This window comes from Mytilus trossulus, chromosome 4 (genome assembly GCF_036588685.1).
Source record: "Mytilus trossulus isolate FHL-02 chromosome 4, PNRI_Mtr1.1.1.hap1, whole genome shotgun sequence".
NCBI lineage: Eukaryota > Metazoa > Mollusca > Bivalvia > Mytilida > Mytilidae > Mytilus > Mytilus trossulus.
The window spans coordinates 67461624-67517235 of record NC_086376.1 but is presented as its reverse complement, the minus strand read 5'-3'; the positions used below and the strand labels follow the sequence as shown (position 1 = coordinate 67517235).

The 55612-nt window shown below is 32.5% G+C and overlaps 6 protein-coding genes and 1 long non-coding RNA gene across 7 annotated transcripts in view; 1 reads left to right on the top strand and 6 right to left on the bottom strand.

The window, feature by feature from the left end:
• Positions 1–1355: 1355 nt before the first annotated feature.
• On the bottom strand, positions 1356–7091 carry LOC134716765 (myb-like protein V). The gene is made up of 8 exons (XM_063579772.1): positions 7037–7091; positions 5994–6208; positions 5500–5595; positions 4971–5096; positions 4353–4427; positions 2946–3959; positions 1898–1977; positions 1356–1593 (listed from the first exon to the last, which is right to left on the bottom strand). The coding sequence occupies exons 1-8, from the start codon at positions 7089–7091 to the stop codon at positions 1524–1526; spliced, it is 1731 nt and encodes a 576-aa protein (XP_063435842.1). The 3' UTR covers positions 1356–1523.
• A 578-nt stretch (positions 7092–7669) lies between these two features.
• On the bottom strand, positions 7670–9243 carry LOC134714130 (uncharacterized). The gene is made up of 3 exons (XR_010106493.1): positions 9127–9243; positions 8477–8550; positions 7670–7743 (listed from the first exon to the last, which is right to left on the bottom strand). It is a non-coding gene; the product is annotated as an uncharacterized LOC134714130 (long non-coding RNA).
• Positions 9244–14649: 5406 nt separating this feature from the next.
• On the bottom strand, positions 14650–23136 carry LOC134714129 (galactose-specific lectin nattectin-like). Its single transcript, XM_063575375.1, has 4 exons — positions 23015–23136; positions 22337–22437; positions 21678–21771; positions 14650–14877 (listed from the first exon to the last, which is right to left on the bottom strand). The coding sequence occupies exons 1-4, from the start codon at positions 23094–23096 to the stop codon at positions 14804–14806; spliced, it is 351 nt and encodes a 116-aa protein (XP_063431445.1). The 5' UTR covers positions 23097–23136; the 3' UTR covers positions 14650–14803.
• On the bottom strand, positions 16038–20488 carry LOC134714128 (uncharacterized). Its single transcript, XM_063575374.1, has 4 exons — positions 20350–20488; positions 18937–19004; positions 18612–18681; positions 16038–18272 (listed from the first exon to the last, which is right to left on the bottom strand). Exons 1-4 carry the CDS (start codon positions 20361–20363, stop codon positions 16499–16501), a joined length of 1926 nt encoding a protein of 641 aa, XP_063431444.1. The 5' UTR covers positions 20364–20488; the 3' UTR covers positions 16038–16498.
• A 4286-nt stretch (positions 23137–27422) lies between the features above and the next one.
• LOC134714127 (uncharacterized) lies at positions 27423–31016 on the top strand. Its single transcript, XM_063575373.1, has 3 exons — positions 27423–27495; positions 28169–28504; positions 30593–31016. Exons 2-3 carry the CDS (start codon positions 28172–28174, stop codon positions 30734–30736), a joined length of 477 nt encoding a protein of 158 aa, XP_063431443.1. The 5' UTR covers positions 27423–27495; positions 28169–28171; the 3' UTR covers positions 30737–31016.
• A 14222-nt stretch (positions 31017–45238) lies between these two features.
• On the bottom strand, positions 45239–47942 carry LOC134716764 (perlucin-like protein). Its single transcript, XM_063579770.1, has 4 exons — positions 47906–47942; positions 47235–47332; positions 45802–45892; positions 45239–45462 (listed from the first exon to the last, which is right to left on the bottom strand). The coding sequence occupies exons 1-4, from the start codon at positions 47940–47942 to the stop codon at positions 45239–45241; spliced, it is 450 nt and encodes a 149-aa protein (XP_063435840.1).
• A 5892-nt stretch (positions 47943–53834) lies between these two features.
• LOC134716763 (uncharacterized) overlaps positions 53835–55612 on the bottom strand; it is an 11204-nt gene continuing 9426 nt past the window's right edge. Inside the window, exon 4 of the mRNA XM_063579769.1 lies at positions 53835–53977. Coding sequence (XP_063435839.1) covers positions 53835–53977 — 143 coding nt within the window. The remainder of the gene's footprint in view (positions 53978–55612) is intronic.

Genomic DNA, 55612 nt, shown 5'->3' with positions numbered 1-55612 from the left:
TTTCTCGTTGGAATTTTTACGTTTGACTGTCATTTCGGGCTTTTTTATACCTGACTATTCAGTATGGGCTTTGTTCATTGTTGGAGGCCGTATGTTGACCTATAAATGTTATTTTCTATGTCATTTTAATCTCTCATGGAGAGTTGTCTCATTGGAAATCATACCACATCTTCTTTTTTTTTTTTTTTTTTTTTTTTTTTTTATAAAACTTACATTTTATAAACGTTCATTTGTATATATTGTTGTTTGTCAAATCGTATAAATCACATTTACAGTGATGTTAACCTTAGCCTTATTTAGCTCAACTTTTTGGGAATTTGGGTCCTCAAGGCTCTTCAACTTTGTACTTGTTTGGCTTTTTAACTGATTTGATATGAACGTCACTGATGAGTCTTATGTAGACAAACCGTGCGTCTGGCATATTGAATTATAATCCTGGTTCCTTTGATAACTATTTAACAATATAATGTAAGCATAGACAATCTGGATTGAGACGTCCATACACATGGTGTGTTAATTAAACTGATGAACGATTCGTTTCATTGTTAGTTATATTATATGAAATTTAATTCAAATTCTATTGTCAATGGGAATTAAATGGGGCGGATGTGTGTGTGTGTGTGTGTCAGTTTTGATTGATGTATATCTTTTGTGGGCAGGGGGGGTATTAAGTAGAATATTATTTTATTACATATCATTTCTCTGACTCTTTACTGCTGTCCAGAAGTTAAGTATTCCTTTTTTTTAATTATTGACTTTAAAAACAAAAGTAGCAAGAAATGAAGTTTAAAAGTAAAAAATCCCCTCCATTTTGTTCTTAAGACCAGTTTATGAAGGATCCAGTAATTTCTACTTTAATACGTAGAACGTTTTAGGAACAGAAAACTTACATTTATATGTTTCGGTCATATGTTGGGAAAACATGATATTGTCCTGCGCTTAATTACAGTTATAAACTAGAAAAGGTCATTTTTAGTGTCAAGAATTCCTTTTTTCTTATTAAAATTTTCTTAAAAATCCTGACAGTTTCACTGTTGCTCTCAAAAAAACGCCCAGACATTTACATACACTGAACTAAGTGGTTAAATGCATGGAAATTGTGCTTCAAAATAAGATGGGTAGGTTGGTAAAAAAATTATTATACATAATTACAAAATAGCAGTTGTTGTATCACTCGAAAAGAAAAAGACAGATTCACTCGGAAAAAAAAAACCGATCCTAGCCAGACACTATATATATATATCTTCTATGGTTAATCCCAACGACTTAAAATACATTTGTCCTTGAAGCTAAGATTGTCACATGTATCTGAAAATTCTGTGTGAAAAGTTATAGTATAAGCCAGAAAAAAGACGTAAATAAAAAAACTTTATTATACAAATATCATAATTATACATAGTAAAAATTCATGGGACCTTGTGACATGAAAAGACCACAATTCATTCATACATCTTGATTTGCTTAGTATGTCCGGAAACTATTCTGTATCGAGAATATTACTGATTTTCTCTTATCTTGAGACTTTAATTCATTTTCATCTGTAATTCTAACTTTTTGAAGCTTTTTGTGAGATAGCGGACTTCATTTTTCACCCTGAAATATACCAAAAGATGTAGCATAATTGTATTGTCCGGTAAGCATAAAAACAGGAAGTAATTTTCATTATGACGAATATATAAACATAAGAATTTAATATAAGGTGAACAGGTGCTTTTGCCTTTAGTCTTGTTAGGGTTTAGATTTTGATATAAAAGCGTGCTAAGTGATTGTTCCTAATAGCCTTCTAGTTGCAGCGGTTTAGAATTTTATGTTATGATGCAATAAAGAATACGTAACATTTTTATAATAATTAGTAAATCAATCGCTGACTTTGTTTAACACTTTGTAAAACACTCACTTTGGTTTAAATTTCTGGTCAATGATTTTATCAATTTTAACTCTTTTTGAAGGAGCACCGTCTTTAGATATTCTTCTGACCTGTTTAAAAAATATAAATGAATAGAGTAAAACCATGTCAGAAGACAACAGTTGGACATTGAAAAAGCTAACGCCTTCATTACTATACAAAGATAAAGAGGATTTCATTAAACAACAATAGTAAAAAAACATCAAATTCTGTTGCTGTTTGTCTGTCGGGTCGAGCTCTAGAACGCAACATCCGGGCCATTCGTCAATCCTCGGTAGAATCCGCTACTCTCCTTCTATCTTTAGATGAGGGTACGGAATCGGCCGAGTTGAGACGAATGCATCCGAGCGCCAAATCAACACGATGGAAATGATACATCTTGTCTTAACTTATTTAATTGTCAAAAAAATGGAATCGATCTACTTCGACAAAGAATACATTAAGATGTTTTGACTGTTTTGTTCAGACCCTGTTATTTTAAATACTTTCAAAAGTTCATATTTTTCTTTATTTTTAAGGGTTTTCCCACTTCGATAGATATCTGACATGTTTATAATGACTATCTGTTTCTGAATGTTTGCTTGTGTGTATGGGTGTGTGTAAGAGTGTGTGTGTGCATGTATGTGCTTCTTTCGTGCCTTGGACGTTTGGGAAAGGAAAGTTTCAGGTTGAAAGAAATCGACATTAAATGTCAAGAGTAAAATGGAACAAGCTTATTATAATACGAAGCACCGAGGAAAACTCTGTATATCAGATAAAAATACGATATGTATGCATTGAGATTTAGTGAAATTAATAGCGTATAACAATAACTGCACGGTAGGAAACTGAGATGAATCATTATATTTTTTTAAATAAGGTGTATGGAATATGTAAAACAATCTTTACTATATTGCAAAATGTGTGAAATTTTATATTGAAAAGCAAAACGATAAAGTTTGAATAAAAGTGTAAATTACATACTATTACAAACAATGCGATTTCTGTAAGAGAAACAAAAGTTCAAGAAAGCCGTTGTAACGTGTAATTGTAAACCAACCTTCCTTTTTGTTGTCTGAAACACGTCTTCTGTTTTTGTTGTCTGAAACACGTCTTCTGTTTTTGTTGTCTGTAAGACGTCTCCTGTTTTTGTTGTCTGTAAGACGTCTTCAGTGTTTGTTGTCATAAAGACGTCTTCTGTTTCTGTTGTCTGGAAGACGTTTTCTGTTTCTGTCGTATGTAAGACGTCTTCTGTCTTTACTGTCTGGAAGACGTTTTCGGTGTTTGTTGTCTGAAAGACGTCTCCTGTTTTTGTTGTCCGAAAGACGTCTTCTGTTTCTGTTGTCTGAAAGACGTCTTCTGTTTCTGTAGTCTGTAAGACGTCTTCTGTGTTTGTAATTGGTGTCTGGGAGACGTCTTCTGTGTTTGCAATTGGTGTCTGGGAGACGACTTCTGTGTTTGCAATTTGTGTCTGGGAGACGACTTCTGTGTTTGCAATTGGTGTCTGGGAGACGACTTCTGTGTTTGCAATTGATGTCTGGGAGACGACTTCTGTGTTTGCAATTGGTGTCTGGGAGACGACTTCTGTGTTTGCAATTGGTGTCTGGATGACGTCTTCTGTGTTTGCAATTGGTGTCTGGGAGACGACTTCTGTGTTTGCAATTGATGTCTGGGAGACAACTTCTGTGTTTGCAATTGGTGTCTGGGTGACGACTTCTGTGTTTGCAATTGGTGTCTGGGTGACGTCTTCTGTGTTTGTAATTGGTTTCTGGGAGACGACTTCTGTGTTTACAATTGGTGTCTGCGAGACGTCTTCTGTGTTTGCAATTGGTGTCTGCGAGACGTCTTCTGTGTTTGCAATTGGTGTCTGCGAGACGACTTCTGTGTTTGCAATTGGTGTCTGCGAGACGACTTCTGTGTTTGCAATTGGTGTTTGCGAGACGTGTTCTGTTTGAGTTTTTTGTGAGACGCCTTCAGTTTTAGTTGTCTGTGAGACGTGTTCTGTTTTAGTTGTCTGTGAGACGTCTTCTCTGTCCTTATTGTCTACCTCCTGACTGTTTGATACAGTTAAGCGCTATGGTAAAAAAAAACGTAAAATTTTAATAGGCAATTATTTTTAACATATTAATATCAATACATTTTAGAAACTGTTATTTCACTCAGTTTCTCTTTACAGCTGTGATCTCCGAGAAGTATGAAATGAAAAACATAAGCTATGCTGAATTATATTAAAAGCAAGATAATAAAATTTGAAGACAACATTTAATTGTTTACTGTAACGTACTAAAATACGATTTTGGTTTTTGTATAAATTATAACACCATATAGGAAAAACATGGAACTCCTTTTGTCATAAGATACTGTCAAACATCCAAACATACTATCCACACCTATCTGTGTCCACACTTGTTTTTGTATAAAAAAAGAAGTACAAGAAAGCCGTTGTAACTTATAAATTGAAACCAACCTTCCTTTTCGCTTGGTGTGAGACTTCTTCTGTGTCTTTATCATCTACTGTCTGGCTGAATGACACAGTTAAACTCTATGGCAAAACAAAAACATAAAATTTAAAAGATGATCAATCATCATATTAGAAACTTATACATCATTCGGTCCAATTGGATTTCGTGCAATTCACTAAGTTGTTTTTTAATATAAAAAAGATGTGGTATGATTGCCAATAAAACAACTGTCCACAAAAATGACACAGAAATTAACAACTATAGGTCACCGTACGGCCTTCAACAATGAACAAAGCTCATACCGCATAGTCTGCTATAAATGGCTCCTAAGTGGCAATCATTATTTGTACAGCAAAACTGATGTTGCCGACATTTTTCATTCATCAAAGCATACAAAAACTATTTTTTTATTATATATTCTTGTTTCGTTTTATAAGTAACATATAATTATCCAAGATAGTCGGGAAAAGTACACTTCAAGATTAACAATTAGGTTTGCATCTTGCAGATATACTATACTACATGTATAAACAGACGTCATGACAAATTTGCCAGGTATGAATATAAAAATGGCAGGGAAATTAGAACATACCATTTTGATTTACAAGAAGTTGTTAAGTTACCTTTCGTTTCTTAGTTCTATCAACTTTGGGTTCTTTACTGTTTGATAAAATACTTTGCTGCTGGGATGTTCCAGGCATTTCTCTTTCTTTCCTCCACTCACGCTTAACTTTCTGTCTTATTGGACGCTGTACAATTACATTGAGAATGTTAAATGAAAAAAATAATAAGTATATCTAGTCGTTTTCGAACTCGAATCTATTTGAGTCAGCTTTTCTATAAACAATATAATACTTTTGAATTATTTAGTACAATTTTATAAGAAAACAAAAATTAAATACCGACTAACATCAAGTATCCAATGTAAAGGTTGTGACGTTGTCTTTGGAAGCACGTTTAGACCTGAATGTGGAATTTTATTGAAAAAGTAAAACCTATTTTGGAATGCCTTACGTTTTTTTTTTTTATGAAACATAAATGAAATTTTATAATTATATAAACATATTAGTAAGAATTGTATCGTAATCAAGAATCTAAAAAAGAAAAAGAACAGCTGACTAGATTGCCAAAACGGTTTGGAAAATAACCTACCTGTTTTTGTTTTAGTTCTTTCACTTCTTTTATCTCGTTGTCATATAGATCTTTTATGGACAGTCTTTTTAAGCTATCAGTTAATACACCGATTGGCTGAAGCAAAAAAATGTAATCAAAATAATGTTATAACATATAAATAATATTTAACATTATCTGGTGTCTGCTTTTTGACATTCATGTAATATTCAATTACCCCCCCCCCCCCCCCCCACCCCCCCACCCCACCCAAACCACCCAAGTATTCAAGGGAGCAACCATATAATTTTAAGGTTGTTTTTTTTGGTATATTGTATATTTTGTTTGATTCAGAATTCTTAATCGATAATAATGAACTGCTATCTAGAATCGAATTAAGAATAGTTACTAAGATTGGTTTAGAATGTGTGTGATGAAAGAGACTTCATGTGCAAAAGACCTCAGACTAATTCTCAAGAGATAATGTATAAGCTATCAACAGGTCGATCTTGCTCTATTTTGATATATCTATTTACCGTGGTGGTGACAACTGGTATCTTCGTAGTATTTACATCCTGGTCTTCCGTCATCACAATGTCACTTGTGTCTGACTTTTTAATTTGATCCATGTGTTCCATCACATCTTTATTGGTTTGCTGCTGAACTGTTCCATTATTAGGTAGATCTTGCTGCTGAACTGTTCCATTAATAGGTAGATATTGCTGCTGAACTGTTCCATTATTAGGTAGATCTACAATCGAGAAGCCGTGAATCATGATAGCTCTTGCAATAAAGTTGGGATAAAGAATTTAAACTTGAAAGAAACTTAGAAAAAATAGAACGACAACGTCAATGGAACAACGCTACTTTTTGAATGAAAATAAACACTAATAGATTGGGGCCAAACTTCATTATTCAGAGCGAAATGAAATATCAGTTCATCTATATCTTTTGACTAACCTTTGTAACCCTTAAACAATACATAGATATCCAAATATTATTTTCATCTTTTGAACGAATGTCTCACAATTTGATTTTTCCGTTCTCATAGCTTAAAATGGAAATGTAACTTCAGTAAAACATATTTTTCGTCTGACATAGCCAAAGAATTTTCTTCTTTTAAGACTATTCTACCTGAAAACCTTATCATCATGACATGAGATGTTTTTACTTTATTTGTGCTTGGTCTCTGAATCGAAAAAAGTAGAATTGTCTATATGTTTCTGCAACAAACAGTCGAGCATGTCAGTAACCGCTAGTAGTCTGTCGTTTTTATGTATTATTGTCATTTTGTTTATCTTCTTTTGTTTCATATTCTAACATCGATCGGACTCGGACTTCTCTTAACTGTGCGTAGTGTTGCGCGTTTGTTTTTCCGACATTGGCTAGAGGTATAGGGGTGGGTTGAGGTCTCAAAAATACATGTTTAACCCCGCCGCATTTTGCGCTTGTCCCATGTCAGGAGCCTCTGACCCTCGTAAGTCTTGTATATGATTTTAATTTTAGTTTCTTATGTAAAATTGAACTAGACGTCCGATAATTCTACCCAGTTAAACCTCAATGCAACATTTTGTCTTACCATTCATTTTCTGGATGGACATGACATCTATAAACTGTGATAGTTCATCTTTCATATCGGTTTTGACTGGTGTATCGACCTAGGAACAATAAATGAATGTATGACAAAAAAACATTAACAGATAATTCTCAATAAAAGGGAAAACCTAACTAAGTTGTTTTCCTGAGGCTAGGGAATAGTTCGATTTAAAAAGATATACATTTACCCATTTGAAAAAAAATAAGCATTTGGGATATAAATGTTTTAAATTATTTTTTTAATAAATTATTTACAAATATTATAAATCTACTTATCGATATAGACATCTTTTTTCTCCTATATCAAAACAATCATCAGTTTCATGCAAAATATAGCATATTGTTTTTAAGATTTAATCAACTTTTAAATGCGAATTAAATTTTGACTACACAGTCATATTTTTCAGTAACTATATAGAAAGGAGACTACTGCTGTCTCTGCAATGATGCCAAGTATATAAGCTACCAAAACGTTTTACAAAACAACGAGGACTTTTCATTTACACTGAAAAATCCCAACACTGAAGTATAATAATTGAATGAACTTTTGGAAGGTATATATATAGCAAGCTTTATATAAACCAACATGTTAACAGGAAAAGCACAGCAATAACTTACTTTAGGAGTGTGCCGGTATGGTGTTGAGCTGCGATTACGATACCGTCTAACACGAGAAACGCTTTGATTTCTCTGAAAAAGGAGAAAACATTCTAGATTCTAGCTTTAAAAACATGAACACTTTATTTAAAAGCTACATATTGTTTTATCCTATGGTAAGTAATAGAAACATCTGATATTTAGAAAATGAATTAAACCATGATCAACAAGAATGTGTCCATAGAACACGGATGCCCCAATCGCACTATCATTTGCTATGTTCAGTGGCCCCTGAAATTGGGGTCAAAACTCTAATTTGGCTTTATAAAAAACTACCTTGACCAAAAACTTTAGCGTGAGCGGGATGGACGAACGAACGGACGTATAAACCAGGAAACATAATGCCCAAAAATGGGACATATACAATTCCTATAGTTTGCAATTTGGAGCTATGTTTTTGTAAGAAGACAATTTCTATAATCATCTTTCATGCTATTTTTGATCACAAATGTAGATGACAAGACTTTTAAAAATATCTCTGTTAAAAACGTCGGTATTGTAACAATACACTGAAAATTTCTATTGTTTAGAATTCACACAATTTCAATATATTCATATAAAAACCAGCGATATAAAAGAAAAAGTAAGCAGGGTTTGTGCAGTATTGCTTTGTCTATAAATAAGACAAAACATAAGTAAAACATTGTCTATTCGTATATTCATAATATAAAATTAAAAGATGTGGTTTTATTGTCAATGGAGCAACTCTCCACAAGAGACCAAATGACTTGGAAGTTAAATAGATTATTCTGTATTTTTTTCTCACCTTACGTCCATCGGGCAGCTCTGGACCTAATGATTTTTCTCGATAATGAAATACGTTGAGATCTATATTGTCTCCTGAAAAGTAAAGTTAAATTATAGGCAAACAAATATCTAAAATATACGTAAGAAAGACAACTAAACATTTTAACTTTCACAAAAACAGTGCTATCATTGCGGTTCTTTATCTCAAAAGATGTCAGCTATCTTCCTGGCACCAAATATATAGTGATAAACTTAACAGCAACACAATCTTAATAACAAAGTGAAAAGGAGTGACAAGCTTGAGTATAACTGACATGCCACTTAATGATGTAAATACCCTAGAAACGTAAAGGACAGTAATAGTTTGTGTAAAAGATAACTTCAATATGATTTATTGGTTGTTACTTACCGTCCAGTAGGAAATATTTCATGCAAATTCAAGACATAAAAACTTGCCAAAATGAAAAAGAAACTATGTAAAAGCGATTCAAATAAGATAGATTCAATTTCAGTGTAAACGGGGTATAAGTATGTAAGAAAGGCCTAACATTTGATATTTGAAGTTTGGACCCTCTTCATGTTCTTCGAGAAGGAAACTTTAAAAATTTATGAATAATTTTCACTGGGAAACAAACTATTTATGCATTGATATAATCGAGATAAACTTACCGCTCATATTTGCCCTCATCAGGGTCTGTAATTCAATGAACTACAGTTAAAATCAACAAAAAATATTGTGCTTGATCTTTTCACGTCTTTTTTGTTGAAGCTTCGAGTAACGTCGCCTAGTCGTTCTTAGTTTCATATTATGACGTTGATATATTATTAGACGTTATTTGTTGAAATGTACATTTTTTATAACAAATTGATACCTTTTTTTTTATGTAAACAGAAAGCACAAATACACGTAGATATGTAAACTGTTGGGCTTCAAGTTTCCCCAAATCATTTCAAGTCCAGTGTCTCAGTTCGATTCGAATCATACCTGTAACCATTACTGATTTTGTCTATAAGAAAGCAGTAGCAAAATCGGATTTTGACCAAATAACCTCTTATGTCGAATAATGTGTATGGTCTAAAATGAACACTGTGCCCAATCTATGATTTCTGTACAAATGTGCAGAAAAAAATTGGAACTTGTACTTTTTAAATACATTTTTTCCCCCGATTTCTTGAGAATATTATCTTAGACCCGTTAGACAGTTGCTATTCAGTATCAAACTATTTACAAAAGAAATGTTGACGAACATGACAAGTAGGCTTGGCTCTTTTTTTACAGTTATATTGTTTATCATTCTATATTGTAGATATCTGGGGTTCGTGTTGCTAAGTTTTTAGTTTTGTGTGTTTTGCTTACTATTGTTTATCTCTTGGTCTGTTTTCTTTTTTAGCCATGGCGTTGTCAATTTATTTTTTGACTAATGATTTAACATGTTTATTAGTAGACACAAAACTGACGTAGGTTAAGCAATCATTTGTGCATGTGGTAGCAGATGGCAGATGCATTGCATTTATATTTAAAACATTTTCCCTAACTTTGCAAAAAATGGAAAATAATTTCTTCTGTCCGAAGCGCTTTTCTGGATCTATCTTAATTAGGAACGCTCAAAGCCAAGCATTTGAAATCCAAAGATCGTTGAACAGTTATATGTCAAAAAATTAATAAAAGAAATAGCCAAATTCATCTAAAGCCAACTTTGCGTATCGGGGCCTTTTATAGCTGACTATGCAATATGGACTTTGCTCATTGTTGAAGGCCGTACGGTGACCTATAGTTGTTAATGTCTGTGTCATTTTGGTCTCTTGTGGACAGTTATCTCATTGACAATCATACCACATCTTCTTTTTTTTTTAAATATATTTGCCTGAGGTAGTTGAAACCTTAGTTTCTTAATATAAACGAAAACTTTGCCTAATTTCACAGACCTGTTATATTATCTAGTTTTTACAACTTACTGCATAGAGTGTAACTGGTTATATTTGATTGAACAAGCGTCGACTTCCACAGTTTTTAAATGTGACAATCCAAACTGTACACATCTATCTAAAATTTTGTCTCAAATTGAGTTATCTACTCTTCCACCTCTAAACATGTCTTAACTAAGAAACCTGCTAAACAATTCCTTTCATAGCAATACACTACTTATGTTAAGGGTGAATTTGTTTTCAGATTAATTAGATGTCACACTACTGGGAAAGTTCCAAAGTATATTTACATATGTTACTTTGTTAGTGTAAGAGGTACATACTTATAAACACACTATACATGGTGTCAGTCGAGCGATCTGTTACTTAGTTAACCTGTTCGTCTGTGTGTTTGTACACACATTTCATTACTCTAAAATACATATGTTGTTCTTACTGTACTAAATTATGTGTGTCAGCAAAGCTATACCATATCATGTGCGAGTAAGTACTTGTTCATCATGTCTAGATGTTAATGTGGTCAAAGCTCTCTTTTAGGCATTGAGGTAACTAACTCAAATAATTTGTTACAACAAACAATAACAATGGAAGATGAAAAGAGTATTACGTATTAAATGATGGTTCTAAATTTTACCCAAATACATCTTCCTTCAACTTGGACTTCAGATTAAATAAGTTAAAACATTTTGAAGAAAAGAATCCATGTAAATACACATATATTGGTTTATCAGGGAAAGCTACTTTATAAATAACACTCATTCAAACTAGAGAGTTGAGAAGACAACTTGACTTAAAGACAAAACACGGTTTCAGTACGTGTTTTTTTTTAGGTGGGTTATTATCTAAAAATAAATGTGGCATGATTGCCAATGAGACAACTATCCACCAAAATATGAAACAATTCAAATGAGAAAAATAACGGCATAACTTATAACAAAACAATCAATCAAATTATATGACAGACATAAACCAAGGACAACCATTGAAACCTAAAGAATGTGGCGGGGTTGGACATGTTCTTGAGTGTTTTTTTCGACAGGCCATGATGGGTTTTGCCTCTTAATGTCGTCCACCCCCTTTTTTAACTACTTTTCGCATCCCTAGTACAAATAGGTTGCTAAGTTTGAACTTAATTTCAATATACAAAGGCGCAACATTCATTATAAAATATCCCTTTTCATAATTGAAAGCGTCTAAGTGATTTCTTATAGAACGAAAAACTATGGGGCATTATGAATGAACGCAACATTTCTATGCACATTTGAAAATAACATTGTGTGGCCAATTAAAAGGAAGAAAAGAAAAGATCCAGAGAAACAAAATACATAAAACAAATTTTAAAATGGAACCGGAAACGATGATGCAAACTGTATATAGATTTATGATATATTTAAAAGTATAATAAATCCAGTCAGTGGCGGATCTAGAAATTTTCATAAGTGGTGGCCCACTGACTGCTCTAAGAGGGGGCCCGCTCCAGTCACGCTTCAGTGATTCCCTATATAAGCAACCAATTTTTTTTCCCAAAAAGCGCTTTTTGAATTTATTGCTGATTTGTTCAAGCCCAAAATAAGCATGATCAATTTTCCAATGAAGTAAAGGAAATATATATAAAAACACGCCTTTTTCATCTTTATATTATTACGTTAACTCGCTTGAAACATGTCTTTCGACCGTGTATCCCTTCTCTCGTGCAGCATTTGCTCGAATTTGATGCCTATAAAGTATATCCGATTTATGATTAGATATGAATGAGTGTTTCCATCTTCTAAATGTTTATCATTTTGTTTTCTATATATATATCTTTATTCTCATATAGTCAATGCATTACATCAGTTCAAAGATAACAACAATAACTATTATAATATATATTACAAAACAAGGAGAGAGGTTTCGGAAGTCTCTAGCCTTGAGGACAAACACAAGTATTAATATGTTTTATAAATAAACAAAAGTTTCTTCAGGACTGGTTTTCGTGTACTCGACACAAGTTCCGAAAATTTAAAAGTATTATGTCGTTGTACAAAACAGGAGGATAAATACTCTGTACGTTTTTGATCTAAAAAAGAACATTCCAATATGTACTGATATTCGTCTCCAATTTGTCGATTTTTACATAGATGACAAACACGGTTTTCTCTCAGTTCATTTTGCCATCTTCCTATTTAAATCGGCAATTTGTTATTGGTCGTTCGAAATCGACAAAGAACAACGGCATCTTTAAAGTTCAAAATGTTAAAATATTCCTCAAATTCCTAGTTTTTCTTAAAATTACCAACTTCCACTTTAAAAGTACTTTTTATTGGTATAGTTATCAAAGCCGAAAAATTATCTTAACGAAATCATATCTCTGTCTTTTTGGCGGTAAAAGTTTTGTGAAGGCATGAAAGTTAAACTCGGACATTTCCGCAAGACATTGCAAATCTATTGTTTTGAATAGAATATGTAGCTCAATTTTTTTTTCAAATAGAATGTTGGGAGCTAACACTTAGTACAAAACGATCGTGCTTACAATTTAATGAATTATCTTTAAAAAAATTATTTTTGAACTGAAATGTTTCAAGTTTCCAAATTAAATTTCCGATGGGACATTTCCGTACATCATATTCTTTTGAAAATATGTATTCAAATTTTATATGGAGACAGCCATGTTAACCAATACTGAACTATATCACGACAAAGAAAGTTTATGTAAAATTTTGAAGAGTTGCGTGAACATTTCGCGAATTGTTCGAGTTTAATGTAAAAATAAACTTCGCGTTTGTTACATTGGAACAACGCTAAGTAAACGTTTTTTTTAGATATTCTGGGTCCTCCTTAGCCTATGAATTTTATATTTTTATTCTTTCACTATTATAATGAGAAAATTTAATAATCAATCTTTATTTTTCATGTATAATTTTAAATATTTATTTCAGCATTTCTATAATTTTTTTCCCGTCAAATATTTACTGAACGCTATTTTTCGTGGTAGTAGCAATATCTAACGTTGCGTCCGTACGGTGACCTATAGTTGTTAATGTCTGTGTCATTTTAGTCTTTTGTGGATAGTTGTCTCATTGGCAATAATACCACATCTTCTTTTTTATACACCTATGATAACAGCAATATTTTTTTCTCAAAACAATTGACAGAACTGAGAACGTAAACTATTATATTTTTTCAATATCATACGATACAATCTTTGTAATTATGATCACTTTTTCAGTGAATATAGAATAAAGGACTTTTTGTTTTTGATACTGACTTTTTCACAGTAAAATATTTGTAGTTGTACGTCCTTGTGAATAGCAAAGAAACCTTGAATTTCATTTATCATTATAAGTTTTATCGGAACGCCAGTTCTGTTGAAATTGATCAGTCAAATAGCTTCTGCTTTAAACTATTAGTATTTACTCAGCCATTTTGTGCTAAAGCCAGTTTGTGCTAACCAGATATTACTATATAACCACAATGTATCAAGAATATTTTTTATAAACATAACCCATTCAGACTTGCAATTATTCTGCGAATATTTTAAAAACATAAAATTATACAAAATAAAATGTGTGACTACTTATTTTCTTTGTCGTGGAAAATTCTACACCAATAATTTACCATACGTAGTTTAACATAGACTCCCATTAGAAACACACCAAGTTCACCATATACCATAAAGTTTGGAGTTGACTTTTTCAAGTTCAACGGAAAACCAACGGTCTAATCTTTTATATACAAAAGAGATCCACGTATGAACTACATGTACATGAGTCGAGAAGACTGTACATCACGATCCTGACTAAGGCCAGTTAGGACAGGTGCAAATATTTGCAACCGGGTTAAACGTTTTAATGGAACCAAACTGTCTCCCTCTTCTGAAACAATAGTATAACATCACAACATAGAAATGTGCATGAATAGTCCAAAGATAAATACAATAAACTCATTTAAACAACCATAGTACTAAGTATAACAACGCTAATGTTGCAACATGAAGAGCAGGTATCGCTTACCCGACCACATTAGAAAATACCCAGCTTTAATTGGATTCCTGTTGCTCCATCCCTGATATTGTGTGTAATGTTATAATTGGTTTTTATATCTGTTTGATGTTTATTTTTTATTTATCAATTTCAATTGGGACCTTCGGTCTCTTTTTGAACCATATAACTTCAAACAAAATGTGCTAAAATATACCAACAGATGCGCTGTCAATTGTTTTAGACCGTAGGGGGATTTCTAAGTGGCTAACTTGTGTGTCTGTGTTGTCTCTATTCAAAATTTAGATAATTTGATATCGTATTTTATTTTTCACAAATAGTACAGTAATAATTGCCACATGCTCTATCGTTCCAGAGACCATTTTCAAATATCGATGTAGTTAGACAATCCTCATTTCCCGTAAATTCGTTAGGTTCGCCGGGGTTCCAGAATGTTCCGTTTATCTTATCTTTTGATGGTTGCAACGCCAATCACCTTCAGTGATGTCATCTTTTCCGCCCAGCCAGTATATCCCTGATAAAGAAAATACACATATACGAAAGATAAATGGTCGTGTTAACCCAAGCCCTGATTAATGAAAAAGAAATACCCGCATTTTTTTTAAAATAAAATATTTAAGAGGTGTTTTATTTTGTAAAACACTGTTGTCAATTTAAGTACTTAGAAAGTATCAATGAAAAGGAACATTCCATCTCCACTTCTAAAGAATACATATGTGTACATTGTGATTTTTCTACAATTGTCTTTTCAATCCTTTTATGTTATTGTGAACGTAAAATGTGTAAATAAGCAATTCCATAAAGTCGTAATAATGATTTTTTAACAATGTCGAGAGTTCATTTATACAAAAAAAGCCAAAATAGGTAATGATAGTGTGCAGGAACATGGGCATACGTTTATAACGGTTATAATCTCTCTCATTTTCTATCAAAATAAGATAAATTTACACAAAAATGTTGATATAATCCAGATAAATTGCTGAACTGGATTTGAACCCGAAAAAATACAATTTAATTAACAAACAATGGTATAATCTCCTAAATTGTTTGATTCATCCACTAAAACCTCTTTGATACCAACCCTTTTTACTATTCTTAGTTTTTTCAAAGTACAAAAGTTTCACTTTGAACAGATAAAAAACTTCTAGTTAAGCAGCACGAGCCCACCAAAACCGAATTGACTTCAGGTGCTCCATGTTATATTTGATCTAAGTCGTATTGTCATACTATAATCATAGTTACTATGTGTCAAAAATAGTTGTTATGGTTACGCGTTATTCATTCAGGTGAACCCATTCTGATTCTACTGTTCACTATACTTGTGACAAAGAAGTCAAATAGCTTGTGTGTTGTGTTTCCCTAATGACTTTTTAGTAGATAGACTTTAAGAATCTTGCATTGTGGTTTAATGTTCTATACTGAATAATGGTGCACTAAATATATTTGTATGAATGTTCCGACTTAAAATTTTCAGTAATCAGAACTAAAGATGTTGCCGTTGGAAAACAATTATGACAAGTTTCGGGAATGATCAGATAACAGGATTTTTTTTATCCTCTAATTTATTTTTTTTTTTGTAGCCTTGAACAGTTGAACATTTGTCATGTTTGACAGCTATATCACTGACCTAAATTACCTGATCGAAAAGGATCTTGTTGAATTAAAACGAGGAAGAAAAATACAACATACTTTATTTACATAATTATTCATTTAGTTATATACAGTGAGACAAAGGGAACAATAGTGAGTCTTAAACACCCGTTAGTTCAATGTTCACATAAGCAATGCGATTGCATGTTTGTTGTAGTAACAATTATTCATTTAATTAGTCAATGAGTTGTTGTATAGGCCACCACCACAATATTATATTCTTGCCACACCTACTATTGGCCCATCCCATTTGTTACATCCCTTTTAGTCCTTATTTGCTGGTTCAAACAGTTTGGAGAAGTTGCTTATCACATGTAGAATTGGAGACGAATCTGTATACAACAATTGATTTACTTGAAAGGCCCACAGGTTTACGGGTGTCCATGGCATCTTCTATTGACAGATATTGCATTTCAGATTCAGAATATCATTGTTTAAGGTTCTAGTAAAAATTATCTAAGATACGGTTACATGTAGTATTATAATCATGAACGTTTCCTGCTGTACTGATTAATTCTGGTATTTAGTGTTTTCGGTTTTGGAGTTTTAGGTGGCATAGGAATAAATTTAGTTTCAATTTCGCTTTCCGAACCGATGTTTGTAACCTGCCAATCAGACGAAGGAGATTGGTTTGTCGCATCTTTACAATTATTACCGGTACCACCTTCGCTCTGTAAAATTTTAGTATCTTGGTCGAATACCATGTCAAAATTTTGTTCTGCAGCATATTTATTTGCGACTTTTATATCAAGCTTTGCACTATGTTGGTTGAATTCTGGACAGCTATCCGATTTTTCTGTTTCTGTTTTTTCCCCGGCATTGCTTACTTGCTTTCTTAATGTTAAGTACCTTTCATAGATAGCTTTACTAACTTTGTCACCGGGGCCCTTAGGTATAAAGCAATCTTTAGTTGAATCTTTTTGAAGCTTTGAATATCTGTAATTCCTCTCACGGGGTGCAGAAGTCCAGCTTATCATATCCATGGCTACTTCTGAATTTACGTTTGATATGTCATTGGAAGCTGATGTCCCTGCAATCGGTCGCAAAGCTGTATTTGGCCTTGGTCTCATTGACATGACTTTGATTTTCTCTTTCTTCACATTCCTGTCCTTATTGATGTTCAATGTCCTTTTTATGTTTTGGGGTAGCATCTTTAACGGTTGGAGCATTTTAGGTGGAATAACAGGGAAATTAGAGACCTTGCAATTTAGCTTTTGACTCGGCAACAACGGTGGAAGTTTTACAGGCTCCCAGCAGGATTTGATCTTCTTTGGTGATTTAATTGAAGCAGTATATGATTCGTCCACGTTGTTTATGTTTGGTAACAGTGGTTGTGGTTTCAGCTGTTTCGAAGTGAAATCGTTCATGTATTTCGTTTTGGTTGGTAGCAGTGGCGGAAGTTTCGGTTGAGTGGAGGAGGGTTCATCTGTGTGTTTTATTGGTTTGTTTGCTAAAAGTGGCGGGAGTTTCAGTTGTGTGGTGGTGGATTCTTCCATGTGTTTTATTTTTTTGTAAGCTAACTGTTTCACTGGAATCGGAATCTTAGGCTTCTGAGATTTTCTATGTAAATCGTTTCTAAGCCCCTCTTTTCTGAAATCATTTTCATTTCGTTTGTTATTTTCTTCAAATTCATACTGCTGACATTCTATATTAAGTTCGTGGTTTTCAAAACTAAGAACGGAGTCAGACCTATAGCAAGTACAATGATGGTCGAAACACTTCCCGGTACAGCAATCATCCAATTCAAATATATTTTCATAAATTGGTGTCATGATATTTGCCCTGCCAAGTCTTCCCATGTATAAATTGGTATTTCCAAAACTGATAGTATTGGGCTCTATCAGATGTCTGGCATTCTTTTTATCGCGTTCTTTTGAAGAAATAAGTAGTTCTTCGTTGAACATGTGAAAATGATTGAGTTTGACATCAGTAACGAATTTTGAAAATGGATCTTGAACTCTTGATTGTTTACATTCTTCAAATGAGTTAAAAATATGTTCCAGTTTATTCTGATAATCCAGAAGAAATTTTTGCTGATCTCTCAGGAAATTCAGCCGGTCTTGCATTGACCACTGTAAATGGTTCATGCATCTCTGCATTACATGTCTGTCAGCATGATGGAAATCGATATGTTGTTCGATCTCTTTCCTAGTTCTGTTGTCCGATAGTTCGCTTGGTTGCATATTCTGTAGTTTGTTAATGGCTGTTCCGATGGCGTGTCCATTTTCTTCAACTAAAAACTTCCAGTTGGCAAGCAACCTGAAACAATATTTTGTTATTCATCGTAATTATAACCCAATGAATAGTTTTTGACATAAAATGTGGACTTCTAAGAATTGGAATATTTCTTTATGGATTACATGTATTTTTTGAAACGTGTTGATAAAATATTATGACAAAACGGCATTCGGTGGCTATAAGTACAAATACATAAGAATATTAACTAACGACCCAAAAACGAGTACAATATATAATTTCTGACTTTTGACAATAAATGCGAAGCTGTATTTTGCAGCACTTTATAATTTAGATTTTATTTTATCTTTAAATATTGTGATATTGTCTCATAGTCTCTCTTATACACTAAATAAAACTTACTCTTTTCCTGTCTTCAATACCCTATCAAATGTATCGCAATCTATCATGGGGTTCCTGCTCCTTGACGTGCCTACAAAAATACGTGTATTTGTTTCAGAAAAGAATGCAGTATGAACAATGCATCAATAAAAATGTATAGAATATACTATAAAAAGCAGTTGATATAAAAGCATTAAATTTCCGAACAAACTTTAAGTAACATGAACAAGTGAAGTGAAAATATACATAAGACCTTTTTTTTTAAAAACAAACCTCCCTGTTATATGTATATGTATGTATGACTCAAAATATCTAAGAATAAACATGAAACACGTTTTTAACTTACTTCTTTCTGGTGTCGTGTTTATCCAAAGTTGAACTTTTGGAGTAGTATTTTCTTCCAGACCAGGATCACTAAAAAAAGAAAAACAGTGAGTATTTTCAAAATTGACTGAAATACTTCAGGTTTAGTCAGATTATACTGCCTAGAGTAATGGTTTATTACAGTCATATAAACATGGATGTATATCTCATGTACGGATACATATAAGAATATGAGATAGGATTGCCAGTGAGAAAGCCCTCCATAGGAAACAAAAAGACACAGAAAGTAACATATATAGGTCAACGTATGGTCTTTAACAATGAGTAAAACCCATATCGTATAGTCAGCTATGAAAGGCCCCGAAATAACAAATATAAAATATGTAAACGAGAAAACTAACGGTTTGATTTATATACAGAATAATAATCGAAAAACAAATATCATATACAGCAACGGACGACAACCACTGATTTACAAACTCCTAAATAAGGACAGACTACAGTGGCGGATCCAGGTGGGGGATCGGTTTGTGGAACCCCCCTTTTTTCGGACGATCAATGCATTTGAATGGGAGCAAATAGTTGCCCCCCCCTTTACTCTGGGTTTGGAACCCCCTTTTTAAAATGGCTTGAACCGCCCCTGGACAAATACAGAATTTGACTATTTTGTAGGCACACCAACACCCGATTACCACCCGCAAAATAGTTTTTGCTATCTCGTACAGCTGAATTTTGTCTACTGCCATTATAATACAATGGATTAAGACAATTGTGTACAACATATTTAATTCGTGTTGCATGTACCTACTAAATCTGCAGTGCTGTCAGTCATTAATAGGACGTAGTTTATCTTACTAGACTAAGTGTAACATATAATGTGGTTTTTTTTTTGGATCGAAAGATATGTTAGCATATAAATATCGAAGTATTACAAGAAAAGTTTAAGTCAAACCAAGTTTCGACCACGATCTTTTAGTCTACAGATGGAGATCTATCCTTAAAAAAACTATTTTTATTATTTTGCGTAGTACTGTTGTGCGGAATATGCAGTGTATAATAATATAAGTATTATTTAGGAAAAAAAAAACCTACGACTATAATAGTTTATCTGATAAATTGAACACACTTTTAAGCTAAGGATAAACCATCATTTATTTAATGCGTCACCTTCTATTTCTAACTTTTTCGTTCTATCTCAAGAATACAATTAAATATCATTATGAGGGAAATTTTTGGAGTAGTTGTCTTTGTTTTATACTTTTGCGTGCACAATCTTTTGACTGTCAATTATATAAACTATAATAGGTGTACTAATATAAAGATACACATGTTACTTGAATCCGCATTTCGGACATCCAGTTTAGTCGTCAATAATAAGCACAATTGATGCTGTAAGGAGTTATAAAAAAGGAATATTAACTTAAATTAAGCATACCGATTCTTCTTCATTTTTTTCTTCTGTAATTCTTCTATACACTGACTGAAATATTTCGATTATGTTGGCTTCTTGTAAAATAACATCAAACGGTTTCGGTACAGATGGAATTCTGTAGTGAGGGGGAGGTGCCGTCACATTGACAACGTCTCTTCAGTTGACTGTGTCTTCCATTGTGACGTTCACCTACGCCCAGCTAATCTGCACAACATTCTACATGCTGTACTCTCAGAAAGTGCAATACACGTTTGCATTTAGTTTTGCGTTAGTCAAGCAATTATTCGCTCAGCCTAGATAAATGTGGAAATACCGAATTTAAATCTGCGTACAATTCAACGATTTTTTAGAAAACCATGAACCACATTTCTTCTTACAGAATACAGTGAAAGTTGTTCTATATAACAACTAACTATGAACCGTAAAAGGTTCACAATCATACATATTAAGCTGTTTAAAGATCTCAAATGCCAAAAAAAAAGAGTTATTATGGCGCGATTTCTTCAGAAATTAAATACTAAGGGCTTGCTTTTATGAACAGTAAGCATTTTTTGGAATAAAATAGAATAACCTTTTTCAAGACAAATCGATGACCTTTTATTTTTTTTAAAATCTTCGATGATTCTAAAAATTATAGAAACCAAATTGATTCAATTTCATTTTGTCTTTTCAATTTTAACAGTTTTTATTTTGAATGCACTCGGGGAAGGAAGGGGGACATAGACTTGACCATTGCGGATTCAATTTTCTATAATCTTTTTCTTGACCTGTATTGTAGCCAAACAAATAGAATCATATTCAAAACAGTGTGTTTGTGGCCATTGATTGACGTCCTTAATTCATCCAATGACTGGGAAAGATTATGTGAACGTTTGTCTGTAACGACACTGCTCAGTATACTTACTTATCAAAGAATTTAAACTGTAGGGTCACCAAAGGTTCTTAACGCCTTAATAATGAAATAATTCGAAAAATTAATCAGGAATAACCTTTATGTTTTGATTTATATTCTTGATATAAATCATATAACATCGTGTTATTCATGATTAATTTTTCGAATTACTTTATTTAGGTATTGAGAACCTTTGGTAACCCCGCAGTTTAAGTGTCTTTAACAAGTACATAGTGAGCAGTGGTCGTTACAGACAAAAGTTCACATAATCTGTCCCAGTCAATGGGATAATTTAGGACGTCAATCAATGGCCACAGCCACACTGTTTTGCATATGATTCTAATCGCTTTTAGAAGAACACATAGACTCCTCTCAAAAAATGTGCTAAGTTCTAAAATTTTCAGAGAGAGAGAGAGAAAGATTAATAATTAATTATTACCAGGATTAAATGTTTCCATTATTGATTGGATCAAACCTCTTTCCTGTTCTGTTTCAATGTTTGCAAGATGTCCTCCACGAGACTGGCAATAAAGCTGTAAAATGTTATAAACGCAACCATTTATTTTTTATCTAAATTTTGAAGGAAAAAAATGAAGAAACAACAAACCGACTTTTAAAAACATGAAATATACGTCAACTAGATACACTTAAAATTTTCTTGAGAAAAAACCTTCATGTCAAAAAATATGACATTAAACTTTTTGAATTTGAATATGTCTGAGTTTTTTTTATAATTTGGTGAAATAAAAAAAAAAACAATGTAAAACATCATGCACTTTTCCGGTCCTTATATTGGTATAATAAATGTATAGAATCTATAAATGTCATGATTTTCCTGCCCTTTTTTATATCAATGTTTCGTTGCTTTTCGATAAGCTACATACTTTAAAGTAATTATCCGTAGTGGTCACTGTCACCTTTTAAATTTTTACAAACGGTCCTCAAACTGTTGCACTTAACGCTCGCATAAAACAGGTGATTAAAAATGCCAATTAGTTTTGAATTATGCATTTATATTACAAAACATAAAGGTATAACAAGTGTCTCAAATACGAGCTAGACATAACAAATAATTCATCAATACTTCTTTAAATATACCATAGCTTCATTCCATGTTAACAGTTTTTGATGAACCGTATAACATTTGCTGTAGCCAACAATCCACCGAACATCACAAGTATGTGCAGAGGACACAGTAACTACAAAAATAAAAAAGAAGAAAACCCTTAAAGCGAAAAAGCAGGAGACATGATATACACTGTTACGCTCTGAAACTGAAATTGTAAGTTTTCTATTCTTTCAAAATCAAAATTGGTCAAAACTCCGAAACAACGGAAAATTACAAGGTGCTTACATCCGATAAATTTTCACTCTATTAGATAGTTATCTGATTGGTAATCATTCTTAGCTGTTGTCTGCTCAATGCATGGTCGGGTTGTTATCGCTTTGACCCATTCCCCATTTCCTTTCTCAATTCTATTTCCCCAATTTAACAAAAACTGTCAAGGATTCTAACATATTGATATCCACACTGATCTGTGTCCACACTTATTCTTACAATATATCAATATTAAAAATAAAAATAAAAATCAGCATTATGACAGGTTGCTGTCTTAATGACGCATATATAAAACATCTACTCTATGATCGGAATCATGATCTATATAAACAATACGAAAATACTATGTAAGTACATTTGATTATCAGTATTTTGAAAAATGTTCTTGTTTGTTGTTGAAAATAATACAGTTATCGTAAACAAAATCATATACTTACGGGAAAATAATGACAAAAACAAAAAAGATACATGAACCGGAGTCTTAGAAATTGATTCTACTGGCATCTTTGTTCTTCTCATATATGCTTATGTGTGACTAGATAGATAAAGAGTCTTATAACAGGACTTATATGTTACATAATAACAAAATCCGTGTTCTTATCTCTTAGTACATTAACCCCTTACACACCATTATTTACATCGAAGTAAAATTTAGGCTTTTCAAAATTTGAAAATCAGTGATACAAATGTACTAAAGGCAATATTTACACGAATTCTGTGTTTTGGTCGAAACTTTAAGTGATTTTTTTTCTCTCCCAAAAAATATTTAAATGTCCTTTGAAATCACATGTTTCCAATCTAATTAAGATATTTGGCATATGATAGATCTCTGATTTCGTTATACTACATATGCCTTTATGTTTCTATACTAATAATTCAAATTTATAAACACAAATACTGGCATGTTATAGAACAACGTTTTTGGAAGAAATTTACGGATTAGCTTCTTTTTTTTTATTCCAGTGACGATGTGGCCTGATCATACCTTCTCTATTTACAAGTTGGAAAAAAGAGGTAGGTGTAGTTCTAATTTTTGTTGCATACGAAGCAGGAACGCCTTTCGGAGTACCTGAGTTCACCCGGATTTTTGTTTAAGTTCATGTTGTCCAATCTTTAGATTTCTGTGTTTTGTAAATGTTATTTGTCTTTTTTTAATTTTTGGTCACGGTGTTTCGTCGTTTGTTTTTTTAGCTCACCTGGCCCGAAGGGCCAAGTGAGCTTTTCTCATCACTTGGCGTCCGTCGTCCGTCGTCGTCCGTCGTCGTTAACTTTTACAAAAATCTTCTCCTCTGAAACTACTGGGCCAAATCAAACCAAACTTGGCCACAATCATCATTAGGGTATCTAGTTTAAAAAATGTGTGGCGTGACCCGGTCAACCAACCAAGATGGCCGCCACGGCTAAAAATAGAACATAGGGGTAAAATGCAGTTTTTGGCTTATAACTCAAAAACCAAAGCATTTAGAGCAAATCTGACATCGGGTAAAAATGTTTATCAGGTCAAGATCTATCTGCCCTGAAATTTTCAGATGAATCGGTCAATCGGTTGTTGGGTTGCTGCCCCTGAATTGGTAATTTTGAAGAAATTTTGCTGTTTTTGGTTATTATCTTGAATATTATTATAGTTAGAGATAAACTGTAAACAGCAATAATGTTCAGCAAAGTAAGATCTACAAATAAGTCAACATGACCAAAATGGTCAGTTGACCCGTTTAGGAGTTATTACCCTTTATAGTCAATTTTTAACCATTTTTCGTTAATTAAAGTAATCTTTTACAAAAATCTTCTCCTCTGAAACCACTTGGCCAAATTAATCCAAACTTGGCCACAATCATCTTTGGGGTATTTAGTTTAAAAAATGTGTGGCGTGACCTGGTCAACCAACCAAGATGGCCGCCACCGCTAAAAATAGAACATAGGGGTAAAATGCAGTTTTTGGCTTATAACTCAAAAACCAAAGCATTTTGAGGAAATCTGACATGGGATAAAAATGTTTATCAGGTCAAGAACTATCTGCCCTGAAATTTTCAGATGAATTGGTCAATCGGTTGTTGGGTTGCTGCCCCTGAATTGGTAATTTTGAGGAAATTTTGCTGTTTTTGGTTATTATCTTGAATATTATTATAGATAGAGATAAATTGTAAACAGCAATAATGTTCAGCAAAGTAAGATCTACAAATAAGTCAACATGACCAAAATGGTCAGTTGACCCCTTTAGGAGTTATTGCCCTTTATAGTCAATTTTTAACCATTTTTCATAAATCTAAGTAATCTTTTACAAAATCTCCACTGAAACTACTAGGCCACAATCATCTTTGGGGTATCTAGTTTGAAAAATGTGTCCGATGACCTGGCCATTCAACCAAGATGGCCGCCACGGCTAAAAATAGAACATAGGGGTAAAATGCAGTTTTTTGCTTATAACTATGAAACCAAAGCATCTAGAGCAAATCTGACAAGAAGTTAAATTGTTATTCAGGTCAATATCTATCTGCCCTGAATTTTTCAGATGAATTGGACAACTGGTTGTTGGGTTGCTGCCCTCCAATTGGTAATTTTTAAAGAAATTTTGCCGTTTTTGGTTATCTTGAATACTATTATAGATAGCGATAAACTGTAAACAGCAATAATGTTCAGAAAAGTAAGATCTACAAATAAGTCAACATGACCTAAATGGTCAATTGACCCCTTAAGGAGTTATTGCCTTTTATAGTCAATTTTTAACAATTTTCATTAATTTGGTAAATTTATGTAAATTTTTACCAAATATAGTTCTCTGTTACTAATGGGCAAAGTTCATGATAGATATAATTGTAAGAAGCAAAATCGTTCAGTAAAGTAAGAACTTCAAACACATCACCATCACCAAAATACAATTTTGTCATGAATCCATTTGTGTCCTTTGTTTAATATGCACATAGACCAAGGTGAGCGACACAGGCTCTTTAGAGCCTCTAGTTTTAATAATTTTTGGTCATTGCAAACAAGAAATTTGTAGAAGAAAATAATTTGTTACGGAAATACTTAATTTATTAAAAAGTAAAATCACAAAAATACTGCACTTAGAGGAAAATCAAATCGGAAAGTCCATAATCACGTGGCAAAATCAAATAACAAAACGCATCAAAAACGAATGGACAAGAACTGTCACATTCCTGACTTTGTACAGTCTTGATTGTCCTAATTATAAAAGGTTTCCTTAAATAGTTGTTTTTTGCTTGTTTGATAGGCTTGTCTAATGTATGAATACATTTCTTTTTGAAATAGTTTGGCAACGAGCAACATTGAAGAGACATTTATTGCATATAGTTAAGTAATATTAGAACTGCCGACAAAAAACTAAAATTCGTTTTTTTGGGTAAACCTCCATAGGGAAGCTCAAACGCCACAGTATGAAAGTAAAAGATGTAGAAACACTCATATATGTTAAAAGCTTTGGTACTTAAGGGGACCTAAAAGGAATATTTTAAAACGCATGAAAGGATTCAAACCTTATTTTGATAACTAATATAGATATGAAAACGTATGGCTTAACATCCCTTTTCCTACCTTTTATGACAATGTCATGTCTTTATTAGAATGTACTGATTGATAATTTAGTCTAGGAAAAAAATATTCATTTATATGTTGTTATGTACCTGTGCAAAATTCTGAAGCCACTTGTTGGAGTCACTATAACTGATTTCATGGTGTATGTATGAATGTTACTATGGACATCAATGCTCCTCAACTTTGTAGAAGAGGTAGAGGGTTGTTGCTCACAAGGAAGCTATTAAACCAAGAGTTCGAAATGTTGAAGTTGGAATCATCCCTTCGTTAATTTCACGGACGCTATCACGAGTTGGTTGACTGTTATGGAATAACCGTTTCACAGATGATATCAGATATGTTCCTCACGCCGAAATAACAATTTCCTTCCCTTTTAATGAATGTGGACTACCGAATTAGACTATTGACGGGGTTTGTTATAAGATGAGCAACACGACGGGTGCCACATGTGGAAAACATTTGCTTACCCTTCCGGAGCAGCTGAGATCACCCCAGTTTTTGGTGGGGTCCGTGTTGCTTATTCTTTAGTTTTCTGTGTTTTGTCATGTACATACTATTGTTTGACTGTTTGTCTTTTTCATTTTTAGCCATGGCCTTTGTCAGTTTTTTTTTCGATTGATGAGTTTGCCTGACTGTCCCTCTGGTATCTTTCGTCCCTCTTTTGTACTTGTTTGGCTTTGACTATTTCGATCTGAGCTTCACTAGTGAGTCTTATGTAGACGAATCGCGCGTCTGGCGTATTAAATTATAAGCTTGGTATATTTTATTGTTGAAGGTCGTAATATAGTAACATATAGCTGCTTAAAAACCACGTCAGAAACTTGGCAGTGATGAATTAGAATATGCGAGTATTTTTCGAATTTGTCAAAGTGTCCTTTACTTTGAATAACGAGAGGTGTATGCTTAGCACGACAACACGTACAATATCTGATTGAACAATAAATAACAAAAAGTGAGTTTCAAATTTATTACGTTGTATGATTTGTAGGAATGTAGTTTAAACTGGTTGGACAGGTGTAGTCAAATAGAATAATGTTATATTTCTTAAACAAAAAATACGAAACAAATATTTCCTTACATTTTGACATGGAAGGACACCATTAATTTTACTACCGTATTTTGATATAAACGCATATTCTTGACCTTATCCTGAGGAATCAAGGAAATTGCCGTCCTAAATAGAATTTTAAAAGTGTAATCTGTCTCTATGCATTAAAAGGTTACACCATACATTAACTTATAGTTGTATCATGTGACGTAATTAAGTTGTTTATGGTTCTACTATCCCCATATATATACTGCAATCTGTGATATAAACAATAAATATCTTAATACTTCTGATATTAGAAAGGTACAGTCATCGTCAAAGGTAGTATTTTTTTCAGCTGTTACAGGTTGTATATTTCAGTTATTTTTAATGTACTTTTTTCAAATTGTGTAGTTCTAACATGTTCATTTATTTCAATTGATTATTCGTTTTTCTGTAAACCTTGTGGAAAGGTTTGTAAATATAACTTGCGATGGGAACATCGAAAGTGAGTATTGAATTTATATACAGTCAGGTAGTATAGACCATGTGTTTGTAACAATGTTATGTGTTTGTATGTGTTGTTTGTCATTGCATTGTAAGGAGGCCTCGGTGGCCGAGTGGTCTAAGTAGTTACTACTGTAATCACTAGCCAGTCAACACTGAGGTTGTGATTTCGAACCCCGCTCCTGCGGGTGGACGTGACTCAAATCTCAATTGACTAGGATTGTCAGTTTTCCTTTCGAAGGTTGGTGGTTTTCTCCGTGCACTCCGGCTTTCTCCATAAATAAAAACTGACCGCCACGAAATAGCCTAAATGCGGTGCTTTAAAGTGGCGTTTAAACACCAGTAATCAATCAATCAATCAATGCATTGTATTACTTTTTATTTGGAGTCTTAGTGTTGGTGGCCGATATGGTATGTTGCATTGTTTGTTAGCAAGTCCTAATATCCCTATTTAATGTAGTACTGACATATCTATACCTCTCAATGGTTTCTTATTTGATTTTTTTAGATTATGATGAGAACTATCTGTGTATGTATCAATCTGATATTGTTGGTGATTGTGCATGCCCAGAATGAGTTCGTTCCTGTTGTTCTAAAAGATTGCTATTCGTACGAAAATATGGACAATTTCCTAACCATTGGAACATTGGAACAGATCAGATGTTTGCAGCAGTATATGTTAACCTCAAAAAATGGTATCATCCAACATAAACTGAATGATTTACTTCGAATCCCTGTCAGCATGACGTATTCACAAAATGGCAGGAAACAGATGTTGGACATCTTACCAATGAGTGAAAGGAAAATCTATAACTTTCGTCCAGAAACGTTCAAACACCTAACGGTAAGGCAAAAATATCTTTTAAAAATGTGTTTCAACTGACTAAGGCATTACGGCATTCGCTTTCCACTTAATTGTATTACACGCATCATTATACATTACTAGTATACATGTTCCACCTCTTTGTCAATGCAGTGACACAGACAGAATGAGAAATCCTGTATGGCCGTCTGTTGTTCTGTTTTCACCGTCTTTCTGTTCGTTTGTCGTTCTGTCACATCTTTATATTCGCTACTTCTTATTAAACACTAAACTTATTGGGAATTTCACATGATTAACTTAGTATACTTTGACATTCTACAGTCAAAATGCAAAAATAATATCACTATATATATTCTGGAACAACTCTTTAGAAGTGAACATCTTCTGACGCGGAAGACTTTTGCTGCCGATATGTGTTGACAATTGCGATTACCTCAGTCATTAAATAATTTCAGTACGCTTTCAAAATCGTCCTATAAGTTGTTTTTATTTATCTACAATGTCAATTGCAGAGAATTGGATCATCATGAAAAGTCAATTTTGATCACTAATAAAGTACTGTAATCTGTCAGTCCCATGTTCACCGATTTCACCAAAATACTAAAACGTATATCCAAACATAAAGAGGTTAGAATAAACGTTACAAGTTACAATAGATGTGCGCGTCTGGCATAAATACAAAATTTAATCCTGGTATCTATGATGAATTAATTTACAAACACTGGGTCGATGCCACTGCTGGTAGAGTTTTAATTCCCCGAGGGTATCACCAGCCCATTAGTCAGCACTTCTGTGCTGACATGAATTATCATTGAAATGGTTATATTTATAAATTACCTGTTTACGAAATTTTGAATTTTTGGAATACTACGGCTTTTCTACCTCAGGAATAGATTACCTTGGATGTATTTAACAAAACTTTTAGGTATTATGGTCCTCCGTGCTCTTCAACTTCATGCTTTATTTGTCCTTTTTTTTTAACGTTTAATAAAAGGACCCGAACGTCACTGATGAGTCTTTTGTAGACGAAACGCGCGTCTGGTATAATTAGTATAAAATTTAATCCTTGTATCTATGATGAGTTAATCGATAATATGTTAAATTTTAGCATTTCCTGTGTATTTTATAAAATTGAGTATTGAAATTGTGTATGTGTCAAAGAGACAACAACCCGACCAAAGAACGGAGAACAGCCGAAAGCCACCAATGGATTTTGTCAAGTCTCAATCTATTTAACCATCTAGGTGACCTCCAAAGACTATCGACAGTCATATAGCCCGATATAAACTTGCATATACCTGTAGATACAAATAGATAATTAATTCGTGCGGTTGGATTTTTCTAGGTCTGTTTTATTTCATATAATAGGTTAAAAATATATGTTACTTATTGTTCTTATCTATTATATAAGAATGAGTTTTTATGGATCGAATAAGTCAATCAGATGGTTTACCCTTGTTTCATTTTCAATGTTACACCCAATTTACAATAACCGTTGTTGCCAAGTCCAGGGGCGGATCCAGCCATTTTGAGAGGAGTCTATGTGTTCTTCAAAAATGTAACATTGTTTTCCTTTTGATAACTGAACACGACTGATTCATGCGTAACCAATCTCTTAAATTAGCTAAGGTGGTAAATTGAATGTCACATGACTACTATTATAATTAACGTCGAATTATCGTTTCACTACTCTACTACTTTACTTTCTTTCATGATTGTTATTGTGTTACATATTTGTTTTTTGTTCATTTTTGTACATAAATAAGGCCGTTAGTTTTCTCGTTTGAATTGTTTTACATTGTCATTTAAGGGCCTTTTATAGCTGACCATGCGATATGGACTTGGCTCGTTAATGACGGCCGTACGGGGACCTAAAGTTGTTTATCTATGTTTCTTGTTGGTCTCTTGTGGAAAATTGTCTCATTGGCAATCATACCACATGTTCCATTTCTTATATAATAATATTTTTTCAAATCTTGTAGTTGACACCCCTTAAACCCAAAATGAAAAAAATATTGATGATCATGAATATACAACTATATGTTTCAGATTGTTGATACCGGACTTCATTTGAAAATTTATTAATCTGTTTATATTTTTTTATTGTAGGGTTTAATAAAGAATCGCGTCAAAAGGTCAAAGAGACATACATTGAAATCCGGTCAAACACGAAATCCACTATCTGACAGTGTTCCGGAAATTTCACATTCGCCTATTCTTGGTCAACTATTTCCGACTCATTGGAAGAACTAATATGACACAAGAACGATTCGTAACGCCTCGGATAATACATGAACCTCTAGTTCTTTGGACCAAACTGACAACTGTCACATATAAATAAACATCCCTCGTGAGGATTTCAATTATCCGATCGTCAAGTTGATATTGTGATTACTTGCGACAAGATGTAAACATTTATATCCGTGTATATTTCTAAATGTGCTGAGACAGATACCATTATTTTAATATATTATCATGCTTAAGGCAATGGCTAATTATGTAGTTACTATTTTACTACCTGGATGATTTTAAAAAGAAGAGTATTATGAGATAAAATTACAGAAAAAAATTGTCATTTATTAATGTATACTTTTATTTGCTAATTAAACTATGACAACAATGACAGAAAAGGCTATGCACTATTCTCTTCATCTCTTCATCTCTTCATATTAAATGAGTCCTAGGAAAACGAACACAATATGTTGAAGACTGTAAGGGTTAAATAAGCTTTGATCCTCGATCTTGATATCTATATCATAAACGGGAAGCTAAATACAAAAATTTATGATAAAAGAGATGATTTTTCATTTCCTATTGTTAATTATCCATTTTTAGATGGTGACGTTCCCTTGTCACCATCTTATGGTGTTTATATATCTCAACTTGTACGATTCGCTCGTGTATGTAACAACGTATTAGATTTTATTTATGTATTACTGAAAAATTATTACACCAGGGTTTTCGATATCACAAACTGGTCAAAACATTTACTAAATTTTATCACCGGTATAAGGAAATAATTCGAAAATATAACTCAACATGCAGACATCTTATACGTTCAGGTATTTCACATCCAATTTTTTATGGAAATATTCTTTATAAAGCACAAAAATGTCAGTATTCTCCTCAGAAACTAAGAAAAAACCTTTAAATAGACTTATTAGAAGGGGATATAGTTACGATACTGTTGTCAGGTCATTAAAGATTGCATATTTTGGCTTTAATATTGATTCACTGATAGGGTCTTTGCATCGGAACTAAACACATTTATTTCTAAAAAAAAACAGTTGTTGGCATGACACGGGTTATGTTCTTCTCATATATTTTATGATAGTATGATACTAAACCCCTAAAGGGAGGGATTATGCCTGATATTCATATCATTAACACATAATCTTTCAATCAGTTTAATTGAGGTCTGGAGCTGGCATGTCAGTTAACTGCTAGTAGTCTGTTGTTATTTATGTATTATTGTCTTTTTATTTATTTTCTTTTGTTACATCTTTTGACATCGGACTCGTACTTCTCTTGAACTGAATTTTAATGTGCGTATTGTTATTCTTTTACTTTTCTACATTGGCTAGAGGTATAGGGGGAGGGTTGAGATCTCATAAACATGTTTAACCCCGCCGCAATTTTGCGCCTGTCCCAAGTCAGGAGCCTCTGGCCTTTGTTAGTCTTGTATGATTTTAAATTTTAGTTTCTTGTGTATAATTCGGAGTTTAGTATGACGTCCATTATCACTGTACTATTTATATGCATATTTTTAGGGGCCAGCTGAAGGACACCTACGGGTGAGGGAATTTCTCGCTACATTGAAGACCCATTGGTTGCCTTCGGCTGTTGTCTGCTCTATGGTCGGATGGTTGTCGCTTTGACATATTCACCATTTCCTTTCTCAATTTCATTTGATAGTTATTGTCATCGGGTTGCTGTCGCGGGGAAGTATATACTCCACATCAACCTTTTTATAAGTTTATATGTTTATTTATTAATGTATACTTTTATTTGCTTTTTAAAACTATGACAACGATGACAGAAAAGGCTATGCACTATTCTCTTTATATTAAATGAGTCCTAGTAAAAGAACATAAGAAGACTGTAAGGTGTAAATGTGATTTGGTAGTTGTTGTCATCGGGTTGCTGTCGCGGGGAAGTATATACTCCACATGAACCTTTTTGAAAAGTTGCATTGTTAAATTACTCTTTTTTGATACATGTACTAACCACATCAAAACGTACCTCGTCGATTTAAGAACATTTTGTTAAACCAATGCAAACACTTCACTATATAGGAAAATGAATCCAACGAAATAGACTAATAGTATAGGCATATATGTAAATGTCATATCCATATAGTAGATTACATACTTTTGGTAAGCTACTAATCAATTGTTATTCAGAATCACGCTTAGAAGAAACGCTGGGAAATTGCAATGATAAAGTTGCTGAAATATGCTGTATTTGATGATTCAATTTGACTGTGTTATATGGAAAAACAATTCCTAGTCTCCAAAAGGCCAATGACATCAAGGTCAAATGAAGTTAATCACATCTTTTGAAATCTGAGCAAGATAATTTTTTTTTTATCAAACTCTCAAAGAAAAACATTAGTATCGACACTCGAATTGCAATTTAATGTTTATTTGGTTTCGCAAGTTTTATTCCCATTATACATGTACTGTTAAAAATGAAATCATGCAATTGGATTCATTAGAAAACTTTCATATATGAAAAATTAAACAAGTTTTTGACACTTTTTCTTTTATTTCTTATAGACCAATAAGTTTTGGAGAATTAGAAATTCTGAAAGAACTGTTGTGGAGCTATGTTGTAATTTTAAATTTATTTAAAATAAAAATCTGACAAGAATTATACAAATAAGAGCACTTACAAGACAGGACAGAAGAACACAGAGACGCACAGACGAAAAGACGAACAACCGATTTTCAATACCCCCGCAATGCGTCCCATTTGGAAACAACAAAACATGTATGTGCCTGTCCCAAGTCAGGAGCCTGTTATTCAGGGGTTGTCGTTTGTTTATGTGTTACATATTTGTTTTTCGTTCATTTTTTTTTATATAAATAAGGCCTTTAGTTTTCTCGTTTGAATTGTTTTACGTTGTCTTATCGGATCCTTTTATGGCTGGGATTTGCTCATTGTTGAAGGCCGTATGGTGACCTATAGTTGTTAATGTTTGTGTCATTTTGGTCTTTTGTGGATAGCTGTCTCATTGGCAATCATACCACATCTTCTTTTTTTTTTATATTTACAAATAATTTAAGAAGACTGAAATAGACGAGAATCAAAACAACCTTGATAAAAATTCTTATGAAAGAAAATACAGAAAAGCTCCTCGGAAACATAAAACATAATAAAGGTATGTTCATCCATTGCTTTAAAACAAAATGAAAGCAGCGGACTAGCAACTAACACATTAGACCTTAATGAGTACATGAGATTGTTTTCTGATAATAAAACAAATACCAATACACTATGTTTTTTAAAGCAGTATTTTTTTTAACATGATCTGCTTCTTAACGAAAGTCACTCCGTAATAATTCTTTTTTGCATATTCTAATCTGATGTTTAGAATAATCTTCATTATTGCAAAGGCCTATAATGATGATATAAAATTCCTAAATTATTATATGATTCACTAGGAAACAAAAGTGTTGGCTCTTCATTCCCATAGTTTGACGTCCATCGCCTTTCAGATTCAGTCTGATTAACCATTCTATTTATAATCTCATGACAAAGGAAAATTACGAAAACTAATAACTCAATTGTTTGTAAAAGTGATGTTTTTGTTATACACTCTATATAACCTTTCATTTGATTTACTGAAAATGTTCAGTTTTTACACTTTTAAAATGAACACATCCACCTATTTTTTTGAGATCGGAGGTATGATATGTGTAATGTAGATTTGATGACCGATTATTTGATATGCGACAACGCCATATTCAGGATTTTTTGCACTAATTAACCCCGTTTAACTCTTTTTTTTTTTTTTAGAGGAGAAGAATTTGATATTTGAAATGTACACATCATGACCTTTCATTTGATAGACGACAACCTTATCTTATTAGACATTATATTTTTTCTACTTTATGACCTCACCAAACCCATTTTCGGGGGCCATAAATTTGAAATGTACGCTTTAAAGATTTTCAAATTGAAGGTATTAAAATACTGATATTTTTTTTCATTCATAGTAGGTTGATATATGTTATCTTTTAAAAGATTTCACACAAGCTTAATACTTTCAAGAACAATCTCGTTGTAACTTTTGCATAGACGGTCGGACATTTTTTTAGCTTCGTGTATATAATGTTGAGCTCCTTGAAAGGAACATGTTATACACAGTTATATCCAGCAAACTCTTATCGATTGTAAGCTTGAAATTGCGGTGTATTTTTTTTTTTTGCACTCATTGACTTTTGACCTTTGGTGCAAATGAAGGTTCACACGAACTTAAGATTATAGGTTACAGTCCAATCTCTATAAAAGGATTGATTTTTTTATGTTTTCCTAACGCAGTAGAGACCCTTAACAATCTACCTAATACTTGCTCACGGAAATTTGATTTAATCTTTGAATTAGGATAGCTCTCCTATAAGAATGAATACATAGTTTGTTAGATTGAATCCGGAATATATACAACATAATGCGCATTGAGAATTAATATCATTATTCATCTAGAAAAATAGGCTTATGATGCACTATCATGTCACTTTAAATAAAACAGATGTAAGAAAGTGAGGTCAGAATTATAACATGTAACAATGTAGATATTTCCAATATACAGAATAAACAGTATACATATTCAGGTCATATGTTGGAGCATTACTGCGATAGTTTTGCTAGGTGATAGTTCATCAATGTTTACTGGGTGAATAAATAGCAACTCTTGTAACAGTTTGTTATATACTATTACAAAAAGTAGATTCACAAAAATACTGAACTCCGAGGATACGGAAAGTCAAATTACAAAATTAAAAGATAAAACACATCAAACGAATGGACAACTGTCATATTCCTGACTTGGTAGAGGCATTTTCTAATGTTGCCAAATAGTGTTAAAAATGATAATTAAGGAATTTAAAACTACCCTCAAAGAGTACTTTACCAAAAGTTATAGTGCGTCATCATCAGACTTCTTTTTATATTTTTACACTTATTATTTTATTATTTTCAATATGAAGCAATTTGTCATATTAATATGTGTGTTGGTTTTTTTTGTATGTCGAAAATGTAAGCCGTTTACATGAATAGACCCCATTGGAAAGGTCCTTCTTTGTAAAGGATCATTCTGATTGAAACAAAAAATTCTCTGAAACTGACATTATCAAGATGCTTGATTTCTTGATTGAAAACATATTAGATTGGAGGATGTGCCCCTCTTCTTGCCGACTTGTTTCTTAATTATAATGAGGCTGACTTCATACAGGAACTTCTTGGAAGACAGATGAGAAGTTAGCAATATCCTTTACCTCTACTTTTCGCTATATAGATGATGTTCTTTCACTAAATAATTCAAAATGGTGACTATGTTGAACGCATCTATCCCATTGAACTAGAGATAAAGGATACAACAAATACAGTTAAGTCGGTGTGATATCTTGACTTGCATCTAGAGATTGACAATGAGAGTCGATTGAAAACAAAACTTTACTACATAAAAGATGATTTCACTTTTCCAATTGTGAAATCTCCATTTCTAAGTAGCAACATTCCAGCAGCACCTGCATAGTTGTATATATCTCCCAATTGATACGATATTCCCGTGCTTGCATTTCCTATCATGATTTTCTTGATAGAGAGTTGTTGGTCACAAGAAAGCTATTAAATCAAGAGTTCCAAATGTTGAAGTTGAAATCATCACTTCGTAAATTTAACGGACGTCATCACGAGTTGGTTGACCGTTATGGAATAACCGTTTCACAAATGATATCGGACATGCCCCTTACGCAGTAACTACAATCCCCTTCCCTTTTATGAATGTGACCTACCGAATTAGACTTTTTACCGGATCTTTTATCTTATAAGCGACACGAAGAGTGCCACATGTGAATCAGGATCTGCTTACCCTTCCGTAGCACCTGAGATCACCCCTAGTTTTTGGTGGGTTTCGTGCTGTTTATTCTTTCAAATTGATTTTTTATTTTGTGCCATGTGTACTATTGTTTGTCTATTTGTCTTGTTAATTTTTAGCTTTGGCGTTGTCAGTTTATTTTCGATTAATGAGTTTGGCTGTCCCTCTGGTATCTTCCGTCTCTCTTTTAGAGCTTTAATGGGTTATTCCTGACAAATATCAGCAAATTTTTCTATTATAATACACTTAGTATGCTAAACTCATAAAATGCCATTATGTTTTACAAAGTACTTGTTAGTATTGTCTTTATGTATTGTATATTGTGTAATGTTAAACTCATATGCTTGACATTTATTGAATAAAATATAATTGTAATTATTATAATCCGGTTTTTTGGTGTGTTTTTTTTACAACGTCAAAGTGTTGATTTTTCTCTTCAAATGACACAATAACGTGTTTTGTTCTAGTTGGATAGACACTTGTGTCTGTACCGTTAGCAATTACGTTGAAATCTAATCCAATATAATGTACGATACCATTTTGTTTGAAAATTGATACCTGTTTATTCTTAATATTTCCTGTTTACAATTTCCTCATTTGCCCAGGATGCAAACTGTGGATTCCCGTTTACGTTTAAACCAAATGTCCGGAAAGCAAGCTGGATGCTGAAAAAGTGCACTATATTATCAGAAAAAAAATAGTATACATGTAATAATACTTATATTCTTTTATATGGCAATGAGTGAAAAAAAGGAATATCTTTCTTGAATGTAATACTAGTGATAAATAATATAACATTATAACATAAACGAGTGCACCTATAAACCAGATTCATATCACATTATAACATAATCAAGTGCATCTTTAAACTTTGGATTACCGTAATCAATAATAAAAGTTGACATTTTGGATATATATTCTTATTAATCATGTCTCGAATATATTTAAGTTTTAATTCTTTAGGTTTGATTTTTTATCCATTTCTGTCAGTTTCAATTCTATGTTTGTGCGATACCAATAATGTATGCCTCAAAGCTGTCTTGGTCGTTGTTTTCGAGTTGATTTATTTTCCACAAAGTCTTCTTTTTCTATCAAATGCAATGAAACAGTAAAAAATAATGCCTTGCATCAAGTTTCCCCTTGGAATACGTACTAAATGTTCTATCTCTATTATTCATTATATCTGTAGTTTTGATACAATTGAGGTTTGAAAATTTCGTACAAAAATGGCTACAGAAGGGTACATAAATCTTAAGTTAATAGACGACATAGTTCTCTAGCAGTGTCTGTGGAACTGTATCATGTCATACGAGGACCGTTTTTGTATCTAGGCATATATTTCGATAGTGTGGGATGTATGTTTACTTGTCTAGTCTATGTAGCAAAACATTGACGTTTCATTGGCAGGTGAAATGCACAAGTTCTACTTAAGTTGTATATACATCTATCTGACAAAAACAGAAATGTCCATCTTGTTGAGCTTCATTCTTATTCATACGTGTTGGGCTTGTATCTATTATTTCGAAATAATAATATTTACAATATTTGACACATGTAGAAAATATGTGAAGAAAGTATTTGTCCATAAATAGTGCAAATTTTATTTTATTTATAAGCATTTCGCAATAACAAGTTCGGAGACCTTTCTTTTCGAACCCAATATTTAATTATATTTTTTAATCTATCCATATATAGCTAAAAAGTAGCGTCCTAGATCGCTCATTACGGTAACAATAGAATTTGTACCTCTAGAATATGGTTTAAAACATGTTGGTTCAATGGAGAAAAAAACACTTGCTTATTTAACAAAGTAACACAAGTTAGACATCTGATTTAACCTTAATATAACTTACCTATATTTCAGAGCAATATAACAAAATGGGTTTAATAATATAGTCAAATACATGAAACGACGTTGAAAGTGGTGGTTGTAGTGAAAGTAAATCTCTTTTTAATTTCCAAAGGCCTTATTTGCCTTTTTATTTAGTCCTACAGAAAATAAAGTTACCTCGCAGGTACTTTAATTCGACACGAAGTAAAATTTTCTCTGTCTTGGATTCAATTCTAGCTCAATGTCCACCCAATAAAAAACAGTAATGATGTTAAACACATGTAATAAATTAATCCATTATTCGTTTATTTTGAAACTTATTTCCTAAATTCGGTCACAAAGAGGCTTAGGTTGTAATATTACATAATTTGATTATTCTCTAATTATATTTTTTAAATAGTTAATGAAGTATATTAAATAAGATCAGTAGTCAGTACTTCGTTGTTTTCAATTTCTTACATCACTGGATCGATACCTCTGCTGGTGGACTATCAGTCCCCGAGGGTATCGTTAGCTCAGTAGTTGTATTTCGGTACTGGCATGATTTAACAAACATTTCTCAAAAATTTCCGTTTATGAATTATGAAATTATTAAGAAATTAAGGTTTCAACTCCCTCAGGCAAAGTTGACTTTAGATGAATTTGACTATTTATTTTAGGTATTTTTATCATATAGCTCTTAAACGTTTCGGTACTTATACATCTTCGGATTTCAAATGTTTGGCTTTGAGCGTTCCAGATAAAGGTAATTTCTAGAAAAGCGCGTCGGACGTTTAAAACTATTAAACGTGTTTTTTTCATTTTTTTGAAGATGATATGACCTAGTGTTGAGCCCTAATAGAATCTTCCAGGCAAAAAAAAATTATGTTGCCAGCTAAATATAACTTAAGATTGACGACTCTTCCAAAACATTATAACATTATTATTATAACTTCTTATTACCTTGACCGTCAACAATTGAATTGCAGATGATTTTGAAGCCATAAGTGTAATTTTCATCTTTTATTAATTTTAACTAACTAGTTTCGGGTCAGTAATCTATACTCTCAGCACAATCGACTGTTAGGTGCACATTCAAACGGTGTATTTTTGATAAGTTAGATACATGGGTTATACTCACACCTGAACATCGCCATTATACAAGGATTGACACTTCTAAATGAAATCATTGACCAAAAAAAAAAATATCTTCAAGTTGTTTCCGGTAGTAATATGAAAGCCAGGATGGATTCAAAAAGAAAGATTTTGAAAGCACTTAAAACTGAGCACCTTATAATCAGTATGACTTTTTCAAGTAACAATTCGAATATTAAAAATAAGGCGAAGTTGATACAGTCACGAACCCGCGAAGTCCTGGGTTTGTAATACAACCAAATATTTTTCTGATTCTCAAATTACTAATATGCATTAAGAATTGTGACTCTTCAGGGTAAATCGTTTAAATTAAGTATTTCAATAAAAAGCAATGTGCGTCCTAATTGTACTTATTATGTGAAAACCAATTATGATGAAAATTCAGATACAATCAACGAATGGCAATGATGGAAAATCATGATAAAATTGAATAATTGAAAGTTCGTGGAAACTTTCAAGAAATATTGAAAAATTGAGGACTACCAAAAACAACAATTAACACAATAACAATTGTAGTTTCCTCTACTTGAATATCGGGAGGTGTATGCTAACCATACTTCCCCAGAGAACACAATAACACGTCCAATATCTTTTTGACCAATAAAGAATAAAAGTTAGTTTTAAATTTATTAACGTTATTAATAATAAGATAGGGTTTGTAGGGAAATGTAATGGGTTCCCCATACTCTTGTTGGACAGCAGGTGTAGTCAAAAATAGAATAATGTTATATTTTTTCAGGATTAAACATAAGCATACAATAGGAAACAAACGGTTAAAATGATTTTTCACGGAACAACATTAAATGTTTCCTTATAATTTTACATGTAAAAAACAACATTAATTTTACAACCGGATTACATATAAACGCATATTCTTGACCTTATCCCGAGGAGTCAAGGAAATTGCCGTCCAAAATAGAATTTTAAAAGTCCAACTTGTCTCTATGCATTAAAAGGTTACACAATGCATTAACTTATAATAGTATCATGTGATGTAATAAGTTGTTTTTGGTTCTATATCCCTATATATATCCTGCAATCTGTGATACAAACAATCTTATAGGACTAGAAAGGTACGGTCATCGAAAAAGGTAGTATTATTTGTAGCTGCTTCAGTTTTTTTTTTTAATTTCTTCTTTTTAAATTATGTTATTTAAACATTTTCATTCGATTTTATATTTAAATATTTACATCTAGGATCCAACTATTACGAGGTGAACCGTTTTTCTATAAATCCTGTGGAAAGTTGTAAATATAACTTGTGATGGGTTCATCGAAAGTGAGTATTGGATAAATATAGTATCAGGCTATCTGGATTATGTGTTTGTATGTGTTTGTTGTCATTGCTTTTTTATGACAGATTTTTCTGGGTAGTCTTTGCGTTGTGTTGTATTTTGTTGGCGAATCTTAATATTTCTTTTTGTGTATTATTGATAATAAACTCATTACAGATACCAGGACTAAATTTTATATATACGCTAGACGCGCGTTGACTTATACTTCACAAACGTAATCCTGTAATCGACTTTTCTATTATACTTATAAGTATAACAGAAAGTGATATACGTTTACTAAAGTATATCTTTTCCTGGTATCCGGCTTCTTTTGCGAGCAAACGGTTATGTCAAATTACTGTTTGTTTACGTCACAATTCAATTTGACCTCCTCATTGCGGTCCGCGTTTAAGACGTGTTGATTTCTGAAAAAAATAATAATAAGCTTCGTTACACCTGTTTCTTAGTCTCGTACAAATACAGCTGATATTTAAGACACTAAACAGTAATTGTCTATATTATGTCTCTCAATAGTTCATATTTGTTTCTTTAGATGCTGTTGGGAAGTGTCCTCTATATATGTACCATTTTTCCATTGTTAGTGGCTTTGCGTGTTCAGAATGAGTATGATCCTGTTGTTTTAAAGGATTGCTATTCGTACAAAAACATGGACAATTTCCTTACCATGGGAACCTTGAAACAGATCAGATGTTTGCAGCAGTATATGTTAACCTCTAATAATGGAATCAAACAACATAAACTGAATCATTTACTTCGAATCCCTATCAGCTTAACGTATTTACGGAATGGCGGGATACAAGTGTTGGACAGCTTACCGAAAATTGGAAGTAAAATCTATGATCTTCGTCCACAAACTTTCAAACAACTAACGGTAAGGACAAAACATCTTTTACAAATTGTTTGCAGTTTTTTAGGCATTCGTTTACCACTTACTTGTAATACACGCATTATTATACATGTAAAATCGCTTTCTAAATGCAATGTGAAAAAAGGAAATCTCGTTTGTTCGTTCGTTTCTCAGCCTTATCGTCTGTTCGTCTGTTTCTCTATATTTCCTTTCGTTTGTCGTTCTGTCACAGTCACCTTTATATTTACAACTACTAATTAATCGCTTAACAAAACTAAGTTGAAACATCACAAAATCTGAATCTTATGATAAACTTTAGACTTCCAATTATATTTCTCTATCTCAATTTGTGTATAGGGTTACTGTGGCAAGAGAAATCAACAGGACTTAACAACGGCAAGTTTTTCGCTGACTCGTTGAATCACATTAACTCATGAAAAATTTGTAAGGGTTCCGCGGAACCCAGTGTCTTGCCTACTTTTGCTGTAAATCGCAGGCTCAACATAAAATGAGGAAAAAAATCAATAAAAAAATTCCTCTTGATACTATCTTTTGATTGTAAGAAGCTTCTGTCCAAGTTTGGTAAAAATCTAGGATAGTTAATGAATCTAATTAATGTTTTGAAAACTTAAACTGCCGACTGTATGTAATGTTAACTGGAAGAAAATCTAAGTCCATTTAAAAGTAAAATACAGAAAAAATGGAGTTATCGTTTTACAATATTTACTTCTGGATACTATCTTATGGTCATAAATAAGCTTCTGTCCAAGTTTGGTACAAACCCAGGATAGTTTAAGAAAGTTATTAAAATTTTAAAAACTTTAACCACAGAGTGAATGTAATGTTTCCCCGCAGAAAAACTAAGTCCATTTAAAAGTAAAATACGGAAAAAATGGATTTATTTTTTTACAAAATTTACTTCTGGATACTATCTTATGATCATAAACAAGCTTCTGTCAAAATTTGGTTCAAACCAAGGATAGTTTAAGAAAGTTATTAAAATTTCAAAAACTTTAACCACAGAGTGAATATTTGTGGACGCCGCCGACGACGACGCCGACGGAAAGTAGGATCGCTTAGTCTCGCTTTTTCGACTAAAGTCGAAGGCTCGACAAAAATGTAATGGTTTAAAATAGAAAGTTCGATCTTAAGCTTAAGTAATGAATAGAGTAACATTCTACAGTCAGAATGAAAAATATATGACTGTTATGGGTGCTATAAACAGTTTCGTATAAAAAAAACTAGGGGTTATTCCCCGACTAAAAATAACCATGGAGGGAAACCCCTGTTTATTTACTCAATTGGTGCAAAAGTATCATGTTTTTTGTGTTTGATTGAAAAAATTAGTTAATTAGCTTTCAATTAAAACCGGTTGAATGATTGAAATAAATTTAAAAATTATATTAACTTTACATGTTTTGAGGGGAGACAACAGTGTAAACATCCTTTTGTTTTTGGCAGTGAAAATTGAGAACTTATTTGCAGCCACTGTAGCTCTTTTCGGAGCAGGAAACCGTACCTTGAAACAAGATTTTTTTGAAAGGCCAGGTAAAAACCTACAAATTTCATACAGTTTTGATAATGAAAACTGTGCATGGATCATGTCTTCATGGCTGTGCACATGACCTGGTTTCAAGTTTTTTCTGTTAAAATTATACCTTTTTCCCCATGTTCATTGGATGGATTGTTTTTAATATATTAAAAGTACACATTATTTTTATTTCACTTTATACTAGAGAACATTCTGATTCCAGTGATATCTAGTTTTATACAAGTATCTTTATTAATCAGTCCACCACTAAGGGTCACTTATGCATGGTCCCTCAAAATGTGACGTCATAGAAAAAAACTGTTGATTGCATCCTAAATATGGACCAACTCTTTAGAGGCTTAAATCTTCCGACTCTGAATAACATTTCTATTGATGCTATGCTTACCATTGTGATTGCCACAGCCATTAGATAACAGTATTACACCATTCAATATCGCCCTTTAAACAATTATGAACATTCTTCTAGTTGATCTTATTTTACATAACAAAGTGTGAAGGATTATTGAAACTAATTTTATATTTGATTTATATTTTGAAGATTGAAGTGATACATTCTTTTGCACAAAGGCGGCATTACAGCAATACGCAACTGTCACTTAATCAATCAGTATCACTATTCAAAGTCTTAGTTACAAAAATACAGCAGTTTGAATAAATATAAGACAATTTTTATCCTTTTCTTAAAATGAAAGCAAAAGTATAAATGGTCACAAATGTATTATTATACGTTTCACATTGTTAATATAGATATAGCATGTTTATCAAAATGTACTAATCTGTTTATAATTTTTATTGTAGGGTTTGATTAAGAATCGTGCAAAAAGATCAGTGAAACATAAATCAAAATCCGTTCATACTCACTATTCAAAAGCCGATCTCGAGCAGATTGCTCGGGACATTATTCGAGATTCACCTGCGCCTAAAATTACGGATCGATTCCCCATTCCTTGGAACTCTACTGAAATTCGAACGAATCGTACAGAATCAGTTGATACTCATGGTACTTTGGACCAAGCAGTCAATTTCGATAACTTAGTGAAACATATAGATAAACATCGTTCATGAGGATTTGTTTTTCATAAATTCGATCTTTTTTAATCAAGATGATATCGTGCTTACTTGCAACAAGATGTAAACTATTCAAATCTGTGTAAATTTCTAGTTATTCTATGGCAAAAAATATAAACTTGAGACTTTCTGATACATAAGGCAATGAGTAAATATTTGATTATGTGCTGGAATGATTTGAAAAAAATAAATTTTGTAATTTGAAATTAAAAAAAACCGCAATTGTCGACTGAATAAATATGAACAAAACAAAATTATAATTTTATTGTAAGTTCTTATAAATGATGACCAGTCTACACAAGAATAATATGTGTATGATTGCCAATGAGACAACTCTCCCCCAGAGACCATGTGACATATAAATTAGCTACAAGATGTAAAATATTTTTAAATGTGAAGAAGTATTATAATTTAATAGCATTACACAAAAAATGCAATTACCGACTTAATAAATATATACAAAACAAAATAATGTTATTGTAATTTCTGATCAATGATTACTAAATCTAGATAAGAATACGCAAATGTGGTATGATTGCCAATGAGACAACTACGTACAAATAATCTAGAACAACAACAGCAGACAGACGCCTTGTATTTCAAAGCCCCTTATCAGCACGTTGTTTTACAATAACTATGATGAAAACTAGAAGAGTCATTATGATAACTCTCACGAAGGAAACATTAAAAAAAAAGCTCTTCGAACGCACAAAATTTAATCAGAAGTTTTTTGTTCCTTGCTTTTTTTCTTTTCCTTTTTTTTAAAATTAAATCAAGATGCCCCAAAAAGGGTATTGAACGGACGAAGAACACATCTGTGAAAAGTGTATTTAAGATTCATAATGTGTTTTCTGATAAAACATATTCTTATAAAGTGTTTGGTTAATTAAAGCATGTATTTCAATAGGAGACGGTACTAAATGAAAGTCACTCTGCAAATTCTTTTTCGCAAATGCTAAACTGATGATCAGAACAATCCTCATCATTCCAAAGACCTCTGATGATGTTATAAGTTTCCATACAATCTTCATTTCCATAACCATTATTTGGTTCACCAGGTAACCAAAATGTTGGCTCTATTTTGCCATAAGTTGACGCCCAGCGCCAGTCAGATTCAGTCACATCATCTATCCCATCTATCCAATATTCTCCTGCAAAGAAAAAAATATTATATGAAAGTACGTTGTACTTTTTCATTGGAACTCTTTATTATTCAGCCATTTTAAAACTCTTCAGTTTTTTGTTGTTTGTGTTGATCTTTTTTCTTCTTTTTAGTAATATCACGAAAGATGCAGAAATGTAATGCTCATAACATTTTTTTTTGTTCACCAAATTATAAATTATCAAAACACACACAGCTGAAAACTGTATTTCATGATATAAGTATCATTGTATACCAGTTTAGTTATATGGAGTTTAATCAAAATATTTCTATCTCTCTTTGTTCTTTCTGTCCAAGAAATATTTTACCATGTAGAAAGATAGCTTACCAGACAAATGCTTTAATTCGTCACGAATTAAATTTTTCTCTGTTTCAGATTCAATTCTAGCTAAATGCCCGCCCAATGAAAGACAGTAATGCTGTAAAAAATATTCAATAAATTAGATCATTTTCTGCATATTTATGCTAACTATCTTTCTAACTCTGTCGCATAGAGGCTTGTTCTATTCCAGGATATCATAATTCTCAATATTTTATCATTTATAATACTTAATTAAGTAAATCAAAGACGATTATACATAGTTGCGCGAAGACGGGCACCAGTGTTCACCCGTTTCTCCCGTTCCCTATCATATTTGTTTGACTTTTCACTATATTTAAAGATAATGAGATGTGATTTGATTTCCGATGCGCCAACTATCCATCAAAGATAAAATGAAGATGTATATCAGCAATGTGTACCACGTGTACATCAATGTGTACCACATGTACATCAATGTGTACCACATGTAAATCAATGTGCCATATTTTTACCAAAATAACGTGCCAACCGACTGTAGAGATTAAGTTCTCCATCTTAAGTTGAAACCAAAGGGATCACAAAAACAGGAAGAGTCGTCTCATTGACAATCATTTAAATTAACTGTCTATTTCAGTTCCATTAACTGTCAATAATTCATGTTCATTTATTGCACACTGTAATTAAATAATGCAATTTCAATTATTGATACGTGTGTATTTGCTTTGTTAATCTGCAAAAGCTAGATTTGTTATGCAGAACAGTGTTACTAAATGCATTATCTATATTTTATAATCTCAGCACACCTCCAGAATCGTATTCATTTGTGAATGATTCAATTTTCAACAAGTAAAGGGGACATAAGTGTTTTCAAAGCATAGGTGTTTAACGCAGACCCTTAAAATAAATCTATTTTATATCAATCAATCATAAAAATACCACATTTCCAATACCAAATAACCTTAAATTAACATAGAGCAAAGCAGTCAACAACAATTTTAAATGCTCAATCTTAACGTCAATTAATGTCAGTGTTGAAATTGTTTTTAAAGCTGTAGAAGGATGCTTTTGTCAGTTTTAAGTTGAAGGACATCCAAATATATCATAATATATTATCTTGAATTGGATTTACTATTGTCTGAATCTCCTTAATTGTTTAGTGTGCGATATGTAAATTATCATTCAAAGTAATTTTTAAAGGCCTTCGACAATGAGAAGAATCCATACTTTGAGTATTTAATGCAAGTTTTAAGTAATTAAAAAAGGGATTATCAACACGACAACACCACACATTATACTCCTTATCCATGTGCGAAATAATGCCTTTCAGTTTGATAAACCTTAAAAATTGATAAATCATATCATATGCGTAGCCACGGACCGACCGATAATAACAATGAATGTGATCTTAGATGGCGCCGTATCATGCCAAATATGGCTACTTTTTTATACATTGTACTTACCGATGCTTTTACCCATGATAACGATCGTTGATGAAAAAGATAACATGATGAATTATAACCGACAAACCAACCAGGTGGACAAGCAGATAAAACACAGCCTATGTGCAGATAATTAGCAAATGATTAATCAATTATAGTATATAAACTTTAGTCGCTATTCGAAGTTTTAAGCAAAATAATAATTTTGTGTTGTACAATTTTTAAACAGAAGATAAATACTGATTTTCTTTGTAAAACGACAATATTATTGGTGTCGTGTATATTGAGCACAATGAATGAGCTAAAAAAATTAGCTTATTTCTAAAATAAGCTTCGTTGAATTTTTCAGAATCATGTAATAAATGAATGGAAGGTCTTTTGTCATTAAAGACAAAACAGTTCCCACGTTCTTTGAGAGTGAGATTCGCTCAATACTTTCACTCCCCCAATTAATTACAAAAAAGAAGCACTCAATTTTGATATAACAAGGGCCTATACGGTTTTTGTACCACAGCGCCATCTATAAAGCGTACCTTACAACAGTGGTATATCATATGCACAGTATGGTTGATCGTGTTGGTGCAATGACAAAGACTATTTTTATGCTTTCAACCCTACGGGTGAATCCGTTCAAGACGACATGAACAAATCTATAAATAAGTAAACCTAATTATGTTGAAACAAGTACTTACTTGCTGATAACAAGAACAAGGGAACAAACATCGTCATAGTCATTAACATTCAAATAATATAGTACTAAAATATATAGTTTTCGACTCTTTCACTAGTTATTATGTCTTTACTAAAATACTATGGTATCTTGATTTTCTCCTGTTCTGTAAATTTCAATGTTACCTTGTCAAGAACTTTGATATCACATTGACCTGCAATTTGAGACTTAGATAACCTTATTTTGTTGAAGGATATATTTGATTGGACGAAATAAAGGCAAACGTAACTCGAATCATTCAAGCCCTTTCCGTGTCCAATTTTCTCCCACATGAGGTTAATGTAGCCTTCGTAGATCAGCGGAATATAACGACTGAATTATTCGGGTTAAGGCTAAAGTAGTATACCGCTGTTCGAAATTCATAAATCGACTGAGAAAAAAACAAATCCGGATCACACTCTAAAATTGAGGGAAACACATCAAATAGAAGAGGAGAATTACCAAACAACAGAAACACAACATTAAAATGTAACACACATAGAAACGAACTATTATATGTATAACAATGACCATTTTCCTGATTTGGTAATGGTCATTTTAAGAGAAAAAAAACATAAGACTACCCAGTGACCCTCAGATCAAAAAAGTTCGAAACCAAAATAAGTACAAAGTCGAAGTGCATTGAGGACTAAAAGCTCTAAAAGGTTGGCTCATACGGCTAAGGTTTTCTGCCTAAAGAAATATTTACTGTTTTTCTGCGTATGTATATTAATTTGTCATGAAAGCAGATATACAAAGGAAAAGCAACAATAATACTTTTTTGGATAAACAGTTACAAATCACAACCAGTTAAAAAGTATAATAAAGCCAACTTTTAAGGTTATTTTCTCTATCATGTAAAAATGAGAGTGATTACAAGAATGGACATACGTACAAACGGACACTCAGACTAAAGGAAGGACATCCGGTTTTTGTAATTCATTCATTAAAAAAAATCAGGGCCCTGAAAACGGTCCGGACGAAAGAAGGAAACATTTTACCAATTTGAAACGGTACTGGCATTTTGAGTACATGCAAAGTACATTACTTAGCAACTGTTTTGAACGAAAGCCACTCTGTAAATTATTATCCGCACATGCTAAACTGATGTTTAAAACAATCATCATCATTCCATAGGCCTCTGTTGTTGGCATAAGTTGGCGTGCAATCTTTATCTGATTAGCTCCGGTTTAGTTCACCAAGGTACCAAAATATATGCTCTAATTTACCAAAAGTTGACGTTTTCATTTTTAAAACACTTAAATGTCTACGTCATTCGATTCAATTGGTTATTGTAAAAGATTTTGACTGATTTGTTCGTTAAAAACGCTCAATTTCAAGCTTAGATCAGAAACAAACATCTGTTAAATCTCACTTTTCAGACGGAAATGGAAGTGGCCGTATCCGTATTCACCCTCAAAATATTTGAACAAAAACCGCCTTAAAATTAACACGATTGTTAAATTTAAAAAGATATCAGTACGTTTGCATAAATAAGTAATATTTTCCAATCTAACAACTTTGCAAAAACGCTAATTTGTTTGGCTACATAGGTGTCTTTTGAGTACCCTTTGAGTAAGTTTTAAATATCAAAACTCTTGCAATGACACTTGCATTGCAGTTAATTAGTTTTAGTTTTACACGGCTGGTAATCTACGCATGCAGAACATTTGGTTCTGCAATGAAAACCGTGAGAGGATTTTCCGGTTGTGCTTGAGTGGAGTAATTGTCACCGCTTCAAGAGGTATATACATTTCTTAATCGCAATTTTCTTATTCAACTGATCAACTTATTGAAAATCTGAGAATGATATGCTGTGGTGAATATATAAACGAAGAGGTACATGTATCATTTATTGTTGTACGTGAAATTGAACTTCTAAAAAATCAGTTGCCCAATGAAAAATTGCCTAAAAAATTTACATTTAAATTTTTAAATGGTTCTATTTACAGACCTACAAGTTCAAATGTACCTATAATTCGGTCAATGGGTATGAATGTCGTTTTTGACGGCGTGTACGCTGTCCGGTGTTGATAAACATCTTAATTAATCTAAAAACCTCATATTTTCATTATGTCATGCGTGAGGGGATCGGTTCTTATTGCGGACATCGTGAATGCGTGAGAGGACGTGAAATCATATCTTTATATCCAAGCTATGAGTTGCTGAAAGTTACCTAAATGTTGTTAGATTGTCCATGAAAAATCATAGTCGTGTACATAAACAAAAATTACGAGATAGATTTTTGAAATAAGTTATGGGAAGATAGTTTTCATAGTATTTTTTATGAAAATAAAAAGAAAAAAATGTGTCTTCGATTTTGTTTCTTGCTACAAATAAAAGTTTTTAAAAAATCGTCTCTGCCCAGTATAAATATTTTTTGCGAAAAGAGTTATATCATCTTGAATTGCTTATTTAAAAACAAATGATTGTGAAAACACAAATTTTTAAATTTGTTTAAATATTTTAATTTAAACAATAATAACCAAGTTTTCTGTACATGCTTGAACATTCTAACAAATAAATTGCAAATATGTCTCCAATAAAGGCAACAGTAGAAAAACAGTGTTCGAAATTCACAAATCGATTGAGAAAAAAACAATCCGGGTTACAAATTAAGTAATAGTTATACACCAAGGGAAAGGTATGTCTGGATAAGAAACCCCGTCGGCCGGAGGCCGTAGGGGTTTCTTATCCAGGCATGCCTTATCCCGAGGTGTATAACTAACTTACACCCCATTCTAAACTCTATTTTGTTAACAATGATTATCAAATAAAAAAATAACGATAGCATCTATTTTATTGACCATATCAAACCCTTATTTATAAGATTTCTTTGTTATTACATGAAAACCCACTAGTAACCTTTTTTGGTTATCTTCGTTCACACTTTGACAAGTGAGTATGTTTTACCAAAGTCAAGGTTGTTCTGCATATTCCAAATAAATCCTTGGGTTGATATGGATCAGCAGGTCAAGGTTGACTGTATCGTGTATTCATATTAAAAACAAAAAAATACGTCATGCTCCGTGTATGCAGTTGTCAATATGGAAGGGTATGAGACGGACGACATTTCTTAGCAAGCGTTGGATTTGGTAGATGAGACTAATTAAAAAGATAAAGGCAATTATTACCCAAAGTACTTACCTGTATCAGTTTAATAAAGGTAATCATAACTATATTTTCTATCTTACGGTTTTATGGGGAAAAAAGCCCCCCCTCCCTTTCTTCTCGAGAATGAATAAACATTCATATTCGGACCTACAAAGGAATAAGTGTGTCTACAATAGAAACCCGACTTCCAGGCACGCTCAGCATACAAAGATACAAATTTAATATTTCGTAACTCTCTCTTTTGTGGAAGAGGGGCTGATCCAGCTGGGGTTCCCAACTCAAAAGAAAGGGACCGGGGTTCAAAAAGTCAAATACATTGATCTTTTAAATCTGGTCCCCGCGGAACCCCTACCACGAATCGGCCACTGGATAACGGGGGTGGGGGGAGTCGAGAGTTAGAATCCCGCTTTTTTATAATAGAAATATATGACTAGGATAAAAAAATATTACTTTCAGCAAAGGAGTAATTGAAGGATTTTTTTTAATTTAAAATAAATGCTTAATTTTTTTTTCGCTATTGGAATTTCCTTAAATGGTTTTTTTTAATATTTTGAAACAATTTGTAGTGAACACTGTTAGTTGTTTCTTGTGTTCATGCTTTTTAAATAATAATCAAAATTTCTATTGTTACGAATAACAATGGACTTTGTTTGCGGGATGTAGAAGCAGGGGTTTCCAGAAACCCCGCTTGTCACAGCCTGTGGTCAAAATCCATTGTTATTCGTAACAATAGATCTATTCAATTTACACGTGTTTCAAAAATAGAAACTATTAAGTATAACAATAGAGCTGGGGTGTAAAACTGAGGAAAACACATCAAATATAAGAAGAGAACTACGACACAACAGAAACAAAACATTAAAATGTAACACACACAGAAATTAACGAATTATAATATACCAATGGCCATTTCCCTGACTGAAAAACGGTGGAACGAGCCTTGTTTTGTTGCATGCCAAACCTTCTGCTTTTATGGCAATGTTATATAACATTTAAATGACAACATTACATGATAGGACTACAATAAATATAAATGGGAGAATATATAGGACAGAGAAACACACTTGTAATAGCTAACAAAAAGTACCAGGTTTAAAAACAAATATACGCCAGACTCGCGTTTCTTTCACGCAAAACTAACCAGTGAAGCTCAGATGAAAAGAGTTCGAAAGCCAAAACAAGTACATTTAGGACCAAAAGTTCAAAAACATTGTGCCTAATTACGGCTCGGGTTTTCTTCATGGGATGAGAACATCCTTAATATTTAGAATAACTCATATTTGCAACCAGTATTTTTTTTATAAAATGAATATATGATAACATGATACAATCGAAGTGGTGACTAACTACAGAGTAAAAACGGAAACATAAAACAACCTAAACAAGCACATAAAATTCACAGCCGAGTAAGCCAAACACATCTACGCACAAAGTGACATCTAATTAGAATTTCCTAAAAAAAAAGAAGCTTGTATATAAAGACATGATATCACATTTACGATGTCCGCAATTAGAACCGATCCCCTCACGCATGACATAATGAAAATATGAGGTTTTTCAATTGATTAAGGTGTTTATCAACACCGGACAGCGAACACGCCGCCTAAAACGAAAATCACACCCATTGACCAAATAAAAAGTAAATTTGAACGTGTAGGTCTGTTAATAGAACCATTTCAAAATTTAAATGTCACTTTTTTGGCCAATTTCTCGTGGGCAGCTGATTTTGTAGGAGTTCAACTCCATGTACAACAGTAAATGATACATGTACCTCTTCGTTTATATATTCACCACATCATAGCATTCTCCGATTTTCAATATGTTGATCAGTTGAATAAGAAAATTGCGATTGAGAAAGTACATACCTTTTGAAGCGGTGAAAAATACTCCACTCAAGCACAACCGGAAAATCCTCTCACGGTTTTCATTGCAGAATCAATTTTTCTGCGTGTGTAGATTACCAGCCGTGTTTAGTGTTTGTTGTTTTTGGCTTCTGAGATTCATTCCACATTTACTGTTTAAAATGAAATAATGAAAAATATGCATATGAAGTGAAAGAAAGGAGGGGTAATCAAAAGAAAACTTGTAATTGATACATTTTTTTAAGTTACGTTAGTCCACTAAGGTATGAAGAAATCGTGGAGGTAGGTTGAATGTTATTCTATTTTTAGTTAAAATAATTATGATGCAAGTATGTCATTGTATTATATACATGAAAGCGGACACAAGACCGGAAAGTAGACGCCCCGGTATTTGTATCCCCCGCCGGCAAAGCGTCGCATGAGAAAACAATAAAACATTTTAAAATGTATTATAAGGCTACTCAGCTGAGGAAGATCAAAATAACTATTACGAAAATAAAACAAGTCGTTAATGACGCACTCAATAAAATAAGAGGTATTGGTTTTTATTTTTTAAAAGATCAAGGCCCATGAGAAAGTTATTAGACTTACGAAGGACACATTAGACGTTTTTGAATACAGTCTTTGTAATTTAAGTACATAAGATGGTTTTCACATAAAACAAATACTAATACAATACATGCACGGTTATTCAAATCATTTATTGCAAAATGATCCTTTTCTTAACGAAAGTCATTCTATAAAACTTTTTTTCACATATACTAAACATATGTGAAGTACAATCTGTGTCATTCCAAAGGCCTCTAATAATGTGATAAGTTTCCATACAATCTTCATTAGCTGAAGAATCGCTTGGTTGACCAGGGTACCAAAATATTGGCTCTATTTTGCCATAAGTTGACGCCCATCGCATGTCAGATTCAGTCACATCATCTATTAAGTTTCCATACAATCTTCATTAGCTGAAGAATCGCTTGGTTGACCAGGGTACCAAAATATTGGCTCTATTTTGCCATAAGTTGACGCCCATCGCATGTCAGATTCAGTCACATCATCTATCCCATCTAGCCAGAAACGTCCTGTAGAGTTAAACATTTAATAATGTAGATGAATCTATATAAGAGAAGATCCTTATTTCTAGAAAAATTTCCCATGATTTATTCGTGATTCTTTTTAGGGTGTTGTTTTTTGTGTAACTGTTGGTTTTTTTCAATCAGTGGAGGAAACCAGACATGGCGGGAATTTATGTTTTTGAATTCTTAACATCCCCGTTTACACAATAACAGACCAATCTAAAACGTCAGATGAAATGGATTTTGTTATTTTTACCTTATCAGCTACAGTCTAAATTCATATATTTTACTTGTAAAGATATATGTCAAAACAAAAACAAACAAGAATGATTATAGGATGAAAGCTAATTTAATTCAATATAAATATAATATTGAATATTGACAGAAAATCCGGCGTTACATTTATGATCAGGAAGTGGGTTTTTTATTTTATCGATAATTGCTTTAATCACAATAAAATTGCCCAATGACTGCATCAAAAATAAAACACGTCTATCGTTTACTGCATATTAAATCTTTTAAGTCTTGTATAGCTGACAATACTGTGTAAATCTGTTCATTTCCTTATTCTTCAAATTTATTATTTTAAATTGCTACAAAGCATTTACATTTGGCTCTCTTAAGCAAACAATGAATATGAAGACATTTTTTAACGACTTTTTTAGCTTATCAAATGAATAAGAAATAGGAATGTGGTTTTAAAACGTTTCACAGCCTTTCTTGTTCTTGGTAAGTTTGTTTTATCTTGGTAAAATAACATTTTTAATACATTAACTTTATTCAATTGTTTATATGCTGTTCGCTCCATATTATTTTTAATTGAAACATCATTTATGTACTAGCAAGTAGGTTATCTAATATAACCTCATTGGTACTAGTAAATACTTTATTCACTGACTACCATGTATTTGATCGCTTAAGATACAATATACTACTGAGAATAGATTCATTTAGCCTATTTATTCTACATACTTGTTTCCTAAATACAAGTTCTAATCATCGTACTTGTTTTATCTGCAGTGCATGTTTACCTTAACTCAAAGCTTAAGGATATTTTCATCTACTTATCTATAAAGAATTCGTCTATAATAAAACATATTGACAAGAACATTATTTACAGTATAAAACATTTCTACGTCTATTTATAATAAGATTACAGGCTTTGGCGCTGCTACGAATCATATTATTATCAGAAACAAAAACACTAATTTCTGTGTATCATCAAAAGACATAAAATCACTATTAAAATGTGTTGCTTCATCAAATATTTTTTTTCTAAAATCGTCATTGACACGATAAAATAACATGGGCGTCATCTTCTAAAATATTCATACAATTATCACAGACTCGATCTTTTTAAAATAATTTTCAAATCTCTCCGTTTCTATTCTTAGTGGTACACCACATCAAAATTTGGCAAAATAACTTACAATAATTTACAATAAGTTTACGTTTCAAAACTGTTCTTAAATAGATTATATGTACGAAGTTTGTTACCACCTTTACCAGATAAAGCTTTCTCTGACTGTAAATTGCATTGCCACTGTTCGACATATTTACTAAACATTTTAGACGTAACAGTATTGACAACTGAAGTACTATCAACATATTTTGTAATGATACACAAATGTTCTGCATTAT

Bases quoted from the DNA above. Each gene is read 5' to 3' on its own strand.
- LOC134716765 (XM_063579772.1), bottom strand. From the start codon at position 7,091: ATGAAAGATGAACTATCACAGTTTATAGATGTCATGTCCATCCAGAAA. The intron at 5,097-5,499 runs GTAGGTTATTTT...GTAATTGTACAG, and splicing joins AAGAACTAAAACAAAAACAG to CGTCCAATAAGACAGAAAGT. The intron at 3,960-4,352 runs GTTGGTTTCAAT...TTTTTACCATAG, and splicing joins CACACCAAGCGAAAAGGAAG to CGCTTAACTGTATCAAACAG.
- LOC134714128 (XM_063575374.1), bottom strand. The intron at 18,682-18,936 runs GTAAGTTAAAAA...GTATTTTTGTAG, and splicing joins AAACACGACACCAGAAAGAA to GCACGTCAAGGAGCAGGAAC. The intron at 18,273-18,611 runs GTAAGTTTTATT...ATATTGTTTCAG, and splicing joins GTATTGAAGACAGGAAAAGA to GTTGCTTGCCAACTGGAAGT.
- LOC134714129 (XM_063575375.1), bottom strand. From the start codon at position 23,096: ATGAGAAGAACAAAGATGCCAGTAGAATCAATTTCTAAGACTCCGGTT. The intron at 21,772-22,336 runs GTATATTTAAAG...AACATTTTACAG, and splicing joins TAACATGGAATGAAGCTATG to CTTTATTGCCAGTCTCGTGG. The intron at 14,878-21,677 runs GTAATAATTAAT...TTTCTTTATCAG, and splicing joins AATGGAAACATTTAATCCTG to GGATATACTGGCTGGGCGGA.
- LOC134714127 (XM_063575373.1), top strand. From the start codon at position 28,172: ATGATGAGAACTATCTGTGTATGTATCAATCTGATATTGTTGGTGATT. The intron at 28,505-30,592 runs GTAAGGCAAAAA...TTTTTATTGTAG, and splicing joins AAACGTTCAAACACCTAACG to GGTTTAATAAAGAATCGCGT.
- LOC134716764 (XM_063579770.1), bottom strand. From the start codon at position 47,942: ATGACGATGTTTGTTCCCTTGTTCTTGTTATCAGCAA. The intron at 47,333-47,905 runs GTAAGTACTTGT...ATCTGCACATAG, and splicing joins CTTGTTCTTGTTATCAGCAA to GCTGTGTTTTATCTGCTTGT. The intron at 45,893-47,234 runs GTAAGTACAATG...TATTTTTTACAG, and splicing joins TATCATGGGTAAAAGCATCG to CATTACTGTCTTTCATTGGG.